Source organism: Protopterus annectens, chromosome 3.part1, assembly GCF_019279795.1.
Source record: "Protopterus annectens isolate FY-2018-M chromosome 3.part1, PAN1.0, whole genome shotgun sequence".
Lineage (NCBI taxonomy): Eukaryota > Metazoa > Chordata > Ceratodontiformes > Protopteridae > Protopterus > Protopterus annectens.
The window spans coordinates 1,694,119,420-1,694,191,508 of NC_056732.1; positions in this window are offsets into that span (position 1 = coordinate 1,694,119,420).

The following is a 72,089-nucleotide window of genomic DNA, read 5'->3' on the forward strand; positions in this document are numbered from 1 at the left end:
CATGTTCTGGCGATATTGTAGTTGAGGGCCTCACCAGATGCGCAGTAGCAAACCCCACCCAACCCCCCCCCTGATATGTCATTCATGAATATGCATTCCCTCTGAATGTACAACCGAAGAAAAAGTGCACTGATTTTGTAATATGACAGTAAATATAACCGTAAACTATTTACCAGCATCTGTAATTGACAAGTTTTATTGCACTAATAATATATACTATAATCAGCAAAGAAATGAAACTGTCAAAACACGTCATCAGGCTTTTTACTGTGTAGCATTATAGTTCTCTTTGTCAGAGTTGGAATGCGATGGCTCACTGTCCCAATTAATGTCCAAATGGACTCTTTTTTTGGTGCAGGTGTCACAGCCGACTCTTCCTCTGTATCATTGGCAGGACCTTTTACTAAGAACAGCTTTCCTGGGCGATACTGTATTAACCGTTTGTGTACATTTAATATTTTCATATCATGTATGCACGAGCAAATTAAATATGCAGACCGGGTTGTCACTCAATTTGCGACACGCCCACTTCTGCGCAAAATGAACTGGTGAGGCCCTCAACTACAATATCGTCCATGTTCCTAGACCTAATAGCCCCCAAATGTTTTTTAATTCTGTCTGACAGTCTTCTAGAGGTCTAGGAACATGAACAATGCTATTGCTAAACATAGTATGAAGTGCTAATTTTGTTAAGTTTCAGTTTTTGGTGTTGGAACAGGTTGATGTTTTCTTTGGTAATACAGATACCTACTTGGAACTAAGGAAACTTAAGTGGCAGCTGCTGTTGAACTCTGAAGCTTCCCCTGGTTTAAATGAAAATATAAACATAAAATATGCTCTGAGATGGTTTAACTGATTAATTTGCTTATATTCAGTTTTACAAGTGTTCTTTTGTTCAGTTTGAATGTATACTGCTAGTTCATTGGTTAATGTATAATCACACAGGGAATGTTATCTGTAAAAAAAAACATTTTGTTGAGGTAGGAATAGTGTAACACTTGAAAAATTACTGCTTGTTTGAACCTAAACCGTTTCCTGACATCATGTCAGTCATAGTACTTTTCCATGTCCTGTTATGTGTGCACACAACACAGCAGAAGTATGTGAAATAGAGTAATTATTCTGAATCACAATGGATGAGAAAGAAACATTTTGGAGTGAATTGGATGAATTGGTGATGACTGCACCCAAGGGTGAGAGAGTGGTGATTGGAGCAGATTTCAATGGGCATGTTGGTGAAGGGAACAGAGGGGATGAAGAAGTGATGGGTAGGTATGGTGTTAAACAAAGGAATGCAGAAGATCAGATGGTAGTGGATTTTGTGAAAAGGATGGACATGGCTGTGGTGAATATGTATTTTAACAAGAGGGAGGAGCATAGGGTGACATACAAGAGTGGAAGAAGATGCACACAGGTGGATTATATCTTATGTAGGAGGTTCAGTCTGAAGGAGACTGGAGACTGTAAAGTAGTGACCGGAGAAAGTGTAGTTAGGCAGCATAGGATGGTGGATTGTAGGATGATGTTGGTGATCAAGAAGAGGAGGAGGAGTGTGAGGGCAGCACCAAGGATCAAATGGTGGAAATTGAAAAAGGGTAATTGTGAGGTGGAGTTCAGGGATGAGTTAAGACAGGAACTGGGTGGCAGTGAAGAGTTACCAAATAGCTGGGTAACTACAGCAGAGCTAATAAGGGAGACGGCTAAAAAGGTGCTTGATATCACATCGGGACAGAGGAAGGATGACAAGGAGACATGGTGGTGGAATGAGGAAGTACAGGAGAGTATACAGGCAAAGAGGTTGACAAAGAAGACGTGGGATTGTCAGAGAGATGAAGAAAGTAGACAGGAGTATAAGGAGATGAGGTGCATGGCAAAGATAGAGGTGGCGAAGGCTAAGGATAAGACATATGAAGAGTTGTATGAAAGGTTGGACACTAAGAAGGGAGAAAAGGACCTGTACCAATTGGCTAGACAGAGGGACCGAGCTAGGAAAGATGTGCAGCAAGTAAAGGTGATAAAGGATAATGAGGGAAACATACTCACAAGTGAGGAGAGTGTGTTGAGGAGATGGAAAGAGTACTTTGAGGGGTTGATGAATGAAGAGAATGAGAGGGAGAGAAGGTTGGATGATGTAGGGATAGTGAATCATGAAGTTCAATGGATTAGCAAGGAGGAAGTAAGGATAGCTATGAAGAGAATGAAGAATGGAAAGGCTGTTGGCCCAAATGACATATCTGTGGAAGCATGGAGGTGTTTAGGTGAAATGGCAGTGGAGTTTTTAACCAGATTGTTTAATGAAATCTTAGAAAGTGAGAGGATGCATGAGGAATGGAGAAAAAGTGTTTTGGTACCTATTTTTAAGAATAAGGGTGATGTGCAGAGCTGTAGTAACTACACAGGGATTAAATTGATCAGTCACAGCATGAAGTTATGGGAAAGAGTAGTGGAAGCAAGGTTAAAAAGGGATGTGATGATTAGTGATCAGCAGTATGGTTTCATGCTGGGAAAGAGCACTACAGATATGATGTTTGCTCTGAGAGTGTTGATGGAGAAGTACAGAGAATGTCAGAAGGAGTTGCATTGTGTTTTTGTAGCCTTAGAGAACGCATATGACAGGGTGCCTAGAGAGGAGTTGTGGTATTGTATGAGGAAGTCAGGAGTGTCAGAGATGTATGTAAGAGTGGTACAGGATATGTATGAGGGTAGTGTGACTGTGGTGAGATATGCAGTGGGAGTGACAGATGCGTTTAAGGTGGAGGTGGGGTTACATCAAGGATCAGCTCTGAGCCCTTTCTTATTTGCAATGGTGATGGACAGGTTGACAGACGAGATCAGACAGGAGTCCCCGTGGACTATGATGTTTGCGGATGACATTGTGATCTGCAGTGAGAGTAAGGAACAGGTGGAGGAGGGAGACCCTGGAGAGATGGAGATAAGGTCTAGAGAGAAGAGGAATGAAGGTCAGCAGGAATAAGACAGAATATATGTGTGTGAATGAGAGGGAGAATAGAGGAATGGTGAGGATGCAAGGAGTAGAGGTGGCAAAGGTGGATGAGTTTAAATACTTGGGGTCAATAGTTCAGAGTAACAGTGAGTGTGGAAGAGAGGTGAAGAAGAGAGTACAGGCAGGATGGAGCGGGTGGAGAAGAGTGTCAGGAGTGATTTGTGACAGACGAGTACCTGTAAGAGTGAAAGGGAAGGTCTACAAGAGAGTAGTGAGACCAGCTATGTTATATGGGTTGGAGACAGTGGCATTGACAAAAAGGCAGGAGTTTGAGCTGGATGTGGGAGAGTTAAAGATGTTAAGATTTGCACTGGGTGTGACGAGGTTGGACAGGATTAGGAATAAGTATATTAGAGGGTCAGCCCAGGTTGGAAGGTTTGGAGACAAAGCCAGAGAGGCAAGATTACGTTGGTTTGAACATGTGCTGAGGAGGGATGCTGAGTATATTGGGAAAAAGATGCTTAGAATGAGGCTACCAGGTAACAGGAAAAGAGGAAAGCCTAAGATAAGGTTTATGGATGTGGTAATAGAGGACATGCAGGTGGTTGGTGTGACAGAGAAAGATGCAGAGGACAGGAAGAAATGGAAACAGGTGATCCGCTATGGCAACCCCTAACGGGAACAGCCAAAAGAAGATGATGATGATGACTCTGAATCACAATCACAGCACATCCTCACTGAATGTAAACAGTTGTGAACAAAGTACTGTGTTTCTTCTGGCTTGGCCAAAACTCGATCCTGAAAAGACATAAAGTGACAGCAAAGACACGTTCTCCTTTCAAACGATGATATTTTGTGGCCGGATGCAAAGAGCTGCATCTGCAGCATATTCCCTTCCCCAGAACTAGCAGCCCAAAAGGGGTAAAAAGCAAAATGTAGCATCTACAGACGTGATTCATTTATTATTAAACACACATCACAGAGCAGAACACTCCGGGGGCCAACACTGCTGCTTCACAACCAACTTCCAGAGTCAGCCACTACATTTTTCCTGACATACTGCTCGGGTCCGTCTCAACTTCGATTTGCAGGACAATGCAAAAAGGCATGCAGGTTATACCGTAAACTATCCCAAATCATGACATTAAGGACAACGACTCATTTGTCCACAATGTCATAATTGTCAGGAATTATCAGAGAATTGGAAGCTGGTTGCAAGAGAATATCTGGTATGTATGAGCATAATCTGACAGCATTGGCTGACAAAGAACGTTCAGTGGGCAGCCTTGCCAAGAAGCAACATGCTGCCAGTAAAGAGCAGGAAGAAACAGTATGTTTTTTTAGTTTGTGTTGATAGCCCTCCAGAAAACAACCTGGTTTGGTAAAGAAAACACGCTGTTTTCCATTTCAACAACATCAACGAACAGATATAGTAATCAGGAAGCAAGCCGTATTATCGCAAAAATCTGGTTGCGATAATACGTAAGTACCAATTAACCTAGTACTATCCTCTGAACACAGTACATAAAAAGTTAAATAGAACAAATAGTCCAGCAATATAGCTGAAAGAATGAAGTCCAAATTCTAAACTGTTTATATTAGTGCATGTCCACGGGAGCAATTAAGTTTCAGTGTCTTCATTACTATCATCAATATGGAAATTAACAGTAGTAAAAAGCAATCAATGATAGTAACAGAATGATCTGGTATGTCTAGGAACACAGCCAAACTTACAGAAACAAAAAGGAGAAAGCACGGATGAACACCAAAGAGATGTACTGTATACTATATGTCATATCATGTGCAGATAATCATTATGTGGAGTATAGGTAATGACCACAACCACTTATATTTAAACACAGCCCAAAAACAGGCTAAGGTAGGCAATTTAACATATTTGACAATGGAATGCAATTAGCACCATGAATGCTTAAAGAAGTTCTAGATGACTATGCGTATCAGGCTCACAACAGGGGATTAAGAAATAGTTTGTACATTCTTAGTTCAGGCACAGCTAACACTCTAATTTTAATATTTGTAGGCAATTATAATGAATCAAAGCTGAATGGCTTAGTGACTATGTGTGTGGACACACATCTAACATGTATGTGAAGACTTGTTCTGTCTTTGTGGCTGAGGACATATGTGCAGCCTAAAGTGAACAAAGACTGGTTTGTGGGCAAAAGCACAGTGTCCAAAACTGCAGTGGTCTTTCCTCTCCTAAGACTACATATCTGTATCTATATCTATAGCTATATTTATTTATATATATATATATATATATATATATATATATATATATATATATATATGTATATATAGTTTTATATATATATATATGTGTGTGTGTATAAAAGGGACAACCTGGGTCAAAAGAGGTTCAAAGCCAGCAACTGATCTGAGTCAGAAAGTGGAAGCAGTAACTGGACAAACTCATGGTAATCCAGTAGCATAAAATTGGTATCTTGGAAACACCTACAAAAAAGTACCAGTATGACTCTGCCATAAGTTCATGCTGGTGTCAATGATTTCATCTGTACATCCATGGAATATTATGAAGGGAAACATGATGAAGTTCTAAGACTATGTGTCCCAGCAGGTATAAGCCTAGCATTGAGCAGCATTAGACCATCTCCAAGGATGATGCTACACTATGTGTCCCAGCAGGTATGAGCCTAGCATTGAGCAGCATTTTACCTTCTCCAAGGATGATGCTACACTCTAAGACTATGTGTCCCAGCAGGTATGAGCCTAACATTGAGCACCATTCTACCTTATCCAAGGATGATGCCATACTCTAAGACTATGTGTCCTAGGCAGGTATGAGCCTAGCATTGAGCAGCATTTTACCTTCTCCAAGGATGATGCCACACTCTAAGACTATGAATCCCAGCAGGTATGAGCCTAGCATTGAGCAGCTTTTTACCTTCTCCAAGGATGATGCAGCACTCTAAGACTATGTGTCCCAGGCAGGTATGAGCCTAGCATTGAGTAGCAATTTTCCTTCTCCAAGGATGATGCCGCACTCTATGACTAGGTATCCCAGCAGGTATGAGCCTAGCATTGAGCAGCATTTTACATTCTCCAAGGATGATGCCGCACTCTAAGACTATGTGTCCCAGGCAGGTATGAGCCTAGCATTGAACAGCATACTACATTCTCCAAGGATGATGCTGCACTCTAAGACTATGTGTCCCACGCAGGTATGAGCCTTGGACTTAGCAGAATTTTACCTTCTCCAAGGATGATGCCGCACTCTAAGACTATGTATCCCAGCAGGTATGTGCCTAGCATTGAGCAGCATTAGACCATCTCCAAGGATGATGCCACACTCTATGACTGTGTGTCCCAGCAGGTATAAGCCTAGCATTAACCAGCATTTTACCTTCTCCAAAGATGATGCCGCATTCTATGACTATGTGTCCCAGCAGGTATGAGCAGCATTTTACCTTCTCCGAGGATGATGCTGCACTCTAAGACTATGTGTCCCAGGCAGGTATGAGTCTAGCATTGAGCACCATTCTACGTTCTCCAAGGATGATGCCACACTCTATGACTATGTATCCCAGCAGGTATGAGCTTAGCATAGAGCAGCATTTTACTTTCTCCATGGATGGTGCCACGTTCTGTGACTATGTATCCCAGGCAGGTATGAGCCTGGCATTGAGCAGCATTAGACCATCTCCAAGGATGATTTTGCATTCCATGACTATGTGTCCCAGGCAGGTATGAGCCTAGCATTGAGCAGCATTTTACCTTCTCCAAGCATGATGCCACACTCTAAGCCTATGTGTCCCAAGCAGGTATGTGCCTAGCATTGAGCAGCATTTTACCTTCTGCAAGGATGATGTTGCCCTCTATGACTATGTATCCCAGCAGGTATGAGCTTAGAATTGCGCAGCTTTCTACCTTCTCCAATGATGATGCCTCACTCTAAGACTATGTATCCTAGCAGGTATGAGCCTAACATTGAGCAGCATTCTATGTTTTCCAAGGATCATGCCGCACTCTAAGACTATGTATCCCAGCAGGTATGAGCCTAGCGTTGAGCAGCATTTTACCTTCTCCATGGATGACGCCGCACTCTATGACTATGTGTCCCAAGCAGGTATGAGCCTAGCATTGAGCAGCATTTTAACTTCTCTATGGATTATGCCACACTCTATGACTATGTATCCCAGCAGGTATGAGCTTAGCATTGAGCAGCATTTTACCTTCTCCAAGGATGATGCCGCACTCTATGGCAATGTATCCCAGGCAGGAATAAGCCTAGCATTGAGCAGCATTAGACCATCTTCAAGGATGATGTCGCACTCTGTGACTATGTATCCCAGCAGGTGTGAGCCTAGCAATGAGCAGCATTAGACCATCTCCAAGGATGATGCCGCACTCTATGACTATGTATCTTAGGAGCTATGAGTCTAGCACTGAGCAGCATTTTACCTTCTCCAAGGATGATGCTGCACTCTAAGACTATGTATCCCATCAGCACTGAGCATCATTCTACGTTCTCCAAGTATGATGCCGCACTGTATGACTATGTGTCTTAGGCAGGTATGAGCCTAGCATTGAGCCATGTTTTACCTTGTCCAAGGATGATGCCACACTCTAAGACTATGTATCCCATCAGCATTGAGCATCATTCTACGTTCTCCAAGTATGATGCCGCACTGTATGACTATGTTTCCTAGGCAGGTATGAGCCTAGCATTGAGCAGAATTTTAGCTTCTCCAAGGATGATGTCACACTTTATGACTATGTGTCTCAGGCTGATATGAGCCTTGCATTGAGCAGCATTTTACCTTCTCCGAGAATGATGCTGCACTGTAAGACTATGTATCCAAGCAGGTATGAGCCTAGCATTGAGCAGCATTTTACCTTCTCTGAGGATGATGCCGCACTCTAAGACTATGTGTCCCAGGCAGGTATGAGCCTAGCACTGAGCAGCATTAGACCATCTCCAAGGATGATGCCACACTCTAAGACTTTGTATCCCAGCAGGAAGGAGCCTAGCATTGAGCAGCATTTTACCTTCTCCAAGGATGATGCCACACTCTGTGACTACGTATCCCAGGCTGTTATGAGCCTAGCAGCATTAGACCATCTCCAAGGAAATGTCGCACTCTAGGACTATGTGTCCCAGGCAGGAATGAGCCTAGCATTGAGCAGCATTCTATGTTCTCCATGGATGATGCCACACTCTAGGACTATGTGTCCCAGGAAGGTATAAGCCTAGCATTGAGCAGCATTAGACCATCTCCAAGGGTGATGCCGCACTCTGTGACTAAGTATCCCAGCAGGTATGAGCCTAGCATTGAGCAGCATTTTACCTTCTCCAAGGATGATGCCGCACTCTAAGACTATGTGTCCCAGACACGTATGAGCCTAGCACTGAGCAACATTTTACCTTCTCCAAGGATATTGTCGCACTCTATGACTATGCATCCCAGCAGGTATGAGCATAGCATTGCACAGCATTTTACCTTCACCGAGGATGATGCTGCACTCTAAGATTTTGTGTCCCAGCAGGTATGAACATAGCATTGAGCAGCATTTTACCTTTTCCAAGGATGACTCTGTACTCTACGACTATGTGTCCCAGGCAGGTATGAGTCTAGCATTGAGCAGCATTAGACCATCAACAAAGATGATTGCACACTCTATGACTATGTATCCCAGCAGGTATGAGCCTAGCACTGAGCAGCGTTTTACCTCCTCCAAGGATGATACCGCACTATATCACTATGTATCCCAGTATACTCTACGACTATGTGTCCCAGGCAGGTATGAGTCTAGCATTGAGCAGCATTAGACCATCAACAAAGATGATTGCACACTCTATGACTATGTATCCCAGCAGATATGAGCCTAGCACTGAGCAGCGTTTTACCTCCTCCAAGGATGATACCGCACTATATCACTATGTATCCCAGGTAGGTATGAGCCTAACATTGAGTAGCATTAGACCATCTCCAAGGATGATACCGCACTCTATCACTATGTATCCCAGCTGGTATGAGCCTAGCATTGAGCAGCATTCTACGTTCTCCAAGGATGATGTCGCACTCTATGACTATATGTCCCAGGCAGGTATGAGCCTAGCATTGAGCAGCGTTAGACCATCTCCAAGATGGTTGCCACATTCTAAGACTTTGTGCCCTAGGCAGGTATGAGCCTAGCATTGAGCAGCATTAGACCATCTCCAAGGATGATGCCGCACTCTATGACTATGTATCCCAGGAGGTATGAGCCTAGCATTGAGCAGCATTCTACGTTCTCCAAGGATGATGCCACACTCTATGACTATACATCCCAGGCAGGTATGAGCCTAGCCTTGAGCAGCATTAGACCATCTCCAAGGATGATGCCACACTCTATGACTATGTATCCCAGCAGGTATGAGCCTAGCTTTGAGCAGCATTTTACTTTCTCCAAGGATGATGCCGCACTCTTGGACTATGTGTCCCAGGCAGGTATGAGCCTAGCATTGAGCAGCATATTACCTTCTCCAAGGATGACGCCGCACTCTATGACTATGTGTCCCAGGCAGACATGAGCCTAGCAATGAGCAACATTTTACCTTCTCCAAAGATAATGCTGCCCTCTCTGTATCCCATCAGGTATGAGCCTAGCATGGAGCAGTATTCTACATTTTCCAAGGAGATGCCGCACTGTATGACTATGTGTCCTATGCAGGTATGAGCCTAGAATTGAGCAGCATTTTACCTTTTCCAAGGATGATGTCACACTCTAAGACTTTGTATCCCAGCAGGTATGAGCCTAGCATTGTGCAGCATTCTATGTTCTCCAAGGATGATGCTGCACTCTATGACTATGTGTCCCAGGCAGGTATGAGCCTTGCATTGAGCAGCATATTACCTTCTCCAAGGATGACGCCGCACTCTATGACTATGTGTCCCAGGCAGGCATGAGCCTAGCAATGAGCAACATTTTACCTTCTCCAAAGATAATGCTGCCCTCTCTGTATCCCATCAGGTATGAGCCTAGCATGGAGCAGTATTCTACATTTTCCAAGGAGATGCCGCACTGTATGACTATGTGTCCTATGCAGGTATGAGCCTAGAATTGAGCAGCATTTTACCTTTTCCAAGGATGATGTCACACTCTAAGACTTTGTATCCCGGCAGGTATAAGCCTAGCATTGTGCTGCATTCTACGTTCTCCAAGGATGATGCTGCACTCTATGACTATGTGCCCCAGGCAGGTATGAGCCTTGCATTGAGCAGCATTTTACCTTCTCCAAGGATGATGCTGCACTGTAAGACTCTGTATCCCATCAGGTATGAGCCTAGTATTGAGCAGCATACTACGTTCTCCAAGGAGATGCCGCACAGTATGACTGTGTCCTAGGCAGGTATGATCCTAGAATTGGGCAGCGTTTTACCTTTTCCAAGGATGATGTCGCACTTTATGACTATGTGTCTCAGGCAGGTATGAGCCTAGCATTGAGCAGCCTTTTACCTTCTCCGAGGATGATGCCGCACTTTAAGACTATGTATTCTAGCAGGTACGAGCCTAGCATTGAGCAGCATTAGACCACCTCTAAGGATGATGCTGCACTCTAAGACTATTTGTCCCAGCAGGTATGAGCCTGGCATTGAGCACCATTTTACCTTCTCCAAGGATGATTCTGCACTCTATGACTATGTGTCCCAGGAGGTATGAGCCTGGCATTGAGCAGCATTGGACCATCTCTAAGGATGATGCCGCACTCTGTGACTATGTATCCCATTAGGTATGAACCTAGCAATGAGCAGCATTCTGCTTTCTCCAAGGATGATGCCGCACACTCTAAGACTGTGTGTCTCAGGCAGGTATGAGCCTAGCATTGAGCAACATTTTATCTTCTCCAAGGATGATGCCGCACTCTAAGACTGTGTGCCCCAGGCAGGTATGAGCCTAGCATTGAGCAGCATTAGACCATCTCTAAGGATGATGCTGCACTCTAAGACTATTTGTCCCAGCAAGTATGAGCCTAGCATTGAGCAGCATTTTACCTTCTCCGTGGATGATGTTGCACTCTATGACAATGTATCCCAGCAGGTATGAGCCTAGCATTGAGCAGCATTTTAACTTTTCCAAGGATGATGCCACACTCTAAGACTATGTGTCTCAGGCAGGTATGAGCCTAGCACTGAGAAGCATTTTACCTTCTCCAAGGATGATGTCGCACTCTCTAACTATGTGTCCGAGGCAGGTATGAGCCTAGCATTGAGCAGCATTAGATCATCTCCAAGGATGATGCCACACTCTAAGACTATGTGCCTCAAGCAAGTATGATCCTAACACTGAGCAGCATTAGACCATCTCCAAGGATAATGCCACACCCTAAGACTACGTGCCACAGGCAGGTATGAGCCTAGGATTGAGCAGCATTCTATGTTCTCCAAGGATGATGTCGCACTCTAAGACTATGTGTCCCAGCAGATATGAGGCTAGCATTGAGCAGTATTTGACCATCTCTAAGGATGATGCCGCACTCTTAGAATATGTGTCCCAGGCAGGTATGAGCCTAGCATTGAGCAGCATTTTACCTTCTCCAAGGATGATGCCACACTCTGACTATGTATCCGAGCAGGTGTGAGCCTAGCATTGAGCAGCATTCTATATTCTCCAAGGATGATGCCGCACACTAAGGCTATGTATCCCAGGTAGGTATGAGCCTAGCATTGAGCAGCATTTTACCTTCTCCAAGTATGATGCCGCACTTTAAGACTATGTGTTCCAGGCAGATATAAGATTGGCACTGAGCAGCATTTTACCATCTCCAAGGATGATGCCGCACTCTCTGACTATGTATCTCAGTGGGTATGAGCCTAGCATTGAGCAGCATTTTACCTTCTCCAAGTATGATGCCACAATATGAACAAAAAACAATTGACTTCCATAACTGGCTTAGTTTTTAGTGTGATTAAAAGGGGACCAATAGTTATCAGCCTGTGAGTATGTGATTGACAGTCCCTGCTGTTTTGCCAAGGATGGTCTACATCTGTCTACTCTAAAGTTTCAGTTATTGGCAAAAACATTGTCCATCCCCCATAGTACCTTTTTTGGCAATACCAAACTAATAAATTTATCAACATAGTGAAACAGGCAAAGGAAAATATGAAGGTGTAGTGTTACTGATCAATGTTAGGATCCCAAACTAATAATTCTACTTACTACAAGCCCTTCTCACCTTGGAAGAAGTTGACTGAGAATCGGTTTGAAATGGTGGAGAGCACTTTTAAATCAGCTGCTAGATAGGAGTGGAAAAAGGAGGAGGTTTCGCAGCCTTCATCCAAAATGGAATCAAATCAAGGCTGGTAAAGCTCCATCAGCACCAATAGTGTAAAAGGACAGAAATTCATGGACTTTGTCAATACAAACACCCTAGAACAATTAGCCAGAGTACCGACTGGGGGGGGGGCAACATCTTGTATCTTGTCCTTACTAATGTGGGAGCATCTTGCACTATCACTTTTGTATCATTATCACTTATTTCTTACCATAAAGCCATCTCCTTTGAACTAAAACTGAAACCAGAGATCCTTTCCACCCAACGTACATTTAGAAGTTTCTTTACCATAAACTACCTAGCCATAAGTGATATATTGACAACCTTCAAATCCCTTCCAAACCCAAGTAACTGTACTGGATATGTAGACATATACACTACTTCACTATGCCAGCATGGAAACACCTGCATAGATGCAGTGTTAACCTGTAGGAACAAGCACAGGTAACCCCCCCCCCCAGAAACAAACTAACATAGTGGAATCATAATATCAACAATTTCTACAATAAAAGGAAAATATTGTGTCCAAAAGTAAGAAGAGCAATTCCCAGCATGCTATAGCCCTCATCAATAACTTAAACAAACTACTTGGGATCTTAATGAAATCCACCAAAGCCAAGTTTAAGGCTAAATAAAAAGCTATGTGATTTCTAAATATCCTAAATAGCCTTGCACCTCCTAGAAGGAAGAGACTAAAAACAAATAATGCAATTTGGCCATCTAAAAGAGTAGAATGCTAATGCAGGATAGAGAACAAGTATAGAAAGAATGACATAAATGTAAAACACCTCGATATCTTGAAAACTTCGGAATGCTTCACAATCATATTAAAAAGGCAAGTAAATGAAGACAAAAAAACTATACTATAATAACTTTCAAAATCATACTAAACACAACCCTAAAAAATTTTGGACATGCATTAAAGAAATGTTACACCTTGGCAAAAATTTCAACTCAACCTCTCTCTTGATAACTCACCACTTGAAACTGCAATGCAGTTCAACTCTTATTTTATAGATAGTATAGCATCTCTAAACAAGGACTCCTCAATATCTCATCCCAACCCTGTCAACAGTCACATATCACCACATCCTCTTTCACCTTCAAACCTGTGCCCACATCCTATATAAAACTACTCATTCCCTCCAGTAGAGGTCTTTTGAGTGTGTACCTTTAACTCCCAGTGGGTGTGGCTTCAGCCTTTAAAAAATGAAGTTATCACCTTAAAGTTGACAGAGGTCATATATAAAAACAATTGTGTTTGCCATCATGCATGCTTCAAGATAAAATATTCTTATACCTTGCATGCAGCATGGTTTTGGAATTATTAATGCAAATATGAACAGGCAATATTTGACACCTGGAGGCGCAGCAGGAGGTAACTGCAGAAACGCCTGGAGATGTCACTTGGCTGTAATGAGTTAACTTAAACCATGCTCTTCTTCAGCTGATGACCTTCCAAGCGAATATGCTTGATGCCACAATACAAGCAAAAAATGATTGACTTTAACAATTGGCTTAATTTCCGGTGTCAGTCCAATGGGATCCAATATCTGTCAGCCTGGAAAGATGTGATTGACAGGCCATGCTGCTTCACCAGAGATGGTCTGCACCTGTCTCCTCTATGCTTTTGCATACTGACAAAGGCATTATCCACCCCTACTGTGCCTTTTTTATGAAGTGTCAAAATAACCAACCTCCCATCATAATAAAATCCTCTCTAGGCAAACTCAAGGTACTGCTGCTTAATGCTAGGAGGCCAAACAAGAAACTACACTCCCTGAAAGCACTCCTCACTTTGGAAGATGCTGATGTCTGTACAGTCACTGAGATGTGGCTAAAAGGCTTGGAAAGCACCTCAGCCTTGCAGGGCTGCAAACCCTTCCATACTTTCAGACCACAACATGAGCATGACAGAACCAAAAGAGGAGGTCTATCCATCTTCATTAAGGAAAAGTACACAATATGACTCTCTTGAGCTACTCCATGTCCAATTAACTATAGGCAAAGCCTCCTACCACATCATAGCTAGCTATAGGTCCCCCTCCATGAAACAGGAAAAGTATGCCACATACCTGGACTTACTGAAGTCACTTGCCAGGCAGCCCAACTTTAATTATCTTACCATCAGCTGGGAAACATACGCAACCAGTAACATGCTGGTTCAGAGGTTCTTGGACTTTGTCAATGCATATGCTCTGTAACAGCTATTCAGCACACCAACAAGAGGCTCAAATGTCCTGGACATACCTCTCAAGTGTACAGATTTTCACAGAATGTCCAGATTGTTGCCACATATTTTTGGTCTGTTCATCATAAAATTAGTGATTTTTTAGATATCTGCAGCAAATCAGTGAGGACTGGATTCACTAAATAATGACAGTCATTTGAGTTTCAGACTTTATATCTTTCAGAAAATGCATGGTAACACATCATTTTTAATTCTAGGAACTTTCTAAGTTTGTAAGAGCAATATTTAAATGTGCCCCTATTTTGAGGCTTTGTCCCCCCATTGTTAATGGCTTTGTCCAGATTTTTTGTGCTAAGAGGCTGAGAGCTATGCATAGTACTCACTAACATGGGATATCTTTGCACCCCCCTCCCCATGTCATGTCCACCCTGGTAAGATCAGAACATAAATCAGTCTCATTCAATGTTATTATAAGACCAGATACCCCACCAAGCTCAACAATTCTTAAGAAATTTCTGAGACAAATTACCTCCTACTAAGTGATGGTATAATAATGCAGAAAACATAGATCCCTATGGAGAGGTGTATATCAATGCCCTATATAATGGCTTAAGCAGTTGTATAGAATCATCTGTACCTGACCATATTAATAGCTGGTCTTGCTGAAAAAGACAAGTCGCCCTGGTAGAACTCTAAACAGGCTATACAACAAGAGAAAGAAACTATTCTCCAAGAACAAGAGGAAGCAGGCTCAGCAGAGGAATAAATCCCACTGTAGCTTAAACAAACATATTAGAGATCTTGTCAAGTCCTCAAAGCAAATTACAAAGCAAAAATAGCCTGCCTAACTAAGGACAATCACAAGGCATTCTTTAACTACATCCAAAATCTAAAATGGAATGCCCAGCTATGCGCTGAACTGGTTGTGGATGGCACCACCCGTAATCAACTAGAGGTAATAGCCAACATGCTAGCTGACAGATTTGGAGAAAACTTCAACCCCCTGTCCCCTCCAGTCATCCTCCAAACTATACCTCCCACCATTGCTCAGCCTACTATCTTAAGACAGCAGGTCATCTCACCACTCTCCAAGGCCAAAAACATGGCATCAATGGAGCCAGGCAACATCCCAGGTTACCTTTTAAACAACTTAAAACATGACCTAGCAGACCATCTTGGATCTCTGTTTAACCACAGCCTGAGAAATGGCTATGTTCCAGTGGAATGGAAGACAGTAACAATAATCCCTCTGTACAAAGGGGCACCATCAATCTACTCTGAAAATTAGAGGCCCATATACCTTACTAGCCTCATCTGCAAAGCCATGGAAAAAATTATTATGGACCTTATTAACAAGGACATAGGTAATCTCCAGACTCTGGACTCAACCCAGTTTGGATTCATTAAAGGTAGATCATGCCTGTTAAACATGGTTGACTTCTTCGAGAAAGTCACCGAGGCCCTGGATGAGGGAAAGACAGTGCATACCACCTATCTTGACCTAGCCAAGGCATTTGATACAATCTTCCACTCAGGTATTATAGAGGAACTCTCACAATTGGGAATTAACCCCTACACTACCAGATAGTTAGCCAACTGGCTCACCAACATACCACATACCATCAAAGTGAGTGACTTCACCTCTAGCAAAAGGCCAGTCACTAGTGGCATACCATAGAGTTCTAAGCTGGGCCCCTTACTGTTCAGAATTTATTTCTCAGAAGTTCAGGAAAACATGGACAGCCTGTGCTGACCAAGTTCACTGATGATTGGAAATTAGGGTCAATAAATGAGTCTCGCAGTTATTATGTTAATATACTGCAGACAGGGTTAACACAGAAAAATTATTGGTGCCAAAGACACAAACTACAGCTAAATGCATAAAAATGCATTATTATTCCCTTTGGGAAAGCTGACATCCATGCTAATTACATTATAGACAGTACCCCCTAAGTGTAGACCCAGTGGTATGTGATCTGAGTACTCAAGTTGATAGCAGTCTGAACTTTGACCACCACATATCCACAATAATAAAGAAATCCTTTGAAGTGGCTCATCTTATAAGTAACAGGATCACTTCTAGATCTAAGGATGTTATAATTCCATTATACTAGGCCCTCATAAGACCATTAATTGAGTACAATGCTCCCTGTTGCATGTACCTCACAAGACACCTGCAACAACTGGAGAGACCGCAGAGGTTTATGACCAAGAAATTACAGGGTAACACAAAACAAGTTTTACACAGAAAGAATGAAAGCCCATGTCAATGTATTCTGTATCCTAGAGGTTACTAAGGGGTGACCTGTGCCTGGCTTACAGGGCAGTCTCTGACCCGTCCCTGGTGGAAATGCTGCACATTCATAAATCAAACTGCATGAGGGTCACTCACTCCCAGGATCTTAACCTAGCCTCTGACATGAATAGGTGATGCTGGAGAGATAGATACATCTCCCAGAGACTGCCACTTCTCTGGAACAAGCTTCCAATTCATGTGAAACAGAGCCCTTCCCTGACCCTCTTCAAACACATCCAAAATCAATGGATGGGTGATGGCAAATTCACTCCTGGGGTGGTGCCCATGCCCCTCCTGGGCAGAGGAAGTCAGTATTAACTACCATAGACCTTCACCTCTGCGAACTTCACTCACCTAACCACCGACAACTGAGGCAGTTTGGGATAAATATGACTAGGCGTGTAAGGGCTTTAGGGCCATTAGCCTAGTAACCGCCTATGAACCTATGAACCTATATCTTGTTTTCTCACATCTATTTTTTGAACTTTTGGTAATGGGTGATCCCATGTGATGTAAGCTTTATCATTCTCTATAATGCTTTGTGGCTCATGTTTCCATTGTTTTTCAGCTACTTCATTATTATAATGTTTGCACAATCCCCAGTGCAACAGTCTTGCCACATTACTATGCCTTTCAGTATACAGGCCCACTGCCATTAGTGTATCACACCCAGCAACAAGAAGTGAAACTGTTTCCAGTTCTGTTTTACAGAACCTGCATTTGTCTATTTCTCCCACATGTTCAATGGACTTTGTAAACCAACTTGTACATAGTCCACTATCTCGGGCTGCTAATATTAACTTTCATCTTTTGGTTTAAGTTCACCTCTCCTTAATCATTCCTGTATCAGCTCTTGATCAACATGAGGTTGTTCCAGGAGTTTTCTGTATTTGCAACTATATTTATGCCTTTTCCACATTTCTGGCCATCTCATCTGATCCTTCACCTTATATTATTTCTTTTGTTTTTTTGGCACATTCCGTTTCTGCCTGATTTTTGGCTACTTCTGGTTTGGTTTCCATTCCTACTTGACACCAATATGCTTCTGGTAAACAAAGCGGGGAAGTCATCTTAGTCTTTGTAGAATATGTATGTGTGATGTACCTTTAAGAAGCATTTTGCAAGGTTAGCATGTGCATATAAATAGCCAGCACATGCTAGCTTCAGTGCCATTTTGAGAGTGCAGCCAGAGAGTGAACATGAATGAAATAGTCAGTCTGTTTATAGGTTTATCTAAGTTAAAGTTATTTGCCTCAGTCCTGATGTGTTTGTACGTAATAAAGCTGCTTGAACAAAACCCACACATACGTGTCTATTTCATCTTGACTGGATGAACAACATGGTGTCAGAACTGGGATTCCAGAGGCTGCTTTTCAGAGATACGAGGTGCAGAATCTGCTATGAAGATAAAATTAAAGAAACAAGAGCAAAAAAGGGCCAGATTCAAACTAAAGGTAATGAAAACTTGCATGAACAGGGCTGAAAAGAAGGAGTTTTGTTTTATTTGGGCTCAGAATAAGCTGGGAGTTGGTGAACCAGGTTTCAGCTAATGAGAAGCAATTTTGGGTTAGGGTGTGAAGGTCTGTTAATGTGTGAGCTGAGCATATGAGGGTGGTGTCATCAGCGTATTGTACCACTGATGCATTGGGTGTGGAGGATGAGAGCTGATTAGTGAATAGAGTAAAAAGTAGTGGACCAAGTATGGAGCCTTGAGGGACTCCTAAGGAAACTGGTAGGAGAGGGGATAGTTGGTTTTGCCATTTTACTGCTTGTTGGTGCTCTGCTGGGTAGCTTTTAAACCATGAGATTGAGTGGGTGCTGATATTAAGGAAGGGTAGTGTATTAAGGACTCTATTATGGTTGACCATATCAAAAGCTTTAGATAAATCTAAAAAGATGGCAGAAACTAGCTGTCCCCTGTTTTGGTGTTGGTTAACTGTGTTGGTAAAGGATATTAGAACTGTTGTGGTGCTGCGGAAGGGTTTAAAGCTGTGTTGATATTTAGTTATTAGATTGCTTTTTTAGAAGGTGGTCCATCATTTGGGTGTGAACCACTCTTTCTAGTATTTTTGATGAGTGATAAAATAGCAATTAGTCGATAGTTGTTGAGTTCTAAGGAGTTGCCACCCTTGTGCAGTGGTGTTATGTGGGAGATCTTCCATGTAGTAGGTACTTTATATTCTGATATAGATCTATTAATTAGAATAGTAACAGGATAGGCTATAGCCTCTGCTGCTAGTTGTAATAATTCTGCTGGTAAATTATCTGCAGCCAGGGTGGTAGGTTTGAGCTTGCGGTGGAGTTTTAAAATGAATTTGGTTGATACTGGGTGTAGGCTAAAGTGGGATGTATTATCTTGTGTATCTGTGTAATTTAGTAGGCTTGTTAGGACAGGACAGCTGTTGTTAGACTGGATTTCTGCTAGGGCTTTAACTGTTTCTGTGAACAAAGTGGGGATATTATCTTGACTATCTGTTGCAGGTGTTGGGGTGCCAGATTTGCCTGGTTGGAGTATAGTGTTTATAGTGGCCCAACATTTCTGAGGGTTGTGATTATATTTATCCTGAAGGTTTTGGTATTTGTTGATTTTGTCTAGTTTAATGAGCTTTTTTGCTTTATTACGGATTTCTAAGTAGTTTTGTTTTGCTGATTGGGTTCTGTTTTTGTGATTGTATCCATGCTTTGTCCCTGTCTTTGAGAATGGATTTCATTATCCTGGATAGCAGATGTAACATTGAGCAAAGCTATTGAGATTAGTTAGATCCATGAAGTTACAGAAAGGCACACAAATATGCTTACAAGTGACAAGAGCATTGTTTCTGCAGGCTCCAAAGCAAATGTAGACACATTGCAGCATGGGTCAAACAGAAACAGGCCTAAGTACATGGCAGCTGCAGCCCCTGCGGGTGTGGAAGGGAAACTATGTGGCTTTCTAGCAAGTTCTAAGACTAGTTCAGTTAATGGAGCATGCTCAGTGCAGAGCAAAGGTTGCTCAGTACAGCATAAGGATGAGTCAGCAAAACCCAAGACAAGCTTTAATGTTAACTGTCGTAATTGTGGTGCCAACCATGAGTCTAAAAGAAAAAGTGCTTAGCATTTAGTCAACAATGTCACAAGTGTAAAAAATGGAATCATTTTCAAAGGTTTTGCAAGTCAAGTAAATCTCATTCAGTTAATAAGAAAGTTCACAAGTTCACTCAAAAAAAACAAGTTGATTATATAGAGAGCTGCAATCCTATTTCCTATGTAGATGGTGTATCAGTAATTGGTGAAAGGGTTAATGCAGTATATTTATTAGCAAAGGGTGAAGTGTTTTGTTTGTACTGCCCTAATCCATGGTAAACCCATTGAGCTCAAAGTAGACACTGGTTCAAAATGTAATGTTATGTCAGCAGAAACATTTGCTAAAGTTAGAGCTGGTGAACAACTTAATGTGGCTAGTTGTGCAAGACTTGTTGCATATGGAGGTGAAGAAATTCAAACTGAAAGTTCAGCTGTGCTTTCATGTTATTTGGCTGGGAACAGTTACAAGTTGTTGTTTTATGTAGGCCGAAGACCTGTGCAGTCATTGTTGGGTCTCAGAGACAGTTTGAGAATGGATTTGCTTTCCTTCACTAAAGAGGTTCATCACATAAGCACCTGTCCCAGTTCCAGCTTCAGTGAGACTATTTTCTCAGAATATGCTGATGTTTTCGATAACAAACTAGGCAAGCTTCCAGATGTGTATTCCATGAAGTTACACCCAGAGGTCAGTCCAGTGGTCAGACTGGCAAGAAGAGTTCCAATAGCTATGCAGAGCAGAGTTAAAGCTCAGTTAGATAAAATGGTGCAGCAAGGTGTTATTTGTCCTGTTACAGAACCAACTGAATGGGTGTCGTCTATGGTAGCAACTCACAAAAAAGACTCAGACGAAATCAGAATATGCATCGACCCAAGAGATTTGAGTAAGGCATTGAAAAAGACCTTATCATCCCATATGAACAGTCGAGGAAGTTGCAGATCTAATACTGAATGCCACTGTGTTTTCCATCTTGGATGAAAAGAGTTCATTTTGGCAAGAGATGCTTGATCACAAGTCTTCACTACTGACTACATTCAGTACCCCATTTGGAAGCTATACCCCTGGATTCTCGAAAGCTTGCACGGCATGCGAGATCGGTGCAGGAGCTCAAGCCTGCAGTATGTCTGCCGTGCGATCCAGGAAGAGCCTGCAGGGGTGTGCACGAGCGCTCCTGCACTAATCCTGCTCGGACGAAGCCCTTGTATGCAAATCACCCCATTTGCAATCTATGCAAATTAGGTGATTTTGAAATCCAGGAAGCTTGCAACCGTCCATGCAGGACTAGTGCTGTCTGCAGAAATGTACTTGGTTAGTAACCGAGTACATTTCTGCAAAATCCAAAACGGAGCTGTGACAGCTCCAAATAAAGGCTGCATATCATGTAGTAAGCATGCCAATGGCCAACTATAAGGCCATTGGCATTGCAAACATTAAAAAAAATACAAAAAGCAACTTTTTTTTTAGCCAATCTTGGCTATTTAAGCGTAGGGCAGCGGCACCCAAACGGGATCTGGGGGAAAATAACAAAATTAACCTAAATTAAACATTTTATCTAAAATCACTATTCTGCCATCCAAGTCAATGGCAGGCAGAAGACAACATGGCCAGTGAGTAGTGGTTGCTAACGGGGGAGGGAGGCTCAGTGTGAGACATGTAACTATGTATTAGCAGGCAATCCTATACAAATGAGGGGAATGATAGTGAATCCCAGTTTTGCCCAGCATGTGAGCCAGGTCCCAACAGTGTAAGAGTAGGAATAGCTTGGTGCAAGCCTAGGAGTTAGGTGACATCATAGAGGTGTGTGTCAGGCATACTGCAAGCAGATTGGAGCCTTGTGACTTGGGTTTGCTCCTAGCTTAGCACGGCTAAGTTAGGGGGTGTGTCCAAACCTACCTAGCACTCTTTACAAAGCCTAAGTGGGTGTGCGTGCCGCGCACCAGGTTTTACAGGAAGAAAAAAGAAGCTAAACCAGGAAAGAGCAGCACTGTGCACATTTGAGCACTGTGTTTGCACGGTGAGCACCCGGGCTTAAACAGGAAAGCAATGGGAAGAGAAAACAGCAGTAGGATGGTAATCAAGGAGAACTAGGCTAGCTGGCAGGTGAAATGTATCAGAATCAGCCAATTACACAGGCAGCAGACCAGCCCAGCCCAGGACACTACTATAAACTATGCAAACACCTCCCCCTCTCATTTTTCCCACACTCTACACCACCGGTGTATACAATCAGGGAAATTTTAACAAACAAACCTACAAATGAGAAGGGCTGCAGCAGGCAGCATAGAACAACATGTGCAAGAGACTGAGGGTGGTGAGGATGTAAATGCTGCCGATCAACTCACAGTTAGGAGACAGAGAATAGTGTACAGACCCAGGGTAACCTACCAGGAGCTACATGAGCTGGAGATAGTGGAGCACTATAGGGTGGACAGACATCTCCTACAGCAAATTGTTGAGCTGTGCCAGCCATACCTGACATACCAATCTGACCGAGGGAAACCCATCCCAGTGGATACTAAGGTATGTGTAGGCCTAGGAATACTAGCCACAGGTACCTCCCAAAGCACAACTGGGGATATCATGGGGATCTCACAGGCATCAGCATCCAGAGTATTCCACTAGTTCCTGGATGCCATGTCAGCACATGCCAGTGAGCACGTATATTTCCTCAACACCTGGGAGGAGTTGGTCAGCAATATGTGTCTCTTCCACCAAATAGCAGAATACCCTGAGGTAGTGAGTGCTATAGACTGCATGCACATACACATCAAAGCACCACGTGGTGATCAGGGTAGGGCCTACATCAACCACAGGGGCATCCCCTCCATCAACTGCCAGGTCATATGTAATGCACAGGGAATTATAATGAATGTGTGTGCTGGCTGCCCTAGAAGCTATGATGATTCTCACATATGGCATCTGATGCAGCTGTACCAGAGATCTGCCAATGGGGTCATCCCCTAGTGGGGGATGCTGGTTACACACTGGAGCTGTGGCTGATGCACCCATCAGAAATGCACACACACCTGAACAAGAATGCCATAATGAGACACATGCACAGACCAGACTTATAATAGAGCGTGTGTTTGGAATGCTCAGGTCATGGTTCCAGTGTCTGGACACATCCGGTGGAGCCTTGCAGTACTCACCAGCTACATGTACCCAAATTGTTATGGTAAGTGCCATGCTACACAATATTATCCTGCAGAAACAGCTGCAGCAGGAACAGCATGGGGCAGGGCCACACAGCCCCCCACCAATGCCAAGGCCTGCACATGCACAGAGTGACTCGGAGGAGGAACAACCTGAGCCTTCCCCAGTAGGCAGATGGAGATGTGCCCAGTATGTTGAGGCTGCGGTAAAGAGATAATGCATAGTACATACACTGACACAGTAGGGACCCAGGGAATGACACCTCTCTCTGGCTCACACATACAGTAAAAGGGATGCCAAACATGACATTGCCTGTGCTCAACCATGTATAGAGTGTGTGAACCAAGCTGGATAAAAATGGCACGGACTGTTTTATTCAAGGTAAGCACTTTCAGCTAAGCAAATGCCCAGCCTTCATCAGACAAAAGTCACTCCAAACAGCTCCGTGCCATTTTTATCCAGCTTGCTTCTGCTTTCCAGTTTTGTTTTTGGTTTAAACAGTTTGAGTGTATATTTATTTATGTATAGAGTGTGTGCTATGTGCATCCAACATAGGCAGCCCTTTAGCACCATCTGCAAGTCTGGCTCATCCTCAAGGTATGTCAATCAACCTACCAATTGCCAAATGGAGTAGAATGTGTCGTTACCTGTATCTATGGTATGGATGTGAGCATACAAGGGAATAGGGTGGCTGAATGTTATGGCAGCAGACAGTAGACACCCATAGTGGCACCATGATATCTGTAACACATACTGGAGTCACCATAGTAGCCAGTACTACACAGGGTGACAAAACCCACTGCAGGAAATGTGCTGGGTGACATGTGTGTCCATATGGCCCACACATGCCAGTCAGGACGGTTCACATACCCAACAACAGTCTCAGCCAGCAGGACAGGTGTAGACAAACCCAAACCCAAAACAGAGCATGTGCTATGGCCTCTGAATTATGCCTATGGGTAACCACCCCTCTAGGCCTACACAGACAGACTACAGCAGGTCAGGCAGTGGGATATTAGTTCTGAAGGGTAGGAAGTCAGACATTAATATGTAGGGCATCCAAAGCTATGATCTGTAGTACACTGGTATGCCTCTAGTCAGCATGATGAGTAAGAATACAGAACGAAATGGAGTACCTGACATACCAGTACAGTCATAGCAAATGTGTACAAGTGTCAGGTGTGCCCCCCCATCCTACGTAGTAATCTAATAACAGTGAGGTGTGCCCCCCCAATCCTGTATAGAAATGTAGAAATAGACAGGTGTGCCTTCCCCCATCATATGCAGTAATGTAATAACAGTCAGGTGTGCCCCCCCCCACCCTGTGTAAAAATGTAGAAATAGTCAGGTGAGCCCCCCACCCTATGTAGTAATGTAATAACGGTCAGGTGTGTGCCCCCCAACCCTGTATAGAAATGTAGAAATAGACAGGTGTGCCCCTCCCATGTAGTAATGTAAGAACAGTCAGGTGCACCCCACCCCCATCCTGTGTAGAAATGTAGAAATAGTCAGGTGTGCCCCCCCATCCAACGTAGAAATGTAGTAACAGTCAGGTGTGCCCCCCCAATCCGGTGTAGAAATGTAGAAATAATCAGGTGAGCCCCCCCATCCTATGCAGATATGTAGGAACAGTCAATGCCAAATGCTTGATGGATACCCTGCAGAAACAGCATGCCACCTGTCGGTGAACAACACAAAGGTCAGCACTGCAGTACTAACTACCTGGACGTGATCCACACATTAAATACAGATGGACATACTGGGCATGCTCACACACACAGAGAAATGAAGGCAATGTCAGTCAACAACATACTGAAAGGTCATACTGGGCATGCTCACACACTTAAACACATAAAGGCCATGTCTGCAAACACCAGTGGACCAGACATATCTGGCAGTTGCAGTTGTTAGTGCAGACACTCGTCAGTATGCACCACTCATGCCTTGCACACACAGTGGATAGGAATACAGACATATATGTAAGGACAACACACTATAATAAGCCAAAGGTAGATGTACATAGACATGTGGAAGAGGGTGACTGTGACAAGGAGCCATCCAGGCCTGTCCCACCCAGCACACAGCCAAAGGGCCCCAACCACATGAGGGTCAGATGTCACTCACTGCAGACTCTAGCCACCAGTGTCTGGCAGTATTACAGACTATGTGGTGCATATGCCAGCTGTGCAACATGACTGTATAAGGACGTAGTCATCTAGCAGCTGTATAAATGTACCTATGAAATATGACCCTGTGTTTGCCCGCATGTGGCGTGTCAACCTCTAGATGAATGGGTTATGGCCCAGGCACACACACTGCCCTCTCCATAGCCCTACTATGACAAACCTGCTGAGGTCATCCACTGTGAAATACACCTTTAGGACAGGTGTAGCCCAGTAATATCTGTGGTGTATCCCCTAACTTCATACTGCTGTAGTGTGATAAAATAGATAGGCGTTCAAATTCCGGACATAGCAACTGTGTGTGTCTGTCTGTGTAGAGAGCAATTTAGGGTAGTCACACTCCCTACAATTCAAATGCTCAACTTTCCACCTAGAAATACACCTCTGGGAAGCTTGTAGCTCAGCAATCTCAATAGGTCTTGTAACTGTGTACTGTTCTACAGTGATAAATTAGTTAAGTAGCTGTTCTAATCCCAGACTTGGCAAGTGTGTGTCTCTGTCTGTGTAGTGAGCAATGCTTTTTAGGGTAGTCACACTCCCTACAATTCAAATGTCAACTTTGGCAAGGCTGCTGATGTCATCCACCTAGAAATACATCTCTGGGAAGGTTGTAGCCCAGTAGACTCCATAGTGTGTCCTGTAACTATGTACTGCTGTAGAGCAATAAATTTGTTAGGTAGCTGTTCTAATCCAAGACTTGGCAAGTGTGTTTTTCTCTCTAGAAAACAGTGCTTTTTAGGGTAGTCACACTCCCTACAGTTCAAATGCTCAACTTTTGCAAGGCTGCTGATGTCATCCACCTAGAAATAAGCCTCTGGGAAAGGTGTAGCCCAGTAATCTCTCTAGCGCATCCTATAACTGCGTATTACTGTAGTCTGATATAGAACTCTGGTAGGGTTCTATTCCTACCCATGGCAGTTCTGGATGTTTTGTGCGTGTTTCAATGTCTGTGTAGGGAACAATGCATTTTAGGCTAGTCACACTCAGTACTTTTCAAATACCCTACTTTGGCAATCCTGCTGATGTCATTCATTGTGAAATACACCTTTGGGGAATGGGTTCCCTAGTAATCCCCATGGTGCGTCCTATAACAACTCCATGCTGCAGCGTGATATTGACCTCTGTTATGGGTTCTATACCCACACATGTTGGTTGTGGATGTTTTGTGTGTGTGTCACTGTCTGTGTAGGGAGCAATGCATTTTAGCCTAGCCACACTCACTACAATTCAAATGCTCTACTTTGCCAATCCTGCTGATGTCGTCCACTGTGATATATACCTTTGAGGAAAGAGTACTCCAGTAATCTCCGTGGTGTGTACTATAACGGTGTACTGCTGTAGTGTAATAAACAAGTTAGGTAAGGGTTCTACTTCCATACATGACAGGTGTGTGTGTGTGTGTGTGTGTGTGTGTGTGTGTGTGTGTGTGTGTGTGTGTGTGTGTGTGTGTGTGTGTATGTGTGTTAGTAACTCGTATCCTGTGTGGAGGTGGGTGGGAGTGTGTGACACCTGGGCCCAATGTGGAGTGGGTTTTGCAAATTCCTTTTAAGGTGGCCATAGTATATATCGCAATGTCCACCATACAGGGATAACTGATGTGAAATTGCTGAGAGGCTGGGGTGCAAATCCATACCCATACGTGACATCAAGGCCAGGCAATCACAGTTAGCAACCCCAGTATTACCCAAGCCCACTCTCAACCCATGTCTCATACACACACACACACACACACACACACACACACACACACACACACACACACACACATGCCTAGGCAACAGCCAATATGTGGGTAGTATACTGCATATTGGCCACTGATAGTAACTATGGAGTGACTGCAGTGGGCTACAGAGGGCATGGCACCCTGTCCATCTGTCCAATAGGCACATACATGCAGACAGTGCACCTTCCCCATGTTCTCCACTGGACACCTGCAACACCTGTGGTGCCATCACATGTGACCCACAAAGGACATACCATGCCTGAAAACATGCCCTGTATGGACAGATGCCACTGACACCAGGGAATGCTGTTAGCATGCTATCAATGTAGGTGCAGATTAAACCTGCTGTCCATTACCAGTTCCCACCACAGGTAGCCAAGACTGGCATATCTGCTGATAATCTGTGTACACAACATGGGCCAGACACCCCAGGTACAGTTCCACATGTCACTTTACATGCACGTGGGAGGTGTGCACATCCCAGATACCATCCATGTCATGGACTAAGGGACACATACATGACAAGCGATGCACAGCATTGACCACATGAAATAGTCACCCAGTTGACTGGATGGGGGACACAATACCAACCTGTGTGGGCAAACGCAAAAACTAAGCCCTGAGCCACAATGCTGACCATTGTCATGTGGCCTGACACCAAGGTATACCAATCACCTAGCCTTGTATAGCCATCTGACAAAGTCGACCACCACACACCCGTGCAGAAATGCACCCATGCATGTCAGTACTGGCACCCTGTGTGTTTGTGTGTGTGTTGTATGATGTGTATGATCACATCCACACTCACTACAACCCCCACTGGCATACTAAAGCATGCTGTCTGATGTCAGATACCTCCCAATACCCTTTGCCCATATCACCTCTGTATGACCCCTGTGGTGCATGTGATACTTGCACAGTAATGTGTTGTGGCAATCTCACTAGTGATGGGTTGTATTCCTGGCCCTGCCAAGTGTGTCAGTGTGTGTGTGTGTCCCTGTGAGAATGTGGCTGTGTTGATGCTAGCACCTGTTCATGTGGACAGGCACGTGTACTACACCTACCGTAGCTACCATATCCCTGTTGCAGATATCACTCACCATCACATATATGTTCTGAGGGCTCCACAACATGTAACCTATGTGGTGCATCCAATAACTGCATAGAAATGTGATAGCACTACATAGTCATCAGGGGTTTGATACCCTGTGCTGGTAGGTGTGTGACACAAACACACTTAAGTTTTACTCTCCCACCCCTCCCTGACTTGTCTTTGCCTCTGTCTGCCTCTTTCACTCTCTCTCTGGTGGATGTGGAGACCTACACCTGCTTTGCTTAGGGAGCAGCATGTGTATTTTAAGTGATGCTCGTGATCAGCTGATGGCCTCTGTATGAATTGCAGCCCTCCCCTAGCTGATTGCATGTGGAACAGCTGTGGTAACATTCCCATAGCCAATTGCATGGAAACACACTCCAATATCTAGGAACGTCATGCTGTTGTTGGCCCTTTTCATTCAATGTGAATAGGAACTAGATTTGTTGTTTGGCAAACAGCATATCAGATGGATTGGGGATTTACCTCTAACAACATACACTGTGGAAAAAGGGCAACACACAGGAGGGGGGGTGTACCTGACCTGACTACAGACTGTAAGTGCTGCTATACTGCATTTGGAGTAATGTTAATTTAACAGTGGGTGTGTGGATATGGCTGTCCTACATGTTTTAATACCTGCCATGTCAGCTCTATGTTTATGAGGAATCCCCATCTGTAGGGTCATCTGCAGACTTGGCAGTATGTTGTACCTTTGGTTTCATGTGTTACCCACAGAGCATCTATCTATCTGTGAACTGCAGAAGGTAGTGTAAGGACTGCAGTCTGTAGATGGTGAAAGCCATGACAGTTACTGACTTCATACCCCTCATAGGACATATGTTGCAACAAACCCTGTTACAACAGTAAATGAATGAGGTTATCACAGCAACATGTCAATATTGACCCTGAATATGTGCTTCCAGCCACAACTCTGTCAACCTTTGTAAATATTTTGTGCATCAAGAGATGCATATGTGCTGTACACCATCATTAGTGTCATCATATCTGATAACAAGCCAGTGAGATATCAGACTGCAACACATGTTATGTACAGTAGGGGATATATTTGATGACATAACCTGGACATTCTGTGTTGTTTGTACTGTACTGAGGTCTGTGTACTTATGGTGAATGAACAGTGTGTGTATTGTTAATATATACTTTAGCCTGTGTACAGACTGTGGTAGATGTCATTGTTCTAAGTCCCGTCCTATCTGATGTTACATGCTGCTCCACTGTATGTTACCATATTAGCTTACATGTTTGTAGGGCCATACACACACATGTCCCATACCACAGACAGCCATCAGACCAAACTGTGTAGCAGCCCAGTATATGTAGGGTTAGTCTGTGAGTGGCACATATGAGGATGGTGTTGAACAGATAGTCCATATACTGTAATATTATGCCAGCTTACATATATGCATTTCACACTGGTGTATCTTACCCTGTGTTGTGACATGACTGTAGAGCCTGCTATATATGTAGGTACATGTGCATTCCCCTATAGGAGATGTAGGCCAGTGTTGAGCCAGTCTGCCTGCAGCCTGCACAGTGCATTGTTACATGCATAGCAGCTTAGTGTACTTACCCAGTGAGATGTCATGTGCAGATACTTGCCAGATGTACTGCTGCCGGGCCTCCCTTAACAGTTATGTATGTCAGACAGAGCAGCGGGATGCTGTACAGATGTATGTCAATATCTAGTGGGTAGTACGTGGCCATATTACCCCTGTACCAGTGGTTATTATGTGTCAGGCCAGACAATGGGAGTGTGAATGCATAACCTATGGTGGCATATGTATACCAGTCGTTATGTGATATATCCATCTACATGGCTGTTAACATCCATATTGTCAGGGATGGTACACATGTTTTGCACTAAGGGGTTCTGTGTATACCTCTGGACTGTACAGAGTGTGTCAAAATGTCCACATATATTGGCCAATATCTCTGCTGCAGTCCACAGGGGCATTACGTGCTAGCAGCAGTACTTTACTATGATGTCCTTAGGATGTCTGTCAGTAGGCAATGACACACATGTGAAAAGCAGATGTGACCTCCCACACAGACCATGTCTGTGAAGACAATCCCAGTTACAGTAGCAATAGTCTACTAATATACCTGCTATACTTACCTGACATCCCCTTGCACTACAAAGTTGGGACTATAGGGGCTGGGGTAGGGCTACACTCCATGTCCAGGACATATGGTGAAACGTTATGTACATATATTTATCCATATATATATATATATATATATATATATATATATATATATATATATATGATTACACATATACATATCGACATATCTAGATGTGTATGTATATGTACATAGATATATATATATATATATATATATATATACACACACACAGATATATACATATACAGAGCAATATATGTCTACACATATACAGATAGTGATACATATGCACATATACATATGGATATCTATAGATATATTGACAGTAGTAGATATATTCGAATAGATATGTATGCACATATAGTTTTATATATACATATCTGTACACATAGGATGTGCATACATATATAGATATATAAACATATACCTATATGTACATATACATATACCTATATATACACATATGTATGTATACATATATGTATATGTATATATATATATATATATATATATATATATATATATATATATATATATATATATATATATACATATGTACATACGAAGAGATGCACACATGGCCATATATATGTAGCACTATACTGATGTGTATACAGACATATGTATGAGTATACATGTGTATGTACATGTAGACATATATACACCTATGATATGTATATAACCATATTCCTGTCATGAGTAAACATCACGGTTGTGTATACCCTCCCACATGTATCTCACTGTATGTATCTGCTATGTGTACATTATGGTAAAATAACATATGTGATACAACAGTCATATCAATAACAAGGACTACACAATTTAGTAATTAAAGGCAATTGTTCAATACTACTCAATATGTGTATTGACAGCTATATTGGTAAAACAACAGCTGTCTCCACAGTGGTCATGGCGTAGTGCTTAAGTGATGTGATTTCAGTGTAAAGAGTCCTGGGTTCAAGACCTGGAAGGGCTGCTCATTTTGTTGTTGGACAGAACAAAGACTGTCAGATACAGAGTGGTTAAGGCAGTTTTGAACAGTTTTAGGCATGTTTGCATGGGTTTGCATGAAGCTAAGTGGTGCTAAGCTATGGCTAAATGTATGGGCACTTACACAATGTAAGCAGCACTTACCAGTGCACAAATCATCTTAGCTGTTATATTGCAGCAATGTTGGTACTTGCTAAGCATAGCTTAGCTCTGGTAACCAGGACACATAACCCAGTCTGATAACCTGTAATAAGTGCATGTAATGCCATGTACAATACATGCACCTATGTGCTGTCATTACAGTAGCAAGGGGTGTGAGTGTCATGTGTGGGACACAGACATGTATAAGGCCTGTACAGCACTGTTATCCACATGAATGTGTGACATACATGTGTAGTAGCCCAGGGTACATGCTGTCACACTGCCATGTAGTGTATCATGGCAGTACTGCTGTTGACAGTGCTAACCCAGGCAACAGCAGAGTGCTTAATATAGTACTGACAACAGGCATACCTGCGAACATGGCTGGACACCGATGACTCCCTCTCATATCCCTGGTGTGTGAGCTGTGTCACAGTATATACACCTCACTGGTCTGTCAACGCACTCATGCTACTGCATAGCTACCTGCCAAGCTGATGACTGTCAGTCGCTGTACAGATGTGCAGATGGCAGGCATCCAGCTGGGATATGTACAGGCAACCTATGCTTGATTAATACCCTACTATGCATGTAGCATGTGCATGAGATGCATATCCCTGTAGTACCAATGTTGGGGTTTACTATGGGTAGTATCGCAGTCATGGCCAATGTGTGATGGTGGGTATGGCAGAGTCTTATCATGGGTTTCAGGGAGTACAATATCCAGTGGAGGATGTGGGTGTTGTGTACACTGCCATTACACCAAGGTACACCAGGTATATGTGCCATGTACCAAGTTATGGTTACCACTGTCACCATCAGTCATACTGCTAAATGTTACCACAATCCAAGCCAGTTATGCATGTGATGTGTGCAGCCTACCTGTAACACATTGGAGACACGGTCAAGGTAGTTAGCTGCAATAGGCCCTGGTATCTCAGATGTGTGTCTGGCTGTTATGTGTCTGTAAATGTGTATATGACAGTATGCCACACTATGTATCATCCAAATACACCCATTACATCCCCCATTAGCATACTGTTCTGCATGTACCATGTAACCTGGGACACACCTCACCCTAAACGCTGTGCGGTGTGTGCAATGTAAGCCACACACGTCAGTATCACGGCATTGCTAGGTATGGGCCTTGTCCCAGTGTTGGCAAGTAACAGTGTGCGTGTATGTGGATGGGTCTACATCAGGTTGCAGGGTATACATGCCTCAGTGGGCCACCTGTCCATGTTGCACAGGCAATAACCAGTATAGTAACCTGTGAAATGCATTCGACTGTACCCCAGATATGTCACTACCATGGTGTCAGCACAGTGACATACCCCATTGTGCAATATGATTGCAGACCATCTGCGTGCTGACACATGTACACCTACAACACACATGGATAACATTTTAGAGAATGCAACCAACCAGTGTTACTAATAGCTTTAAGGCAGCATTGCTCGATGGCTACACTACCTGCCAAATATGCCTCACACTCTACTACCTACAACATGTTACACTGCAGGACTGTGGCACACTGTTGTACAGTCACCATGTGCATCAGAACCATATCAGCCTGTCCCTGCATTGATGGTATGGATGACAGGGATGGGGCACAGGTATCATCATATTCACAAGGTGTGGTGTTGCTGTGCCAGAGGCCGAGTGTGAGCCATACATTTGACACTATGTGTGTGGGTTAGGGGTGTACTCTGGGGAGCTGGCTGGGGTGATGTGGTGTGTGTAGATATGAGGTTGCTCTAGGTGTGTTTGCATTGTGTGTGGGTATGCATGCACACAGTTCTGCAATGTAGCTGCCCTACACAGGTGTTTATGGACAGCTGCAGACCATACCTGGCAGGGTGTGCAGTTCACTGCCTCCAGCCACAGGCAAAAGGACTGTGCCTGCCAGGGGTTCAGCGGGCACTTCCAGGTACAGGCGTTGATGTGCTACTCTCTCCTGCTGATGACATTTGTCCGCTGGTACCAGGTCCCTCTTGGGACTGGCGAGGACCACGTGCACATGGCTTGCTGTGTTGTGGTGTGGACAGCAACCCCCCTGCACTGCCGGTGCTGCTACTGCCACTATGGGAGCCCCTTGGTGTCCTAGCACGTCCACATTGACAGCCAGCTGTTGATGTTGCTGGCCCACGTCCACGCGGGTGTCACCACATCCTCACCACACATTGAAGCACAGACACACCACGGCTGATGAGGGCCATTATCTCATCATGCCATCTATCTGCTTGCTTGGTAGAAACATGGATGGCACCCTACAGTTCACTGAGGTTGTCAGTTACAGATGCAAGAGCAGTTCTCTGAAGAATAAGGCCCTGTCTGGTGTAATGGCCAATACGTGCCTGGGCCACCATTACAGCCTGAAACATGCTTCTGCTGGTAGCAGCTATGTCACCTCTGCCAGGGGCATGATGTCCAATGGCCCTATCATGGGCACCCTGAGATATCTGCCTATGTGGCAGCCTGCCAGACATCTGGCTATGCCTTCTGCAACTGGACACAGTAGGCATGGTTACCACACTTTCCTGTGCAGTGCCACTGAATTCCAGCTGTCTTTCTGCTATGGCCCCTGGTGATGGGGTGTGTATAGACACTGAAACTGTGTGCGGGGGTGGGGTGGCTAAAAGGGAGATGTCAAATGTTGGTGCAATGTTGGCCCCTGACAACCTCACCTGTGCCTCAACATTATTATCATCATCACCATCTGTGTCTGTATGGACACCTGCATCAGCTTGCATGCAGGAGGGACCCTGACCCACCTCGCCACCTGTGGGAGAAACAATAAACTCTCTTTAAAACATGTACAGCAGTGCTTAACAGTACACACACACACACACACACACACACACACACACACACACACACACACACCTCCGTAATACCTACCTGTCCATGGCTTTACAGACAGTCCCATGTATATTTCCATGTGTTACCCCATCCTGCATCACACTTGTTAACATAAACAAATTGATACCACTCATTAACATCACAGTCCTCTAAATGCCACACAAGTGACCAGAATACAAGGCCTGTTGCTACTTTACCTGCCTGACCTGTGTGTAGTGGATTTACATGGCCTCACTGCTCTCATTCAGTATGCGCCCTCTGTATGCCTGGAATGATGTGCATGGCCCCTATATGTGTGGGCTACTATGTTGTATCCATAATATCTCCCACTGGTGTGTCATGTGAATATAATGCTCAGTACACGCCAGATATGCTGGTCCGTCAGCCCATCATGTGACACATGTAATATTTGGATACACTCCCTGATGTTGACTATTACTTCCCCAATGCATCTGTAGAGCTACATACGTGGGTTGTAGGTGACCTCTCTGCTGACTGCAAAATTAATTGTGTACCTGGAGTCTACCTTCCCTCTGGATGACTGTTCCATGCTTCGGACCATATTATACAATTTGCTGTCCTGTGATTACACACATGACAGGTATTCCTGGTGTGTAATGTGGCAGTCCATGTACTGCATGGTCCCAAAGGGAGGTACAGCCGCATGAACACCCCACAATCACACATGTGCATACATGGCCACACACACAAACACACACATGCACAAACACATCATACAATCTACCTCCCAACACTTCACTAGAGTGACCCTGCAGGCAAACTAACTAACCACCAGGATGCACACACACACATACAGGAGAGGTTGCACAATGATCGTACACACAGTCCTCCTATTCTGGTATATACATATGGTACAGAACAGCATGCAGTTCAGCTATAGTCAATCCATGCTAGCAACAGTACACATGTGTGTGATGCATGTGCTGTGACTAGGTGATGCCCCTTCCCCTAGATACCACTGCACCCATGTACACAGTATTGCTGTGCACCTGTTCTGTACCTTGCCATGTACTCTGCACCATAACTCACAGGTGTACAACCCATTGTGGAATGTGTAGTATTGTGTCAGTTATGCCAGCTTTACTTCTCACAGCCCCTATGTTTTTCAGCAACACATACCTGGGATGATACGTGGACTGTTGTCATTGGTGAATGCCTGATGCCTGATTTACAGCTGTCAACATCAACAGACCATGTATGGCCACTGCAGAAATGCTTACACTGACAACCATCAGAGCATACCATGGCTATGGGGGTGTACACACCTTTATTGGTTTTACTCACACATCCTTGATCTGCCATGGGACCACAGCACCGCATATCTTAGCAGTACACAAGCCCGGTATGTGACATATGTCCTGTACTTTCACATGCAGTGTCTACAGATTGTGTTAGGTGTGTGGCTGCTGTCCGCAATGCATAAAGACCATGTGGGCATATGTGTGCACACCCTTATCATGACGGTTTATAACACCTGTTGTTGTGTGTACTACAGCAGTCACTACTCATGGCAGGGATATACCAGCGTGGGCCTTCCACAATTGCCAGTGTATGTTCAGTCTAACCTACACATGTCCCTCTATTCTGCATAATTGCAAGGTCTACTCATGTGCACATCCCATGGTGTTCAAACAATGCCATCACTATTGCAGTGTGGGTAGGGTTATGGCTGCCACAGATCCTGAACCTGACTATATGCAGATATAGCCATTCCTACCATCCTTACAGTCCCAGCTGTAGTGCACTGGTGTGTCATGCTGAGACCCCCCCTCAGCTTTTATGTAGATGCATGACAGGTAAGCCCTACACATTTGTGTCCGTTTGCAGTGTCCCATACACTGAACACCACATGTTGCAGCCTAGATCCAGCTGATAATGTGGACTACTGTAATGCCTAATGCCATAATGTATCTCTGCAGCAGTTGGCATTGTCCTGCAGGTACATACACTGGTGTTGCACTGTATATGGGTGTTGTTCAGAACATGTCACTACAGTAGGCCATGTCTACCAACAGTATGTTACTCCCTGTGGACACATTCAGCAATGACAGGATGTTAGTTATCATGCAGGTGTGTGACATACCCTTTCAATATCCCATCATGGTCGCCCCTGTGAGACCATGCATTTCACAGTAACAATACATGCACATGCACAGCATGCATTCAGGGTAGGTGTGTTAGAACTGTGCATGAAATATACCATCACCATTATATGCCCGGTGTGTTGGCGTGCTTCTACATAAGACATACTCACCAGCTACAGGCTGCTGCCTTGTTGTTGTCCCAGAGGGACCTACATAAGAGAGTGAGAGATGCAATGTCAGTGGCCACACCTGTGGCACTGCTACAGGCTGGGTGCAGTACTACCATACATAAATGGTAAATTCCCACAATACTACCACATCTGGACATCTGTTTATCACTACAATGCAGCAACACAATAGATCTATGACATGTCAGATATGCATGATCTACCTGTACCACTGCGGATATTTACACAAAAGTGGTCTACTGATGTGCCCTGTGTCCTTACCTGCACGCTCCTCGGCTGGTGTGTGAGTGACACCCACCTCCATGAAGGGGTCCAGTGGTTGTTAGTGTTCTGGATGGGCAGGTGCCACGAGGCTAGATGGCATGCCCCAATACACACCAAAAGCAGTCAATATTCCACCAAAGTTCTTTATTCCATCAACGATCTGGTACCTCGGCAATTCGTCTTCAAAGGATCACAATTCAACATTCAAAGTAGACTCATTTTATACTGTTTCATTAATTAACCAATTAATGAATTTGATTCAATCATGCTTAAGAAGTTCAAATGAAAGTGACCTTTGCATAAAATTTGACATTTACATATCTAGTATGTTTTTAAATGTTTAAACCATATTATACATTCATAATTCATTCAGCTGTACGACACATATATATGAAAAAGTGTGTAACAAATGTATAAAAAATTGGACTTATTTAACACATATATGTATATATTATTATGAAAATATGCACACATATATATAAAAACATATGAACCTTATTTTAGAGTAGAATTAATTCTTTGAAACTAATTATTTGATAAATCACTCAATAAATAATGTACATTAATAACCATCTTTTAAACACTAGTAAATAAATATACATGTATATATGTATGTATAAATATATACCTTTATTCATTTTTTTAAATGCCCAACTCCTGATTTAAACCAAATGGTTTCAATGTATTAAATTTAAGTATCATCCTTGTTTCTAATTCTAACAATTTTCCTACTATATCATCTCCCCTAGAGACAGAAGGTTTTCCCAATATGCAGAAGCTCAAACTATCACTACAACCATCATGAGCATCCATAAAATGCTTCGCAACAGGACTAAAGGAATTTAGATTTCTTATATCCTTTAAATGTTCTAAAATCCTGATTTTTATCATTCTTTTTGTTTGTCCTATATACCAAATGTCCTTGCATGAGCAACCTAATATGTATACTACGCTGGTAGACTTACAATTAAAAAAATGTTTAGATATGTGGCGTATGTTATTGATGAATTCATTGTTAATAACCCTACTGCATACACTGCATGAACCACATGCAAAAGTGCCCATCTTAACTGAGGTGGATCTAACATGGTGTGAAAGATTGTTATTTAGAATTTCTTTGAGATTTTTTCCCCTTTTAAACGAAAAATTAACATGATTTGGAAATAACTCACCTATGTTATCATCTTCACAAATTAAATACCAAAATTTTCTAACTAATGAGACTAATGTATTCAAGAAAGAGGTGAATTTAGTTACAAAAAACAATTTCTCAACATTATTTTTTACATTGTTTTCTATTTTATCAAAGTATATCATAGTATTGCCTCTGTCATGTGCCAACCCAATATTATCAATCACACTATCCCTACATTTTAATAATTGACTACGTTCATATCCTCTTTCCAATAGTCTCAAAAACACTGAATATAATTCTTTATCTATGTCTTCCTTTGCACTAGTATGGTCCCGAATTCTTTTGAATTCCCCATATGGTAGGGCATTTAATAAATGTGGGGGATGCATGCTTGTAGCATGTAGGAACATATTTACCGAAGTTTCCTTCCTAAATGGTCTAAATTGAATTTTGTTCTCCTTCTCAAATAAAGTTAAATCGAGAAAATGCCCCCCCCCCCCATGGCAAGGTGATCCCTGGAATACAGCAGCACGCCGATGGGCATTGTGAAGCAGGTTGCTGCAATGGTGCTGGACCTGCTCATAACTGCGGTTATGCAGGCCAACATCATTGACCCTGTGGACTAGATCATTCCACAGGGCAGTTCACTCCTGCTGCTCATGGGCTGTCCTGTCAAAGAGCACCTGGCAGTGCTGTACCAGGTGGTTGATGATGACCTCATTTTCATTCGCTGAATACACAGGTAACCTGCCGTGTGACATCTTTCCTGAAAGACATAAAGATGGACACAGGCCTGAGCAACTCATATGCCAAGGTTACCACAGTTCGTAATATACATCTCTTTCACCCCCCACCATATCAGCTTGAACAGATTGTACACACAACTCATTAGCTATGGCTACAGCTTAACTACCATTTGGACAGATTTTGTATTGTACCACATCTTCTGCTATGTGATTGTAGCCATGTCCCCTGTGTGGACACTATCATTGCTGACCTGTTACAGACTATTCACCTGCATGCCATTGTCAGGGCCATTATGGTTACATATATGCCAGTGGTATGGCTGCTCTGAGATTGCTGCACATCTGACAGTCTGTGTTATTGGGGATATCTATGCATGCTGCTGGACATGCACTGGGATTGTATAGACTATTACTACCAACAAATTATCTATAACAGTGACACATTAACATGTATATGTTCTATTGGCCAGTTGATCCACCTCTCCACATCCTTCTGCCCATGATACCTGGCCAAATCACATGTGTGTGCCAACCTGGGGCCTCCTCGTGTACTGTTACAGCAATACCATCAGGTGGAACCACCCAGGGGATGTTGCCTCCCCTCAGGGCCACACCAACATGTTCCTGTCCCCTGAGCTCAGGTCTAGGATCTGTTCCATACCGGGCTCCACAGACACATGAGGGATGTGCTACATCAGTCTGAGGCACCCAGTACATATTCACACAGCCAATGTGCTCCTCCTGCTCAGCCTCCAGACCAGGCACCTTCAGGATATGGACTGCTGTTGTGGGTGGCAGTTGGTGGGAGGCTTGTTCCCATTATGCCCATATCGGGGACAATGAGGCATCCACATCACAGACCACACACACACCATCCATGGTGTTTATCCACCACATGTGTCACATACCACCCCTGTAGACTGTCCTCTATACCTACCAATCCTGACCACTTCCACATGTGTACCTGCCATACTTCCCCATATTCCCATTGCATACTTTACAGACGGGGGGCAATGTGGTGCCAAGAAGGGACTAACATGTGACATACCCATCCATGGTGCACACACTGCCAGCTGTAGATATCTGTGTGTATTGCTATGTGTGCTGCTGCCTTGCACGTAGCACATATCACTGTGGTAGTGCTATAGGGGACATGTCTTTACATACATATATGTTTGTGTCTGTGTGTGTTTGTACATATGTAGACATCTGCATATAGGATATATGTATATATATATATATATATATATATATATATATATATGTGTGTGTGTGTGTGTGTGTGTAGATATATGTGATGTCATATATATGTGCACATATATAAGTCTACACATGGGTATATGTATATTTCTGGACATACATGCTGATATACATATATATATCCTTATATACTATATATGTGACATATGTACACATATGCATACCTATATGTGGGGTACATTCAGACATCAGCTCCACAATCTCACAACACCTTCCTGCATAGCTACACTGTTCTGCCTTGCTACAACACAGACAAGTGCCACATATGGACACGTCCTGACATTACTGGGGTATATGTGGGACCTGATTGCTGGTAACCCTATTACACACCTATGGCATTCTGGCATGCTACATTATAGATTCACCTGAGTATCCTGCCAGTGGTGGGCCATGGCTCCCACATGTCCATCATAATGGCATTACTTCCCCCACCAGATATTGGCCATGTAATATAGATACTTACCATTACACAACACACACTATGATGGCTTACATCTTGTCTGTCAGTGCTGACCTGCACAGTTAACAGCTATGGCCCACTACCCACAGGGACAGACACTATTGTCCATAGCAGTTGTTCAGTTGAACATCATCACAACAACACCTGATGGCACATATAACTCATTCCAGATCATCTATCCCATTATGATGGACCAGGTACTACATTCTAATTCATGTACATATACTTCACATACTTGTTGTGGGAATGATGTCTTTATGACTGGCAGCTGGATAAATGCCTGTTTCTTCAGCTGTTGGTGTGATGAGCTTTACTTTTTTCCCCGCTTCTGCTTCCACTTATGGTTTCTTTCTTTCTTTCTTTCTTTCTTTCTTTCTTTCTTTCTTTCTTTCTTTCTTTCTTTCTCTCTCTCTCTCTCTCTCTCTCTCTCTCTCCAGTGAATGGATTGAGCTGCTTTGAATAGATTGCAGCTTGGCTTTAGTAGGTGATGCACTTGATCAGGTGATGGCCTCTGCATCAGTGTCCTACACTTGCTAACTGCATGCAGTTTGCTGTATAGTACTTTTAATTACCACTATCAAAGCAACCACCAGTGTGAGTATAGCACACTGCCATTGCTGCCATCAGTCCACTGCTGTTGTATCCCCCACATAAATCCCTACATCATGTGGATGTGGTTCCTTTACCTTTCCTGTGTGATGGACATCCTTCCTGTGTGTGAGCGTCAGTGTTACAGCCAGCAGGTAGCAATACCTCTTACAGGAGAACTGGCACACTCAGACCAGCTACATATTTGTAGGAGGTTCCAGAACTACAGACAGATTGTGAGTAGAGTTGCGCCATGCTTTGTATAGTATTGGTGTTACAGGGTGTGTGTGTACATACTAGTTTACCTTGAAATGCAGTCTGTATGCATAGCTCTCAACTGCGAGCCTATCTTCTTGGTGGCCAGAGGTGTACCTATCATGTTCCATCTGTCCACCATACAGGTTCTGTGTCAGCTATTTCACTGGCAGTGTGTGTGCGTTGAGTGCTGTCAGTACATGGCTACATCCATTTATGTTTCTAACCTCAAGTCCCTAACTAAGGGTATGTTGCAGACTATCCTGCAACACCAGCGACTTGCTTAGTGTATGACAACAGTCTTCCATGTATGGGCCTGTGTTCCAGCCTCTGTCCTCCACCTACATACCAAGCTTTGCGCATATGACATGCTGTCAGGGGTTGTTCTGTAGTAGGCTGTGAATATATCACACTGCCATTGCTGCCATCAGTCCACTGCTGTTGTATCCCCCACACATATGGTGGGGCTGGGGCCATATATGTGTGTGGTCTTCACCTACACAATACATGTGTGTCCTTATGCACTCCAGATGCCAGTGTATGTAACAGTGGTATATGGCCATGTATTATTGAGTCAGGGGGTGCACCATAAATGACGTAGGCTGTTACAAAACGTGGGGGTATCAGGGGTGAGCTGCCTTAAGGTATCTGGATGTACAGTACTGTATACTTCACCTATATTTACATTACTTACATAAATTGGGTTAATGCAGGCCTACTGCCTCCTGCTATATAGACTGTTCTGTTTATCAGTGTGCTTGTGATGGTGTCAGGTATGCCTTGTTATGTAACAGTTGCATCCCATTTGGTCAACTGAACTCTTTACCACTTAGTGATTTTGTACAGAGTGTAGATAGAGGCTGCTGAACTATACACCTGCATTACTTACTGTTGATTGTTTGGTATCCTGAGGCCAAGTCTGTCTTTACTATTGTACAATTTGAAGGGTTTGGCCTGGACAGCAACAGTTGTGAACCTTTCCAGGCTACTGTATTAGTATAACTGTTTCACAGTTGCATTACTCTGTTTATATGAATGTCAGTGTCTGAACAGCTATATGACATGGCATATAGAATTGTAATAGTACACAAATAAAGGTTTTCCATTTCTGCAAACTTGTGTGTGGTGTTTTTTCCTATGACCTCTCTGTGGATATATGTTGAAGGCAACAATTGTCATTTGTATGTGTGGCCCATACAGTGTCCAGTTGTTAAGGTGGTAACTGTAGGCATAGTGGCTGTTCCATATTGTGTGCACCTTCTACATATGTATCTTACTGTACATATCTCTGCGTGTGTATGTGTAGTCACATGTATATCTATATATATGTGTGTATAAATATATATATATATATATATATATATATATATATATATATATATATATATATATATATGTGTGTGTGTGTGTGTGTGTGTGTGTGTGTGTGTGTGTATGTATATCTGTATCTGCATATATGTGTCTGTGTATATGTATCCTGGGGGATGTTGATAGCTTCCACATTTTACATTTCCTATGAAACCAGACTGTACTGCATGATATGTTACCAATACCAGCCTGACATCATACAGGTGGGATGTAGTACTGTTAACATCCTGTGCCTATGTTGTGTCAGGTCCTGGTTATGGGATCTGAAACACTTGGTAGTGTATTGCAGGGCGGACATGTTTGGCTGTGGGGGGGTTGCGCCTATTTGTACAAGATGTATATTGTTTGGGGCCTCTCAACCCCATTAATGGTGCATGTGGACATATTTGTTTTTGTTAATCTACCATTGCTATCTACAGATCTATGACCATATATACCTATATAGGTATATGTATCTGCTTACATGTATATAACTATGTCCGTATATACCTACATAGATATATATTTACGTACATATATGTAATTCGCTGTGTATATGTAGCCATATAGGTGTAGACATATATATGTGTCGATGTAGACATTTGCATGTATATACGTTCATATATATTTATATACATATATATATATATATATATATATATATATATATATATATATATATATATATATAAAATGTGTTGTATCTGTTTAGATATTAATATATTTACACACACATACATCTAAATGTTAGCATACATTCTCTGTACTGTTGCTTGACTGGTCTGGATGATATGTTTCTGAAAACATCAGATTTATGTTTATCTGGCATGGCTTAGTGGTAAATCACTTTGTATATGGTGTGATGTCCTGAGTTCGAGCCTTGCAGAGGCAGTTTATTTTGTTGCTGGGTTGAACACTGTCCATTGGATACAAAGTGATTAAGGCACTTTAAAGCAGTTGTAAGCGGGTTTGCACATGTTTGCACGGAGGCAAGCACTGCTAACTTCCGGTTACAGTTTCTTCTACTCACTTAGCTTCTAAATTGCTTAACCAGTGTAGGCATTGCTTACCTCTGCACAAACAGGCTTAGACCCACTTACTGCTGCTTAAAAGTGCTTACTCCTGCTTATCCCCACACTAATTTCTTTGAAAGAAAAGAAAAACGGGTTGATAGGAAAGTGGTGAAAAAGTGGCACAAAGAGGGAAAGACAGTAGGGAAAATAGCTAGGGATGTGCAGGAAGGGTGTATGGAAAGTCCATAGCTGCCCATTTCTTCTACAGCAATAGCTGTGCATATACACTGAATTTGGAGGTAGATTTGGACACTCAAATCCCTGGGAGAGGGGTGAGGACAACAATAATAAGTTTTGATGCCTATTAGACTGGATTACATGTGTCCAGTGGACATGTGTGCGAAATGGAAGCTATGTATGGGACGTGATTTTTTTGTGGGAACAGATTGCCCTTTTTTCTTTTCCCAGGTGAGAGTGGGATCTTGGGGAGGGCTAGTATGTATATTTGGGGAGGTAGGTTGGGTAGGGTAACAGACAAGATACACAAGATGCATACAGGGGTGGTATATGACACATGTGGGGGTAAACACCTTGATGGAGGGGGGTGATGGGATATCGGAAGCCCGCAAGCCCCCTAATGGTAACAGTAGAACTGAGGTCCCCATCCATGGGCAGTCATCACTGCACCTTCACAGCCTCGAAGGTGGCTGTGCTGGAGGCTGAACTGCAAAGCCATGCTGACTCTCTAATCATGACACATGGCCCTCGAGCTGGTGTAGAAGATCACTGAACTGCTCATTGATTGCCCTATGCACCACAATCCCTACCTGATGATGGGTTACAGGTGCCTGTCCTCGCCCACTCCCGGAGGGGTGAGCCCCATCCCCTGAGGCGGTTCCACCAGAAGGTGGTGTAGGACTAATGGACAGGAAGGTACGGGGTTAGGCCCCAGACATGCTGGTGCCCGGTGCCTCGGCCAGGTGAGGTGGGACAGGTGGATCCTGTAGAACCGGCCTTCCCAAGTGTGCTATAATATTTAGATTTCAACATCATATATGGGTTAGTAATAGTCAACACATTCCAGGGTTAGGTATAACAGCATGCATAGATATTCCCATTAACCTAGACACCAGATATGGAACAATTGCATAGCAAACAAAACACATGCATGTATGGGACCACAGTGGTAATAAGAACAGCATACAGGTACATTGACGGCACCATGCCAACAATGTTGGAATAATTCAATATGGCACATACATGGGAACCATTAAAATATTTATCAGACAATTGGACATTATCAGAATCATTCCATACCAGTTGGGGTGGGTATGTTGATTATTGTTGGAGATAAAGTAGGGGGAAGTGAAAGATGTCAATTAGCAAATAGTATATTCCTTTAGTCCACATTGCTTTCCTAGGCAGTACTGTTATCTGTACCTTACAAGTCATACTACACTACCCTATAGCCTTATTTTGGACAGTGATATGGCTGTTGTCATTATTACACATGAATCGGTTTTACCTGCAGTATACACCTCTTACCTGGTATACCTGTGGAGGGAATGTTTGTTAACACTGACTAACTGGTTGTACACATACACCCAGATTCCACGTTGATGTTCTGCACTATGCTATCCAACTCTTTCTGCACAGACTCTGACCATGTGTTGACCACATGCTGGTGTGCCTGGACATATCTAGAATATTGCCCTCTTCCACCTTTAGTGACCTGACACACACATATACATGCTTTCCTACACAGTTATATTATGTAGCACAGTGTGGACCACAGTGATCAGTGATACTTTATTATTCATAGAAACTGCAACACTCACAATCCCTTACAATACCAGGGTGGACAGTACCAGTACAGGTTATATTGGCCTGTATTTCTCAGCACAGTCTTCATATCCAACATACCTGTGGGGGCAATGTTTGTTAGCACTAACTGACTGTTGCCACACAAAGTTCCAGATTACACATTAGTATTATACACATACATCTCACTTTGTTACTGTACACACTCTGGTCACAGCTTGACAACATGGGAGTGTAGATAGAACATACTTGTAATATTACTCTCCTAACAGTTTCGGGGTTGCCACAGTGACAGGCGTGTTCTCATGATGGTTGACGATCACTTGTATTCCCTGTTTGCTGGCTACACATCTGGGATCGTCCCACATACTTACCAGGGGGACAGGCAGCAGATATGGGCACATATACTGGACATTCTGGCCTCATGTGTACAGTTGTGGGGTATGAATCTCTATGCAGTCTAATTCCACTCCCATGATTCAGATCATGGCTGTGTCTGCTACAACTTAAACACAGTCCATCACAGTTATGTCTGCTAAATTGATATTGATGTATATCTCCAATCTGCTTTCTGTCTTATTAATCCCCTGTGTTTATGCATTCTGACCTTGTATAACAACACACATACAGATTTCCTAGACAGTTATATGTTGTTGGACAGTGTGGGTGACAGTGATGTGTAATACCCCATTATTCAGAGCAACTGCATATCATTCTTGTATTTCTGGGCACAGTGTTGGTATCTGACAGACCTGTGGGAGGACTGTTCATTAGCGCTACCTGAATGTTCCCCCACACAGTACCAGGTTCCATATTACTATTATGCACATACATCTCACTCTGTTACTGTACACACTCTGACCACAGCTTAACAAGTTGGTGTGTTAATGGGACATATGTGGCTTCTTAGTCACATAAGGTATTCTGGAGTTGCTAGTGTGCCAGGTTTGTTGTCATAGATGTGTGTCTATCAGTTGTATTTCCTGTTTGTTGCCTATATGTCTGGGATCATCCCACTGATTTCCCAGGGGGACAAGTTGATAGGCAACAGATATGGGCCACTTTAATAGACATTCTGGACATATTTGCATGTTTGCATGTTCTCCCTGTGTTTGCGTGGGTTTGCGTGGGTTTCCTCCGGGTACTCCAGTTTCCTCCCACATTCCAAAGACATGCATCTGGAGCATTTCTCCCCGGGCCTCCGCTGAAAACAGGCTCTGTAGAACCTAGTCAGATATTCCCGGTCAACAAATGTTAAATAAATAAATAAAATAAAATATCTGTACAGTTGTGGGGTATGATTCTGTATGCAGACCCCTACCACTGGCAGGATTCGAACCGTGGCTGTGTGTGCTAAATAAACAAAAGCTCACATCTCAGTTGCATGTGCTATTCAGTTTTTGTTGTCTGCGTTTGCCCTCTTTACCATCTATGTGTCTCTCAGTTGTACTAAATGGCCTCTGGGGATTACACCTGTCATATACAGGCATTCATATACATTCAATTTATGGTGCATGGTGTGGGTAACAGTGCGTAATACTACAGAACTATTACATGATTGCAAATCTACATTACCATATGATACCAGAATATACACATGCAGTCCACCAGTTAGACTTGTTTTGTCAGGATATTACACTTTTATTGCCATACAGACAATATGAGACTCTCCTTGCCATATTCTCAAGTGTATGCAGTACTTGCCTTGAACAATACAGGTTTTATACTAGCAATTACTTTACTACTACTTTTATTTTTATTTCCTATGACAGTAAAAGCATGAGTATTACTGATCTGCCTCATGCCACAACCGTGCTAGGCAGCAGATGTGTGGCACATATGACTGTATACTGATGCCCGCTCTGTTGCAACTGTGGGGGATATAAGAGGAATATTTAGCCATACCTATCCATGATATATCTGGGCTGGCACTTATTACACACATACTGGGGTGATACTTACACACGTCTGGAACATCCCCTGATGCTCTAGCCTCTTGGAGCCACTCCTCCAAGAGGTCTCCCTTCCGCTGCTTCAGGTCGGCATAGTGGTGCATAACCTGCTCACCAGTTCGGGGTATGCCAGTGGCACTGGTGAGGCCACAGGCAAGACAGTCCCAGGCCTCCACCTTGTATTGGGAGCCCTGGTACTGGCCCTGCAGCAGTCTCCGTGCATGGTCTGTAACTAGGAGTCCTGCCATGACCTTGGACTCCTAGATGCACCAGCACTGTGCCCGGAAGCACACTCCTTCTCCTCTTACTGCCATAGTGCCTGCAAGGGGAAGCTACAACCAGTTATGAGATGTATTCCCGCCTCTTGGGTTTAAGTAGGGCCAATTTCCGCACTTTTCTATGATTGGCTAGTTTTGAAAAGGCTAAGATATACCCAAACCTGCTAACATAAGGTTGGCATTGTTTAAAGGGGTATACCACTGGACACAAAGAGTTAGCTGGTCTACACATTGCTCACACCTCCTTTGCTGGCCTATGCAATGCTTAGCATTGCTTACATTAGACCTTCATTATAATGCCTTTTTGGCATTGTGTTTTTATTTATTACACCTTATATGTATGACTGGTATCCCTGATTGATGTGTACATACACTCTGTGGGGTCCTTGTGTTTTATTGGGGACTTCAACACTCTATTACAAGTACACCTCACTTCTGGGCTTACTGCTGTACTCCAGTTCACATATTTATGCTATGTAGTTTGTTATGGCACATATGACTGTATACTGATGCCTTTCACGGGTTCAGTTTGGTTATACTATGGTGGGGACATGTTTATTACTACCTCATTTTTCTGTACTTCTGTGATGGCTTTGTGGATAACTACTTGGACTATGGTGTATAGGGTGTTGGGTTTGAGACCTGCATGGCTGTTTATTTTTTTGATGGGCAGAACAAGGGCCATTGGGTACAGAGTGATTTTTGAGCAGCTGTAAGCAGGTTTGCATGATGGTAAGCACTGCTAGCCTGCTGTTGCATCTGCTTACAGAGATTTAGCTTTAGAATTGCTTAGCCAGTGTAGGCATTGCTTACCGCCACACAAACGGACTTATGCCCGCTAACTAGTGCTTAATTATGCTTACTACTGCTTATTTGTGCTTAGACCGGCTTACTAGTGCCTTATTCATTATGATACTGACACCTCACATGTGCATTTACTGCAGCACTCCAGTTCATAAATATATGTTATTTAGTGGTTTATGCAAAAAAAACATTGGTTATAACATGCTTTGCCATGTAGAATAGAATGTGTTGCAGTGGGACTTGAACTGGGAATGCCTGCTCGTTAGGCAAATGCTCTGCCCACTACACTATTGCTGTGCTGCTTCATTTGCATATATCTTCCTTGTATCCTCTTCAGCCTTTTAAGCTGTGTTAACCATAGCTATGTGATGGGTGCACCCACGCACCTACGGTTAGCTTCAATCAGATTTTTTTAAAAAATTACGGTTTCTTCATTTTATTACTACATTATGTTGCTGATATACACAAGGGGGACTGTTGGTGGGAATATGCAGACACCTATGAACTGTCTCACTCATTGCATACCCCTTTCTATTGTTCTACATTGCAGGGGCATGTTTATTCTGAAAGCTCTGCTCTCAGACATGCCCCCTGCACTCTTACATGCTCCGTGTAAGCCTAGGAGCTCAGGCAGCATGCCTTATTAATATGCATGGCTTGCTGCCATCCTGCTCCTAAACGGTCGCTTCCATTCAGGACTAAGCTAGTCCTGCACGGAAGTTTAGTAAATCCAGGGGAAAGATTTCTCAAGATACCATCTGGAATAAATTCGGCAAGTGAAGTGTTCCAGCATGCAATGGAACAGATCTTTTCAGGTTATCCCTTTGCCATAATAGTAGACAATTTATTAGTCTGAGGCAATGGTGAAGCAGAGCATGACAGAAACCTCAAGAAAGTTCTAGACAGTGCACGTAAAGTGTACTTAAAACTCAATCTTCTGAAGTGTAAATTTAGACTACCGGAAGTCACATATGTAGGTCATTTGTTTATTAGTATTGGGTTATGACCAGACCCATCCAAGCAAGCAGCTATTCTTGAGATGCCAGCACCTGATAATGTTCAAGCTCTACAGCATTTTCTTGGTATAGTTAACTATTTGGTCAAGTTTATGCCAGATTTCAGTGAATTGACAGTGCCTTTAAGAGAGCTGACAAGCAAAAATGTTGCATGGTCATGGCTAGAACAGCACCAAAGAATATATGATGATCTTAAACAGAAAATTGCCACTCCAGATACATTAAGGTACTATGAAGTCAATAAGCCAGTCACTCTTTCCTGTGATGCATCAAAGTTTAGTTTTGGTGCAGTTCTTCAAGAGGGCAGACCAGTAGCTTATGAATCTAGAACTTACCCAAACTGAAATGCAATATGCACAGATTGAGAAGGAACTTTTGGCAGTTGTGTTTGCATGTTCAAAGTTTCATGACTGTATGTATGGTCGAGTTAATATTTTAAAGAAGCCTATGCATTCCGTTCCAGCAAGATTGCAAAGAATGATATGCAAATTAAAAAAGTACAAGTTTAAATGGTCTATACAAAAGACAGACTTCTTTATCTGGCTGATACCTTATCCAGATCGCCCAGAAATACAACTGAACAGCTTGATGCAAAGAATTTTTACTTCAATGTCATGGAAGTGTGTAATTTTTTGACCAAGAGACTTGAGCTGAAAGATCATACAAAGACTGATCCTGTTTTGCAAAAGCTCAACCACTACATCCAAGAAGGATGGCCGTCAAAGCAATTGCAATTCAGTGTACTGCCTAAAGTACAACCTTATTTTCCTTACAGAGATGAGATGTTGATGTAAGATTACATTATTTTCAAAGGTCCTAAAGTTGTTGTTTCTGCTTCCTTACAACGTGTATATAGCCACATTTTGCATCATGGTCACCCAGTGTCCGAATCTACCAAAAGAAGGGTGAGAGGACTAGTATTTTGGCATTTTTTAGCAAAAGACATTGACAAAATGCTTTCATCATGTTCAGTGTGCAATAGTACTAAACCGCATCTGCAAAAAGAGCCACTTCATCTAAGTGAAGTTCCTGAACTACCTTGGTCAACAGTAGCCAGTGACATATTCGAGTGGAACAATCAGCATTACTTAGTCTTGGTTGACTCTTATTCTAAGTGGTATGAGATTGATTTGTTGCCTAACCTACCATCTGTTATTGTTATTACTAAGTTGAAATGTAATTTCTCACTCCATAGTAGTCCACATAAGCTTATCTCTGATAACGGTACTCAATTTACTAGTCAATTGTTTCAGAAATTTACAAGAGAATGGGACTTTGTACGTGTTACTAGCAGTCCTGAATACCCACAGTCAAATGGACTAGCTGAACGTGCAGTACAGAGTGCGAAGCAAGTACTAGAGAAGTCAAAGTGTGATAATACTGATGTCTTTTTAAATGCACTTAATCTCAGAAACATACCCCATGATGATTTACTTGGCTCGTTTGCTCAAAGACTTCTATCTAGGCAAGCCAAAACAACCTTGCCTATCAGTTCCAGTTTGTTGAGGCCTAAAGCTAAAAACAACAGAGCAATCAAAGCCCAACTATTCAGAAAGCGTTCTTTCCAGAAGTCCAGTTATGATAAAATGAGTAGATTTCTTCGTCCATTGAAAGGAGGAGAGACAGTGAGGATGCAAATAGCGAATGGTTTCCACTGGATTGGTCAAGTAACAGTATATGTGTTGAGCTGAGATCTTATTTTGTGGAATCAGAGGGTGTGGAGTGCAGGAAAAATCACAGACATCTTTCTGTATCAGAACCGATATTGCAGCATTGTTTCTGTGATACAGACTCTAGATCTCAGAGCAATCCAGAGAGTGTTCCTGTTGAAGAATGTGTCTTAACTTCTATTTACATTCCTGATGATGTTCCTGATATCCCCAAGGTTGAAAATTCAGCAGAGACAGTCCCAATTGCTAAACTTATTTCTCAATTGTATGTCACATGATTTGGTCGCATCTCCAGACCTAGTGTGAAATACACAGCAACCTGGATATAATTGTCTATATGTATTTAGTTCTGTATAATTGCATGTCAAAGAAGTATCTTGTATTTATTGCATGTCAGTCAATGCTGTCAATGAATTATGATTCATTTCTCAAAGAGGGAGGATGTAGTATATGTATATGTGTGTTGTATCTTTATGAAGCATTTCCAAGGTCAGCATGTCCATATAAATAACTAGCAGCATGTGCTAGCTTCAGTGCCATTTTGAGAGTGCAGCCAGAGAGTGAACATATATGAGAGAAATAGTCATTCTGTTTATAAGTTTATCCAAGTTAAAGTTATTTGCCTCAATCCTGATGTGTTTGTATATAATAAAGCTGCTTGAACAAAACCCACGCATATTCATCTATTTCATCCTGACTGGATGAATGACAGTCTTGTTCTCTTCGTGTTTCAAAATGTTCATAATGCTTGGACCTTGTGAGGTCAGCAGATATGTATGCAGTCATATAAATGCAGCTTTATACATGTAATCAATTTCAAAGAGGCCCACACCTCCTTAAGAATGAGGGACATATAATCTTAGTATACACTAATTTTTATATATTATTTGATAAGCATGAAGCATTTTTCTTGTTTTCCCGTCCAACTGATTCAAAACCTTTTGGGGTCAATCACCCCAAAACTGTAAGTTAGAACAGGATGAGCTAATTTTTTTATAGTTTCAATTTTGTTCCTAGATCTCAGGGCTGTTTTCAGCATTAATTTTAATCTTCTAAAATATTGTTTACTGAGTTTTGTTCGCATTTGTTCATGTATTTTTGTCAATCTTTTATCATATTTATACACTCCCTCCTGCTCAAGTTCCTTTATATCACATTCCTGTCCCAGGCTAATATCTTCTTGGTGCTGTAGCTTTCCTGCTTTAAATGTTGCTTTTGCACATTTATCAAGACCAAATGACATTCTGATATCATTTGGGAAAGTTTTCATCACTTCCAGTTGTGCTTTCAGCTCCTCATCTGATGAACTATACAGTTGTAAATCATCCAAAGAAGAAGATGAGAAGTGTTTATACTTTGCTGTTGTCTGGGAGCCAAATTGTAACCATAACCTAATCTGTTAAGTACATAGCTTAATGGATTAAGGGCAAGACAAAAGAGCAGCAGTGATAGTCACCCTGGAATATCTCTCTTTGAATTTTTATCCCAGGCGTAATAATTTGTCCTTTATCATAGCTTAGCTGCAAAGTGGTTTGCCACTGTTTTACAGTCCCTTTAATGTAATAGATAAATGCAGGGTGTATTTTATAAATCTATAAGCACTCCTTTATCCATGAATGTGGGGCACTGTGAAATGCTTTTTTGTAATCTATCCTTGCCATGCTTAGATTCTTCCTCTTTTTACAATTCTCCATTATGACTTTATTTAACAACAAACGATCCTTTGTTCCATATGACTTTCTATTGTTACCATTTTGTTCTATCTCCATGACTGAGTTTTCTTTTAAATAACTATAAACTCTGTTGGCATCAATTCCAGTATATAGTTTATGCATTTTCGGAAGGCAAGTTTTTGGTCTATAGTTTTTATGATAGCTTGTAGATTCTCTCTTAAGGAATATTGCCATTTTTCCCATTGTTAACCAGGTTAGTGTGTGTTTGGGATGTGCGTTTAAATAGTCCGTACTCAGTGCGAAATCTTCATGTGATGATATTAATACTTTCAGCCAGAAATTAGGTATTGCATGTGGGCCTGGGGTTTTCCGTTTAGTGCCTTTTCTTAATTTTTCTTTTTTTTTTCAATTTCTCTGGCAGTTGCGTCATCCCATTTCCTATCCTGTACATTTGAACTTCATACTGTTTCTTTTACTTCTTCCTTCTATTCAGCATCTTTGTTATGTTCCACAGGATTTTTATAAATATTTTTCTAAAATGTGTCTATTTCTTTTTTGACAATGTTTCTATTCCTTTTTTGCTTTGGTTCCCAGTTCTCTATAAACTTTTTTTGGGGGTCATCAGTAATTGCTTATTTTGCACTTTTCCTTTATATTTATCTGCATATCTTCTTAGTTTTTCTGCCTGTGCTGATATCTTTAATTTATTATTTGCAATAGTGTATGATAGATCCTGGTCTGTTAAAATACTGCCCATTGCTTTTACCACAGCTATAATTCTAAGTATTTTTGTTGATCTGTTTTATTTTCTATACTCTTCTAACAGTAACACTTCTTGTCTTAACTTGGGAGGGTGGCCTAATGGTTAAGGTGTTTGCCTTACAAACACAAGGAGCAGGGTTTGAATCTCACAAGGAATAATTGGCTAGGCTTAAAATGACTTACAAGGACAGTTAGCTTAGTATGAACCTATAAACTGCTTTATAGTTTTCTCTATTCGATAATTTCATGATGGCATTTGATTTCTCTTCTTTCCCTTATTGCCCTGTATTTTTGCGGTAAGACTTTATCTTTTATTAATTTTGCAGAACAGTAAAATACCCTGTTTACTTCTGTTATATCATGTGAATTTCTGTTAATAGTTTTGATTACTGTGTATATTTGTTTTATCAGACTTCTAATATTTTAGGTCTTATTGGCTTTCTGTAATCTATTTCTTTCATCTAACTTAATATGTCTATCCATCTCTGTTAAATCAAGCAACTCTTCCCTTAGATCTTTTTTCTTCTAAACTGAGGGCACATTCTTTATTCTCCATTTCTTGTAAACATTCTACAGAAAGTTCCAGAACATCATCCTGTGACATATTCTCTTCAGCTGCATCCTGCTTCATCTGTTGCTCTTTCATATGGGAAGTCACTGGCCTACCACTATACAACACTGACTGCATCAAGTTGCCACCATTTCCTGTTCATTCCTTTGCTGGGCAACTTCAAATAAACTTTTGTACTGGTTTCCTACTGAAGGTTCCCGAGTATCTTCATGTGACAACTGATCAGACACTTCCTATTCCACCTGTTTCTCCTTAGTTTGGGAACTCCCTGTTCCATCATGATGTGACATTATCAGAGTTGGATTTTCTACACTAAATCCTTCACTTCACTGGTTCATAGGTTCATAGGTAGATACTAGGCTATCTGCCCGAAGGCAATTATAAGCCTAGCCGGAATGTGTTGGCTGTTGCCACCCCCTTAGATTAGTTCCCTGTGCCTCCGTCCAGCAGAAACACTGAAGTGATCCCTAGGGTAAACTTTCTGTTTCCCATCCACTCATCAAGGTTTCTCTTGAAGAGTGTTAGTGAGGAGCTCTGCCTAATGTAGATTGGAATCTTGTTCCAAAGCATGGGAATTCTCTGGGACAGGAATCTATCCCTCCAGCACGTTGTTGTGGTGAGGTTTAGATCCCCTAGAGCGTGTGGCTCGAGGGGATAAGGTTTTCTCTAGGTGCAGCATGTCCATCAATTCTGGGTTGGACATGGCCTTGTATGTCAGGCAGAGATCACTTCTGAGCAGGTAGTATGCAACCGAGTACAGCTGGAGTTTCTTCAGTCGAGCTGCATAGGCATCTATTTGAGGCCAGTGATCCTCTTGGTGAGGTACTTCTGTGGTCATTCCAGCTGTTGCAGGTGTCTTGTAAGCTACATCCCAAATGGGGCATTGTACTCTATGATGGGGCTGATGAGTGATGAGTAGAGGGGTACAATGACCTCTTTTGATTTGGATGCAAACCCTTTTGTGATTAGGTGGGCCACACAGAAGGATTTTCTAACCACTTTGGCAATGTGATCATCAAAGGAGAGGTTACTATCTACTTGGGTCCCCAGATCCCTTATTACGTCTTCCGTATTTAGGGGGCTACCACCTATGTGGTAGTTTGTGGGTACTTTGTTTTTTTCCAAAGGGGATGACTATGCACTTTTTGGCATTTAGCTTGAGACCATGGTTTTGACACCAGATATCTGTCTCAGTGAAACCCTTTTAGAGGATGTCTGTGTCAGCCGGAGAGTCAATTATAGACCCTAGTTTGCAGTCATCTGCAAACTTGGTAAGCCACAGTCCTCCTGTGCTTGCCTGTACCTCTGAGAAGTATATGCCAAACAAGAGGGGTCCTAGGACTGAGCCCTGGGGAATGCCACTTGTAACCGGTTTAGAGTCAGACCTAGCTCCCACAACTCTTACCATGTGGGTTCTGTCCGTGAGCCATTTGGCAACCCATCTTGTGATGTAGGGGTTTATGTTCAGGCTGGTGAGCTTGTCTATAATACCTGAGTGGGGAATGGTGTTGAAGGCCTTTGCGAGGTCTAGGTAGGCTGTGTGGACCACCTTTCCCTTGTCTATAGCCTTGGTAACTTTCTCAAAGAAGTCCACCAGGTTTAGGAGGCATGATTTGCCCTTAACAAAGCTGAGCTGGGTAGGTTACCAATGTCTCTGTTAATGAGATCCATTATGATGCACTCCATAGCTTTGCAGACCAAGCTAGCCAGGCTTATAGGGCGATAGTTCCCGGAGTCTGTTGTGGCTCCACCTTTGTAGAGTGGAATAACCATTGCTGTGCGCCACTCCGTGGGCATGTAGCCTGTAGAGAGGCTGAGTTTAAACAGTGTGTTTAGGTGAGGGGTTAATTCATCTTTGAGCTTGTGTAGGATGCAGCCTGGGACACCATCCGGTCCCACTGATGCTGTGTTTTTGACTTTGGAGAGGGCTGTTTTAACCTGAGTGTCTGTGATTTCGGGGGCACTACATTCTTCTGGTATAGTTATGGGCCCTTTTGGGGGTGAGAGGGGGGGTGAAGTTTCCACTGAACCTATCTGCCAGGATGTTGGCTATATCGGTTGGTTCAGTGCATTTTGTGCCATTCTGCACTAACGCTGAGCAGATCTGAGAATTGCCACTTAGATTCTTGACATTGCTAAATAATGCCTTGTGGTTATCTTTGGAGTCCATGGCAATTTTTCTTTCGAAACTAGCCTTGGATGAGTTTATGAGGGAACGTAGTTTCTTACTGATACTGATCAGGGATGTCTTCCCTTCTTGTGATTTTACTCTTTTCTGTACTAGTTTCCTCCTTCTATTGTATAGCTTGTTTATGGCAGGGGTCCACCAGACTGGTTTCCTTTTCTTGGTGGAGTGAGTCTTGGTTTTGTTTGGGATAGCACGATCCATGTATTCTTGTAGGTGATGGTAGAGTGCATTAGTAAAGGATTTTGCAGCTTGGACAGTGTTATCCTTTAGCATGGGGGCTTTGAAACTTCCCACCTTGGTGTTAAGTAACGTGAAGTTTGCTTTTGAAAAGTTTTTCATGGTGGTTTCTTTGACCAGGGGTGGTGGCGGAAAGTGGATATCCAGAGTTATTAGTTTATGGTTCAATCTAACCAGCAAGGGGTTGATCTCTGGTGTGGAACACTGGTCGCCCATGTTGGTGATGACCGGGTCCAATAGGGTGTTGACCAGTTGATCCAGGACATATGACTTTATAAATTCTAGGAAATGCTGGGCAAGGGAGTTTGTACTTGACTAGTTCTCCCAGTTAATGTTTGGGTAATTGAAATCACCCAATATCAGGGTGTTTGGTAGGACCTTTATGTTTCCCAATGTTTCCAGGAATGTGGAGTGGGGGTCCTGGGACATGGTGGGTGATCTATAGCAAGCTATAATTTGAATAGCAGTTTTGCCCGTTGTTAGTTGCCCTTGGATGATCTCTGAAGCATCGTGCTGTGCCACTAACCTGGAGGTGTGGGTATCCTTGATGAATATGGATACTCCCCCGCCTTTTGTATTTCGGTCCGGGTTTTGTGGCTGAAATGTATGGTATGAGTTGTAGCCTGGTAGTGCTGGGGTGCTCTCTGGAGCATTAAACCAGGTTTCTGTTACTGCACATATATCGATTTCCTCCATACTGAGGAGTACCTCGAGTGCATGCATTTTGAGGTTTAGACTTCTGGCATTGAGTAGCATTACCCTCAGTTTTTTGTTACTTGTGCTATTTACGGTGGTGGATTTGTCTTTGGAGCCTTGCCTAAAAAAGGCACTATAGGGGTGGCAAGTGCCTTGGCCAGTATTTGAAAGCCTAAGGGTGACAGGTGCAAGCCATCTCTAGCGAAGCAGCGTGGCTTGTCGAGCATGTCATCCCAGGCTGACAGACACTGGATCCCCTTTGAATGACACCAGAAGCTTAGCCAATTGTTGAAATTGATAATTTTTTCTCTATACTGTGGTATCATTCTTGGTGAGGACAGGATGCATCTCAAGGTCAGGGTCATACTGGCCTGAGCTACGTGATCAGAGAGCTCCTCCATGTCTTTTTTCATGTAGTCCAGGGAGGTATGGCTCAGGTCATTCGCACCAAGATGGACAATGACAGAGTCATATTTGTACTTGTTCTGTAGTGACCTGAGTGCTTGTGTTATGTGGCAGATCCTGGCACCTGACAGGCAGCTAACAGTAACCTTCTCCTTGTTCAGCCTAGTGAGTGGGACGTCAGTGTGCCTGACTATAGAGTCACCTATTACTAGTGTGTTGGGTATGTTATTTTACCTTAAGGGCTGTGATTGCATGGCACACTGGTTTTGTGAAGTATGTGTTTCATGGTTTGTGTTGGGGGGTGGAGGTTGCTTGGATGTCTGCTTTGGAGGTCCCTGTTGCTTTTGCAGATTTTTATTTAGAGCCTCCGAGTATGTTTTCGTGTATTTATTTGTGTTTTTTACCTGTGCTGGTTTCATGGCTCTATGTGAGACTGGTGGTGTGATGCAAGTAATTATCTTCTCCTCTTGACTGCCTGGTCCAGTCTTGGGTTGAGAGAGCTTAGCCTCCAGTTTGGCTGTATAATTGCATCTCTCGCACATATTAGTGTTTGGTGGAAGGAGGAGAGGGTTGTCTGTGTACATGAGGCAATTGTAACATTGCCTCAAAATGCCCAGATTCACCAGTTGAACCAGAGAGTACACCTGAAACTGCCCTTTGGACATGCCTGGATAGGTACAATGAACTGCTTTACTGATTGGCTGGTAAGGTCTAGTGCTAAGGTTTATTAGTGCTTGCTATGAGATTAGAGCAAGTGCCGGGATAAGAAGTGAATGGTTTGAGTACTTAAGTTAAAAGTTTGTCTAGTTCCAAGGGAAAAATTGAAGAGTAGACTTTGTGGAGCTGGGAATAGTTATACCCCAGCTAACCAGTGCTGCCCAGCGTGCAAAACCACGCAAATGCGGGTTTTATAGCAGGGAAATGAAAGAGATAGAAATTAGCCCAAAATGGCCAATAAACTACTAATTTCTGGACTGAAACCACTCTTCCAGGGACAAATAGGCTGCTCAAAGTTCTCTCTCTCACAGTGAACAGAGAAACTTCCTTCTATCCAAGTAAGATATGGGCAAACACAAAAACTTGTAACACTTGTAATTCAGCACTAACCTGAAAATTGGAATATACTGGCTTAGAAAGGCGGGAAAACAAGTATTTTTTTTTTGTTTGTTTGTTTTTTTTTTGTTTTTCAGAAACTAAAGCAGATACAATAAAAAAAACTTTAAATGCACAAATATTGCTATCACACTTGAGTGTGTAGTCTACAACAGTTTTAAACAGGTAATTTAAACACAAAAATGACTTTGTTAAAGTGCAGGCAGTAAAATAAGTACAATATGTAGCTGAAACAAGCTTTTTAAATCACAGAAACTCTAGAAAATTGGCGTTTAGGCAGAATTAGCTAAAGGCAGCAAGAAAATGCAGAAAAATTATACTTAATCCTCTTTTGTCTCTTGCTGCTGTAGAACTCTGCAGGACACCAGGCAGGAGCTTGCTGAGCTGTATACAATCCATAACTTCACTTTTTTAACTGCTCCATTATTGATCCTCATTTCTACTTTCCCTCTTTGTTTTCTTTTTTTTTTGTATTGTAAAATGTTCTATGTCTGGATGGCCGTGGAAGGCAAAGTACTGCAAGTGTGGGGCCTTTACTGTGGAGATCTACTTGCCTGCCTTGATTAATCTGTTGCCCTTTAATTCACTTTTAGACGTGGATCCCCTCCCATTATTAGGCATGCATCCACCTGCTGTCTTTCTTGTTTTGTACTTTCCCTACCCAGTCATGGCGAAATGTGCCTTGTAGCTGATATACTGCATATCGCCTTTGTTCTGCTTTGACACTTTGCTGTTTTCTTTGCAATACAGCCCCTCCCCTTCCCTATTTTGCAGGTAGCTGCCTGCAGCCTTGTTAGCTGTTGTCAATGGCCCACTGTAGGCTCCTAGGTGTTAATTAGTCATTTGTACTCCAATTTCACTGCTGCAGCATTTCCTTATTTCTTTCCTATATCCTTCCTGTTTCGGCTGCAGTGCGTGACGCGCATACCCATTTACCGGTTTACGAGCGTTTTCATTTCCGTTCACATGCATACTCGGTTACCTTGTGTACTCTCAGCTAAGTATAGCTATGGGTGATTTGACACACCCCTATCCTGCAGCTTTACCTAGCTAGGGGCAGACTGGTTTAGAAGGAAGTGAACTAATTGCTAGTCTGGGGTGTGGAAGTTTGAAATTGTTTTACAACTTCCAGAAGCTGCAACAGATCTTAACAAAACTCTATATGTATGTATATTATTGACAGATATGTGCTAGATTCTGATTCAGTTTCTAGTAAAGGGGGGAGTATGGGAACCAGAAGTCAGATGACCAGATGTATGTGATGCTATTCTGTAATTCAGGACTGAAATTATGTTTTAATACTAGATGAGACAGAAGTCTCAGAGCAGTCTGAATTTTTGGAACCTGACATAGAAGGATCTCTTACCCACTTCATTTTGCCTTGCTTTAGTAAGTAACCAGAGAAAAGTATTTCCTTAGATCAGTTGGGAAAATATAGTGGGATTAGTTAAGTACTGTTTTTCTGTATCAGCATGTGAATCTATTCATCTGTGCCATTTTTATATTTCCTGTGATTGAAACTCTGGTACTTATTGTAAATAGATATTTAGTATTTTCATGCCCTTCCACTAGTTATTATTAAATATATTTAAAACATTTCATTGTGGCTGGTCTTTTAGAGAATATTTCACCTTTGAGAGTACTTATATTTATCTGGTGACACTAAGTGAACTCCTGAAAGCCTTACTGTATTAGTCAAACACTGAGACTTGTTTTAATATTAATTTTAATCAGTATAATTGGGTACCCTTATAAGAGCATTAGAGTAGCTGGCTTTGGAGTGTCAGGTGGCAATAACTACCTTATAGTCTGGACAAAGGATAGCACAGTCAGCAAATCTGTACCAGCCTTTCCCAGGTGTGTGTGTGTGTGTGTGTGTGTGTGTGTGTGTGTGTGTGTGTGTGTGTGTGTGTGTGTGTGTGTGTGTGTATGAAAATCAAATCTCAAAGAGTGTGTGTCATCTGTCTGGAGCAGGGACACAGAGCACTGGTTTCAAAGCAAAGGTGGTGGAGGACTTTGCTTGGACACTCGGCTGACAACTCAAATCTACAGCTGTGCCAGTGGGGAGTCTTACTGGGGGTCTGGAGAGAAAGAAAGAGAAACCTAGCTCCTAAACTGAGTGTGTTTCCTGTGTGCTCTTAAGGGAAATTGTGCTTAGTGCAGAGAAATGCATCTGGAAATACTGTGTGCATCTATCTTTGTTCCAAGTGAACATCTCTCACCAGTGTCAGTGGTGAGGATTAAGGCCCCTTGATTACTGGCCAGAGTAGGGGACATCACAAGGCACAAAGCACGTTAGGAGGCTATGATTAAATAGCAATTCTAGAAGTATGATAGGTCATGTTTCAAGCTATTTAGAAGGCATCCTGGGATATTGTCTGCACCAGGTCTATATTAGTTCATTGAAAGTCATTTTCAACAACACCTTTCCCTCTACCCCTATTCAGAGAAAATCACTTCCACAATTTGCTGAATTTACCAAGGGCAAGGCAACAATTGTCTCACAGCACAACAGAATCCACAACTAATTACATCAAACTCTCCCCACACCCCCTCTATGTGGGAGACTGTGCCCCCACACCCCCTAACTATATATATAAATATATATATCTATATATATATATATATATATATATATATATACCAACTCCAAGATCGCACTCCAGTGGGGAAAAGAGCAAGGTTGTGTAGTTAGCCAACTACTTCATTGCCCTTGGTAAATTCAGTGACTCATGGAAGTGAAATTTGTTGAATAGGGGTCGACAGAAAGGTGTTCACTGAAAATAATTTTCAGCGAACTAATATAGACCTACCTGGACCCATTGATGCAGTTTTCTTGGCCTTAGAGAGAGCACTGAGGACCTATTCACTAGTGATAATAGGAAGAGTTGCATTTGATAGTATTTCCTAAAAGAAGGTTGAGGGGGAAAGAGAGGGATAGTTAGAGGTGAATTTGTGTGCCAGCAGGTTTGTTATATCTTCTGGCTCAGTATAGGTGGCTCCATTTACAATGTGCTCTGCACACAATTGTGTATAGTTTTTGATATTGCAGACATAGCTAAAGAATGCCTGGGGAATATGCACTTTCCCAGACATTGTGTGATCTCAAAGGGAGTATATATAATTAGGCAGTGGGAGTGATGTTTTTAGTTTCTTTTTATGCTACTACTTGGTAGACAGACAAGCATATCGACATTTTCTGGTCGATGTGAACATCAATGTTTGGTAGATATATATGTCTATATATACATGAGTATGTATATCTGTGTGTATAGACATGTCTATAGCTACAGCTTGCCTGCCATTTCATAGGTTCATAGGTGAATACTAGGCTAATTGCCCTGAAAGGCCTAGCTAATAACCTGTGGTCAGAATCAAACCTTGTATCTATGGAGTAAAGGCCTTAACCATTATGCCAAACCCTCACTCAAAAAAATGTCTCCAGGGTGATAGTTGAAGGATCATAAGTTGACTGCTATGAGATTAGAACCCTACCTATCTAGTTACACAAGTTAGTAGTCTATGCAAATTTGTTGCTAAATGTTATGATTCTGAAATATTTACATTTTTTGCCATTTGTATTCTATTAATGGTTACACTACTTGAAACAGGTATTCTGGAAAATTTGTCTCTATGCCTTCCCTGAAATGGACAAAACTCAGTTGGATTTTTCACACTTAAATTCAAACAAACAAATAAATAATGGATTATTTGCTGTATCTGGCATCTTTTTAAATAAGTTTCTAGTCTATCAACAGAAGAAGACAGCAGTTCCATTGGAACTGCCCATTTGGTTACTTTCTTTAAACATAGCGGTTCTTCTTGTCTTCCCCTCACTTCCTTTGTATTTCTAAGTTTTGCCTGCCCTCCTTGTATATATTCTTGAATTACTCTGGGCTATATTTTAATCCTTTGAGAACTGTATTTTTAGATTGCAATGCCTTTTCTGTCAGGAAATACCTCCTTGTTATATACAATATCTGCTTGAGCATTTTGGCCAGATATCACATCATGTAATCTTTAACATTTCTGTTTTCAAACTTTTTGCTTTCTGAAATATATGTATACATCTGAAATGTTTATAAAGGTCTGAAATTCTTTTTCACACCTTTCTCTTTTGTCTTTCTGTTCACCCTCAAAGTACACACTTAAAGGTATCAGCCTTCTATATGTTTGTACTTTAAAAAATCATCCCTTCTACCCTCAGTTTTATTGACTGGCAAATAGTCTACCATTCCAAATATATTTTTTTAAATTCATGCATCCCATAGAGTGTCTATAGATTGCATTTAAAGTGCCCTTCATTTTCATAGCCCTAAGATGTTCAAGAATTCTATCTCCCACTTCTGTTTTGCCTATGTAAAAAACTATTGCAAGAGACACAGGTTGCATAATAAACTACATATTCTGATCTGCAAGTAAAACAAAAATGGATATTATTGAATGTTTGTAGGGAAAGGGTTTAATTATCAGTATTGACTATAAATGTGTTTTAAAGATGAAATAGGAGGGATATGTGATATCACATGATCGATCATGTGATTCCTGTTAGTAGTATTTAAAGGTTTAATATTTTTTGATGTTAAGTCTGACAAAGTCTTTGAGTCTTTTCAGTGATTATAAAGATGAAAGTGCTTACTTCTGACAGTTTTGTATTAAATGTTTGTAATCGTTCTTTTTGCATTCATGATATTTTTGGACTTGGTTTTGCATATCATATTATAACACTTGTCTTTGAATTCTGCTCATCTGAAACCTGACTAAGTCATGCAAAAATGAACTCTGTTGAAATGCTTCCACTAAAAGTGCTTTTATTGTAAAGCAATAGACAGAGGAGTAGGCAAGGGTACCCTGTGCCTGCCCTTCTTGTCTAAACATTTATTGTTATTTCACAACCCAATGCTGAGTACATAAAACATACTAGTGTAATGTTTTATGCATGTATATATATTTGTACTTACGTATTTATGACTGTATGATCTGATAACAGATGCTTTTCATCCATAATTCAGAAAAAATAATACAAGTAACTGAAAACAAGTCATAAAATAATAATATAAACAAGCAAATAAAATTGGATATATTTATATACTATAAAACAGCCATTCGGTACAAGCATAGGAGATATTCTCTGTATTAAACAGCAGTCCAGAAAACTCCAGCTGTACCATGTTTAAATAATAAATCATCTTAAATACACACTCTTATCTCTCATTTTTAAGAGTATCAAGGTTAAGACAAAATGTTTGAAAATCAGTAGAACCTTTGACATGAACAGGAAACCTCCCCATAAAGAGAGCAGTCAGTGAGAAAGCTTTATCGTCAGTGTTCAGATTGCTTCTAGGTTGAATGATACCCATCTGGTATTCGTTAACTGCTTCGCATGTTTAACACCTGGGGATTTTTTTCCCAGTTGCTACAGTGCAGGGAGCTTAGTGAATGAATTAACAGAGTACTGCTCAGTGCCTACAGAATTTGCAGGCTTTATTGGCTTAAGTAAAACTTCTAATTCTGTGAAATGCGTATGTTTAGCTCATTTGTTGCTGTTGTCCTTTATTTGTTTACATTGGTGTTAGTATAAATTACTATTCTTTCACATTGCCACATACCACTGGCCTTTGTCTTGATGTCTTATAAATTAGCTTTCAAATATATCATCTAAAACATAGAAATGCGTACATCTTGTAATGATTAACTTCTTTCTAATACACATATCCAGCTGTTGACATGCCTTAATGTACCTGTGGATGATGGATATATTGGCAAGCTATCTCCAAGATGGATGCATATACTTTATGATAAACAGATTATGAAAGTGTATGTGGATATAGATGTAAGTATACAAATGTACCTAATACACACACAAAGAAACACACAACAAGTAAACATATAATCTATATCACACTGCAACTGTGTACAAGATGTAGCAAATGATTAATCTATCATGGCAGACTTTTACAAATACAGTAAACCATACAAAGACATTCAAGCATTTGACCACTGTCTGTTTTAAAGCACTCCATAATATAACAATCATGAGTTAACTGACTTGAAGTTTTCATTTTCCATTCTCCTGCTCTCATAGACTCTTGAGTACACAAAACTCTATTCATTATCTTCACTAGAGCAACCCTCCTTCCCAGATTCATACCCAGCCTGTTGAGGGGGGCCTTTCTCAGTGCTGATTTCATTTAGTTTCAGACCCTCCTTAACATATCAGCCCCAACCAGCCTGTCATCTCAGAGGGTCTGTCAAACCCAGATAAGGCCTTTACACTCCCAGTAAAGCTAGATTACTATGCTGCAGTGAATTGAAAGGATAAAAATGGGGACACTGTTGGAGTGGGGGGGGGGGTGATTGTTAAACAGAGAAGCTAAGGTTGCCTTGAAGGGGCTGATCTCTCAGCTACTGATTAAACTTAGCCTGCTCATTTTGTCTACTTCTAAATGACTCAAGATTTCACACTTATGAGTTTGGAAGCAGAAGGCTGGGCAAACAGTGTTCTGCTTCAGTAAATAATTCTCCTTTCTTCATTTCCCACACCACATTCATACAAGTGAACGGCATTTTTTCCTTTCTTTTTAAAGAATCCATTAGTTATTCCTTTCAATATATGCTGCAGTTCTTCCAAGCCGCGGCACTCTGCATAGCTTCTTCCCCTCCCCCCGTCTACTTCAGTGCTCCACAGGTTTCTATTGTCCCAACGGACAGTGATGTATGAGTCGCTAGTTCATGAAAGCACAAAGTGTCAGGGAAAGTAATAGTGTGCAGAGTCTATTACCAGGCTCCATATTCGATTAAAAAGCTGTTAAAGAGATAAGGGAGAAAGAAACACACAGATGCTAGAACAGAAGGAAAGGACACCTACACATCCAATTTGCTACATGTTTTCAGAGATGCCTGCCTAACAAGAAATGGAAAGTAAAAATATAGACTCTGCTCAAGTTTATATAAAGACTGCAATGAGTTGTAAGCAGTCTCAGCTGACAACACTCAGTGTGGCTGGAATAAACGGTCTCAGTTTAGCACAAAATGCTCAAGCAGTTTAGTTTATTGGTTTAACACACAACTGCCCTTGCTGTGATATGCATTGTATATGCCTTCACACAAAGCTTTGTAGTTAAGAATGTATCAAATTTATCTGCATGAAAAATGTATGAAACAAAGTAGGCAAATCAGTGTCTGAGTTTCACAATCCTGTAAAACTTCCTGTAGGCCATTGGGTTACTTGTTTCCCTCTAGTCCTTAATTTGTATATTTCATTTCTCTTCCACCTTTTTATTTAACTCCCTGCTTTGCTGAGTTTGCATACCTACGTATACTGTATTATATTTTCTCAATTAACATATCTGCCTGGTATCTACCTAAACTGTCTACATATATTACTCTCTGCAGTTAGTACCTATGCTATTAAATGCATCTTTGTTGCACTATGTCATGATGTTACTCTGATTTTTTTTATTTTGGGTATTGCTACATCTGTTATAAATAAGTTAATGCCAGGGATGGCTCATGCTATAGGACTGCAGCCCCCCCCCCCCCACATGTAGAAAGAAAGAAGAAAAGAAAACGCAAAAACATTGCACGTTCCTGCGTGGAGTTCCTGGGTACTCACATAACTCCAGTCTGCTGTGTTAGGCAGTCCGGATTGAGAAGAACGGCATCTCTGCCCTGCAGCCCAGAAGTCTGTGCGGTGACAACCACACAGAAGGACACCTGAATGCATCACCCGCAGGCTGGAGCCCCAGCTTACTCTCACATGGCCAAGAGAACCAGAAACCAGCCTTTAGCTTGCATGGGCTAAGGAGACTGTCAAGTGGTAAGCGGAGGACTGGAGACTGCTTTTTCCAAAGCAGAGGACTGGAAATGTTTCGGGTAGGGAGAATTTACTTTAGTGGTGTGTGTGGGGGGGGGATGCCCCAGTAGCTATATACTGGTGGCTAGAGGGAGAACACATGGTGGTGGGTAGAGAATACTCAGGCTTGAACCCTGTACCTTGGGTGCAGGTGGCAAGGACTTGAATTCCCTACCTACCACCATTTGTAAAAAATTTGCAGATTTTTGCCTCATATTTGCTCTGTTCCTCATAAAATCTGTTGTTTCTGTATGTTTTTCCTTGCAAAGTCAGTAGTGCAGTGGTGCACTGGTAGCATTGTTGCCTGACAGCTACAGGTTCTCTGCTTTGATTCTTGGCTGGGGTGCCTTATTTGTGGAGTCTGCATGTGCTCCTATCTTACCAAGACATGTGTCTGGAGTGTTTCTCCCTGCTCTGTTGAAAATTGGCTTTTGTTCCAAGTCAGATTTTCCTGGTGAACAAATGTTAAATAAAAATAACAAGCATTTGAATTTCAGACTTCATATGCTTCAGAAAGTGCACAGTAACACAAAACATTTTATTCTAGCAATTTTCTAAGTTTATAACATGGATATTTGAAAAAATTCCCTATTTTCGGGACCGTATTCCCCCATTATTGGCTTTGTCCAGGTGTTTTGTGCTAAGGTTGAGAGCAATGGTGAGAACTGAATTCACTGAATATGTTTGGGGGCTGTATTCCCCCTTTACTGGCTTTGTCCACGTGTTTTTTGCTAAGAGGATGAGAGCTATGGTGTGAACTGAATTCACTGAATATGTTTGGGGGCTGTATTCCCCCATTATTGGTTTTGGTCAGGTGTTTTTTGCTAAGAGATTGACAGCTATGGTGAGAACTGAATTCACTAAACGGTAGCCATTTAAGTTTCAGTCTTCCTCTCTTTCACAAAACACCTGATTTGGCATAGAGGTATGTTGCTCTGATTGTTCTGCACAGGGTCCCCTGGGTTCAAGACTTGGCAGTGGAATGTATGGTGGTAACACAGCATTTTATTCTAGAAACTTTCCAACATTATACAAGCAATGTTTAAAATGTGTCCCTGGTTTTTGGGCTTTTGCCCCCCCCCCCCAATAAATTTTGTTTTTTTCCATATTTCTTGTGCTGCAAAGTTCAGAGATACAGCTGAGTGTCGAGTAGATTTTATAAGGAGCTGAAAGCTGCAAGGTAACAAAAGTTTAGTGCTGCTTATGCTGAGTCAGCTTGCATTGTTAATATCACAACAGCTAGTGTATTTGCTTTTGGTGCAGAAGACTGTGGGTTCTACTCCCACAGTAGGTAGATGCATTGCTGATACTGTACTGTGTTGTAAAGGGGGTGGATGCCGCAGTCCTTTTTGGCGAAGATACATAGTAACTATGAACCTGTTATCAGTTTGCCATCCATTCCCTATTGCAATATTACTAGCTTATCATTTTTAATGCAACATAGGCAATTTATTCCTCAAGGGCAACGGGCACTTTATTTGTAGATGAAACAATGACATATAAAGTTGTTTGCTAGCAGCAACCTCTTCATTAGTTACAGATTTCTTTAATGTGGATTTATTTAGATGATTTTTACTTCTTCAGAGATTGTGCATATTTACTGATACTGGTGGACTGTAGAAGTTTTAGTAGATTTTTATGATGGAAATGTTCTGAATTGGGCAGTTTTGTCATTATTGGTGCATGCATTTTGTTTCATTCTTTACTGGAAAAATGTTCAAAACAATAAATTTAAAATGCCCTCTAACAACTGTACTGCATTGTACAAGGAATATAATTTAATAAAATCAGGAAGGTATATCAAAGAGCATGTGTATGTTTCGTGTTCAAGGGGCCTATGATTTGAAAACAGCCCAAAGTTAATCTTAATCTGCCACTGACAAAATGTATTTTCTTTGAATGTGGGTTTCAATGCTGTTTCAATGAATGTGAGTTTCAAGGGCAGAGAAGTTTTAATGCTAAGTCTATTTCATTGTGAAACTGCATTGCTTTGTTTAGCAGATATCTATTAGGGATTGTGCTGTAAAATGCAAAATAAAACTTTCAAATGAAATCCAAATCATTGCAGAAGTAAAGCAGTATACACATTACAGTGTTTATGGTAAATGGGGTGAAATAACCAAGGAATGGGACATTGGAATGGCTGCAGAGGGGAGGCTCCATTCGACCTTGATTTTGTGAGAGGGGAAGGGCAACAGACTCAGACAGCCCCGACTGAACTATACGTCTCAACTGTCCAGATTTTTGCAGAATGAATAGATTTTTGCTTCTTATTTTTGGTTTGTTCCTCATAAAATCTGTGGTTTTCTGGCAAATCATTTAGGAATGAAGTCACTAAATAATGACAGACATTGAGTTTCAGACATCATAACCTTCAGAAAAATACATACTAAAGCAAGACCTGTTATTCTATAAACTGTCTTAAGTTTATACAAGAGCAATTTTTAGTACCGTTTGTATGTTCCCCCAATATATTTGGCCTTGTCCAGATTTCCTGCATTAAGAGGTTGTGCAGTACATGGAAATAAATCGCTTTATAGAATTAGGAATATCCAAACCTCTCAACTGTCGCCAATTTTGGCTCAAAATGTTGCTCTCCCCCTAATAATCCCTCTACAAAATGGCAATTTTGGAAGAAAACATGGAGATTTACAATTATAAATAACTGTAATGATCAGAGTTATAGATTACTTTTATTTCAGAAATGCATGTAGATGCTCTTATTTTGTCAGCTGCTCAAGTTAACAGTACTAATATTAAAAAGGTGTCCCTTCTTTGATAGGTTCCCAGCTGTATTTTGTGGCAATTTTATATTTTTGCATCATATTTTTGGTCCGTTTTTCTTAAAATTGTGGTTTTCTGGCAAATTAGTGGTAAATCATTAAAGATTGAAGTTAGAAAATAATGGCAGACATTTGAGTTTCAGATTTCATACCCTTCAGAAAATTCATACTAATGCAAGACCTACTACTATTCTATTATCTTAATAAGTTTATAAGAGCAATATTTAAAAATTTTCCTTATTTTTGGGCCTGTGTCCCACTTCTATGTTTGGCTTTGTCCAGATTTCTTGCTCTGAGGTTGAGAGGTATGAGTGTCAGAGCCATCACTGTCAGCCAGAGACATTTCAAATTGTGACATACTTGTTGCACCCCACTCCCCCATGTAGTGACTCTGGATGTGTCCAAGCAAGGGAAGGAGCAGTTATGCAGTGTAAGTGTGCAGAGTATTCCCCCTTCCAAGGTAGACACAAGTACGACAGTGGCTTTTCATCTGTCCTTGATTTTGCAGAATGTTCTGGTTTTCTGTCATATTTTTATACTGTTGATTTATGCTTCTTATTATTCAGAAAATGCATGCTGTCGCAGTGCCATGTTGCTTTGTGTTTAAGTAGCAATGTTTTAATGACCATCAGGTAAGCTTGTTGGAGATTGTAAGATGTAAGTAAGCTTTAATAAGCAAACTGTTAAAGAATTACCAACATTGAAAGCCTTTTTGTTGTTGCCATGCAGAGAATATTTACATAACTAGATAACATATAAGCCTTAGGTATTGAAATGCATATGGCAGTATTTGTAATAAAAGACAGGATTACAGTACTTTCAGAAGCTCGTTACATTTGTTGGAGACTTGCAGTCATCTTTGCAGGCTTTACCCGTAAACTAAACAGAATGCCAATCTATCATGTGTGGTCCATAACTTGTGCAGGAATCCTTTAAGCAGTTTATCTTGAGCTTGTTTCTTGTTTGCTGTTCATTTTTTACTTTGATCATGTCTTCCCCATGAAACAAGTAGATAGTTGTTGTCTGGCAGCAGGTCTTTTTTGGACAAGAAACATTTTTACAAGTGGGGGACTCACAGAGATTGCTACTTTCAGCATGTTACTTGGTAATTTTATAAAGCTGAATATAAATTATAATTAGAACTGCAGTGCAAGGAGAAGTGTTTTGAGTTGAATGCTGCTTGTTTTTTTATACTTGATTTTGACTGGCATTCCAGTAATGTATTTAAAAAGTAATTTATTTTTTCATGCCTCACAACCTTTGTGTTTCCATCTGGATATTAAGTAAACTGTAATATAGCCAATGTATTGAAATATTTTTTTCTAACCTTCATTTTGTCTTGATTGGACTCTCGTAATGATGGTTTGGCACCAAGGGCAGCGTATTTAATTTAAGTTCCAGTTGTTGTGATTTTGTGCATAGCCCCACCCCTTTCTAGTTGGCCACACCCCTTCCATCGGCTCCACCCATTCAGCTGTCTCCTGCAGCCCCCCCTTTAATTTGAAGTCACCAGCCGTTACTGCTTAATGCTAACCAGATTTCTCAAACATATTGCTACTTTTACAAGTAGGAAAAGGAAACGTAAAATGAAAAAGTTGCAGGTATCCTTGGGTCCACAGCCCAATAAGAAGTCTTACTAAAACTCTTCTTTAACGCAAATTTATTAAATAAAAAGTAAACAGCGTTTTCACCGCTTTCCTAAAGCAGCTTCCTCAGAAGTGATAGACATTCAGTGAAACACGGACTTTAAATACTAGCAGGAAATGACATGACAGCTTGACATCATAGTTTTAAAAAACTAGTAACCATATTTTAAAATGTATAATCAACAACTTTTTTAACATGCAACTTAATAAATTATTAAAAATATATTGCTTCCACAAAACACTAGGAGTATAAAATTAAAATGGTTAGTCTAAAAGTACTTTTCAGTGTAAATAAACATACTGAAACACTTTACAGTACTTAAAATGGTCAATACTAAAATATAATAAACCATGTTATCTATCTAAGGTAACTTCTTAGTTTTAAAACAGCTAAAATGTTGCTGTTTTCATTCAGTCCTGGGAACCTGAATGCATCCAGTTTAAGTTGCCATTCAAGTTCCCTGACCTCTAACATAAGTGGAATGGGGCCTCCACGAATGGTGTACGGTACTTGATCTATACACATGAAAGAGAAACTATGTCCTGGATAAGCTAAAATATGCTTAGCTAGTGCATTATTCTCCGATTCTTTTCTGATTGCGTAATTGTGCTTGTAAAAATGATCACGAGCCCTACGATCAGTTTTCCCTATGTAGAAGCTCGGACAACAATTACACAAGGCAACGTAAATCACTGATTTTGATTCACAATTAAATTTCTGGTAAATCCGGTATTTTCTATTTCTTATGGTAAAGGAATTACCAGCTTTTACTACTCTGCACCAGTTGCAAAAACCACAGGGGTACATGCCTTGCCTACTAGATTGTATGTGTGGTAAACTCCTCTGTAGTAGCTCTTTCAGGTTGTTACCTCTCTTACATACTACTTGAGGTCTATGTCCAAGTTTTTCTACTAGGAAATTGTTGTTGGAAATAAAAAAACAATTTTTTAGTATAATTGACCAAATGTCCTGGGAGTTTATACTAAATGTTGTTATAAAACTTAAAAAATAATGTGTTTTAGTATTTGATGAAGGTGTCTCCTCTGTTTGGCTGGTGGTCGCTATCGTATGGCATTGCACTAGATGTTCTTTATTAGTGGATAACTTATTGAGAATAGGCCTGTAAAACCATTCAGTTCTTTTAGTCTCAACTTCCAGTATGAGATTATCC